Source organism: Amblyomma maculatum, chromosome 9, assembly GCF_055883805.1.
Source record: "Amblyomma maculatum isolate TAMU_Amacu chromosome 9, ASM5588380v1, whole genome shotgun sequence".
Lineage (NCBI taxonomy): Eukaryota > Metazoa > Arthropoda > Arachnida > Ixodida > Ixodidae > Amblyomma > Amblyomma maculatum.
Window position 1 is genome coordinate 104,146,785 of NC_139352.1, and position 72,089 is coordinate 104,218,873.

Consider the following 72,089-nt stretch of genomic DNA (forward strand, 5'->3'; position numbering starts at 1 on the left):
GGTATGTTGAGGGGCTAACACATACCTCTTGTGTGCTTCTCAACTTAGCATCATTATAGTAATATTGTTCAGGACAGACCTGCAGATTGTAACACATTGTTTATATAGTGTTGGACAATGTGTATGTCAGTCTGTATTCACCGTTTTGGGGTTATAACAAAATTCTCTTAGTGTGCGTAGATGTTTGTATGAGGGGAGTATTGCAGGCAATTAACCCAAAAGCTTAGCGCATTACTCAACACGATCTTAGTGGGATCTTACTCTAGAATGTATGCTGTGGTAGAAGCTCGTAACTTAAGCTGGGAGCCTGGACACCTGGATTCACTCGCTATCCCTCCTCTATCCCACAGCAACGACCCTAGTGGTTCGCGCGTGCGGCACAGATCAAATATTCGTTTGCATCAGTAAGCGCCTCCGTGGTCTTGATTGGGACTGACCCACTCGAATGGAAGTTGAAGACGGGAAGCCACAGCGCGCGAAGCAGTGACTGTTCAGCACTTGCATTTTCTGGCGGTGGTGATTACTTGGTTGTCTAATGCAGCGTGCTAGAAAGTTCACCTGCACGGTTAACAGTGAGATTGAATCATGTTTGTGGATGTATAGGGTGTATCAGACCGGACATGCTTTACCTGCCGTTGCCAAAGGCCTTGTGATGATTCCAAGCAGAACCCAGAGACAATATCCGGTCCAATGTCAAGTCATTTGCGCACCGAACGAGATATGACGTGGGTTAGGTGATCTGAGCTTTTGTACAGGGCTTCGAAAAAGCACCAAGTCCTGAACAAAACAGTCACTTCCACCGCGGCGCGGCATTGATTAGGACGCACACTACTGTTCCCAAACATGTGGTATCGAATTACGGCCGAGCCAGTAGCCTTTATTTATTTATTTTATTTATTTACAGACATACTACGGACCGTGGTTAGGTCCAAGCAAGTAGGGCACTATACATAGCAGAGAGCAAGCAGATAAAATAATACACAACAATGTAATATACAGCAAAAACGCACTTACAACATAGAGTTTGCAATGTAATAAAACCAAGACAGCTACAAAGAACGTTAAGGTGTAAGACAAAAAAAATAAAAAATAAATATATAGACATATATTTAGATTTATAAACATATATATATATTGTAACGTAACGTTACAGGGAAGGCGCTCTGGCACTCTGGCACCGAAAAACACCAACAGCCAGTCAAGGCAGCACAAAAGCACAGCACCGTATTGCTTCGTCGTCTTTTTCCGAATCGCCCGTTCAAATCTTCGTCGTCTATGAATGACATGTGTCATTGCCCCCCTTCTTGGCAGCATCGCCTCGATGCTGCAAATGCTGCTTGATGCGATGAGCTGACAGATAGTATGCTAGGTTGGTATGGGATACCACAGCACAAAACGGGGCGCCATCAGTCTCAAGATTAGTCAGCGGGGCGATCGTGGTAGGGTTTCATCCGGACGACGTGCACAACATCAGTGAACTTGCGTCGTCTGCGGCTTGAGGGATCTTTGGTCGCGGATTCAACTTCATAAGTAACGTCGCTGAGGCGGCGGAGGACACGGTATGGGCCGAAGTACCGACGCAGCAATTTTTCAGAGAGTCCACGATGACGAACGGGCGTCCAAATCCAGACATAGTCTCCAGGCTCGTAGGCAGCGAAGCGCCGTCCCTTGTTGTAACGGTCAGCGTCTAGTTGCTGTTGTAGGTATATGCGCTGTCTTGCCAGCTGCCGCGCTTCTTCTGCGCGCTGAGTAAAACTAGCAATGTCCAGGTCAAGCTCATGTTCGTCGTCGGTGTATACGGGCAGCATTGTATCCAGTGGAGTGGTCACTCGACGGCCGAAGACAAGCTCGAAGGGTGTGAGCCGCGTCGTCTCCTGAAGTGCCGTATTATATGCGAACGTGGCATATGGGAGGATTTGATCCCAGGTTTTATGCTCTATATCCACGTACATAGACAGCATGTCGGCCAGAGTTCTGTTCAGCCGTTCCACCAAGCCATTAGTTTGCGGGTGGTATGCCGTGGCCCGTCTATGGCTAGTATGTGTGAGGTTCAGTAGAGCCTTAGTCAGGCGGGCCGTAAAAGCTGCCCCGCGGTCGGTAATGATAACAGCCGGAGCGCCATGACGCAACACAATGTCGTGGACAAAAAACTCTGCTACTTCGGTGGCAGTTCCATTTGTGAGCGACGCGGTTTCAGCATATCGGGTCAAGTAGTCTGTCGCGACAACAATCCAACGCTTTCCATTAGTTGACTTCGGGAAAGGACCAAGAAGATCCATTCCCACTTGTTGGAATGGAGTTTGCGGTGGAGCGATCGGCTGAAGAAATCCAGCTGGTTTCACGGGTGGAGTCTTTCGGCGTTGACAGTCACGGCAGGTTTTAACGTAGGATCGTACTGAAGGTAATAATTTCGGCCAATAGTATTTCTCCCGAATTCTTGCAAACGTACGACTAACTCCCAAGTGGCCGGCGGACGGTTCGTCGTGACAAGCGCTCAAGATGTCAGGCCGTAGGTGCGTAGGTACTACGAGTAGAAATGTCTCTCTTGATCTTTCAAAATTGCGCTTGTAGAGAACTCCACTTCGTAAAGCATATGACTGCAAGCCACGACGAAAAACAAGCGGTACTCTACCACCGCGTCCTTCCAGATAATCGATGAGCGGCGCCAGCTCCGGGTCCTTGCGTTGAAGGTCAGCCATATGGGATTGAGTAATGGCCCCAATAAAGGGAAACTCGTCTGCGTTTTCTACTGCGGTGGAGTCCAATGGCGCGCGTGACAAGCAATCTGCATCTTGGTGTTTATGTCCCGACTTATAGACAACAGTAACGTCATACTCTTGAAGACGGAGGCTCCAACGAGCTAAACGTCCGGACGGGTCTTTAAGGCTTGCCAGCCAGCACAAGGAATGATGGTCGCTGACAATACGGAAGGGTCGTCCGTACAAATATGGTCGAAACTTGCTGATGGCCCAGATTACCGCAAGGCACTCCTTCTCCGTTGTCGAATAGTTCGCCTCTGATCGTGAGAGTGTTCGGCTCGCGTAGGCGATAACCCGTTCTACTCCGCCTTGCCACTGAATGAGTACCGCGCCGAGGCCAACGTTGCTGGCATCAGTATGTACGTCTGTTGCGGCGTCTTCATCGAAATGGGCGAGTATTGGGGGTTTGTGTAGGCGGCTTCTAAGCTCCTGAAAGGCTTGCTCTTGATCGTCTCCCCACAGGAAAGGTATGTCATCTCTGGTTAGTGCTGTCAGTGGTTCAGCTATCTTAGAAAAATCTTGGACGAAGCGTCGATAGCACGAACAAAGACCTAGAAATCGTCGAAGTGCCTTTTTGTCGGTAGGACGTGGAAAATTTGACACTGCGGTAGTCTTCTCGGGATCAGGGAGAACGCCCTGTGCACTGACAACATGGCCGAGGAAGCGTAGTACTTTGAAAGCTAAGTGGCATTTCTCAGGTTTGATCGTTAGTTGCGCGCCTTTAAGTGCTTGAAGCACGATGCGCAACCTGTCCAAGTGTTGCTCGAAAGTAGGCGAGAAAATAACAACATCATCTAAGTACACCAAGCACGACTGCCACTTGAGACCTGATAAAACCGTGTCCATCATACGTTGGAACGTGGCCGGGGCAGAGCAAAGACCAAACGGAAGCACCTTAAACTCGTATAGGCCGTCGGGCGTCACAAATGCAGTCTTCTCTCTGTCTCTCTGATCCACTTCGATTTGCCAGTATCCGCTTTTGAGGTCTAATGAGGAGAAGTACCTGGCATTGCGTAGTCGGTCGAGGGCATCATCAATCCTGGGCAGCGGATAGACGTCCTTTTTGGTCACGCTATTTAACTTTCGGTAATCGACACAGAATCTCAAGGTGCCATCTTTCTTTTTGACAAGTACCACTGGCGACGCCCATGGGCTCGTCGAAGGCTGGATCACGTCGTCCGCAAGCATTTCATCCACTTGCGTTTTATTGGCGTCACGTTCCTTAGGAGAAACCCGGTACGGGCGCTGGCATACCGGTAACGTGGTCTCATCGGTGATGATGCGGTGCTTGGCGACAGGAGTACGACCGACCTTCGAGCCTGTGGCGAAACAGTCTGCAAAATCGCTCAGAAGAGCCGAGAGAAGATTCCTTTGATCGGGCCTCAAGTCGGGGCTAATTTTAACGGTTTGCAGAGCATGACAAGGTGCAGCCTCCTCTTTAGAGTTCGTTCCGGCGGTGCATAAATGAGGTAAGGCAGTAACATCGTGAAGGACGGCAACAGCCGTGTCCTTGGCGAGATGCCGCATCTCCTTAGCAAAATTTGTCAGGAGGACAGTAGCACAACTGTTCTGGAGTTGTACGAGTCCTCGAGCAACGGCTAATTCCTTCTCGAGTAGTAGCGGAAGGTGCCCATCTGCGATGCCCTCGTAATCGTGGAACAAATCATGCTTTACAAGAACCAGCACACTAGAACGTGCCAGAACCCTCACGTCATCGTCAACTATACGCAAAACGTTCAGACCCGGATCTTCGTTTTCAATGCGCGCCACAGCTCGTTTCGTCGAAAAGGAAACACGCGCTTCTTTCAGGTCAATGACAGCGCCGTTGGTCTGCAGGAAGTCTAGACCAAGGATCAAGTCTTTCGAACACTCAGGAAGCACGATAAATTCTCCGACATACACAAAACCACGGATGCCGACCCGCGCCGTGCACTTGCCTGCAGGTTCAATCAAGTGACTTCCCGCCGTACGAATTTTCGGGCCGGACCAATTTGTCAAAACTTTCTTCAATTCTCGGGCGAGACCACGGCTCATTACAGAATAATCGGCACCAGTGTCGAGTAACGCGGTGACATCCACTCCATCAATCGTTACACACAAATCGGAGGTAGTATGCCGGATGCTGTCGCTACCTGACACAAGTGAAATCTCGTCGGGTCGGCCTGACGATGACGGAGGATCTTCACATTTCCCGACATCAGTGACCCTGCCTCCGAAGGCCGCTGGTATTAGTTTTCCCGACCAGGGCTGGGAGAGCGGCGTCGGGAAGAGTGGGGACTTGTCGAACGGTTGCTCGTCGGGGACGTAGACCGACGCTCTTGGTAACCGGATGTGACGGGGTACTGTCGCGCTGCAAGCTCGCTTGCAATCTCAGTAGGCCGTTCTGCATTCCGAGGGTAGAGGCCCTCCGAGGCGAAACCCCGCATGTTGACGCGGCGGTACGGGCACGCCCGGTAAAGGTGACTGGCTTCACCGCAATGATAGCACAGGGGCCGACGATCCCGGGGCTGCCATACTTGACTTTTACGGGGTGGCTGGTAGATTGACGGAGGGGAGTAGCGAGGCTGCATGCGGCTCCATGCGAGGTGCTCCATGCGGGGACCCTGCGGCTCCATTGCTGGAGCTGCGGCGTTGATACTATGGTCTGGCGGGGGAGCCTTACTCAGGACGGACGCGTAGGTGGGCCTGGCGTCAAACGTCTGGTGAGGAACGCGCTGCTGGGGAACAACGTCAGCAACTTGCTGAGCTGCCATACGCACCTCGTCCCGGACGACTTCAGCCAATGAAGGAAAAGATGCTGTGTTGCAAGGCATCCGGAGCGCTTGCAGTTCCTCCCGCACGACAGAACGGATGAGATTGCGTAGTGAGTCCATGTCACTGCCGACATGTACAGGGGGTGCGTCGGACCTAATGATGTTCACGTCACGGTTGTACTGACGGGCTCGGTGTTGCAGCGTTGTCTCCATGGTCGCTGCCTCGCTAAGAAACTCCGCCACAGTGCGTGGTGGACTGCGCACCAGTCCCGCGAAAAGTTCTTGTTTAACGCCCCGCATCAGGTGACGCAGCTTCTTATCTTCTGGCATTTGTGGGTCTGCACGGTTGAAAAGGCGTGTCATGTCCTCGAAGAACATACGCACGCTCTCGTTCTGGCGCTGAATGCGCGAGTGTAGCGCAGCTTCTGCTCGCTCCCGGCAGTCGGCGCTCGGAAACGTGGCTTTGAAATCACGACAGAAGGCTGCCCAGGATGGGAAGGAAGCCTCATGGTTTTCAAACCATGTCCGTGCAGACTCTTCAAGTGCGAAGTACACGTTGTGGAGCTTACGCTCATCAGTCCACCCGTTGTAACGAGCAACTCGCTCGTAGTTCTCAAGCCAGTCCTCTGCGTCCTCGAACACATCGCTATGAAAAGAGGGGGGTGTTCGCGGCTGATGACACAGAATGTGGGTGGGAAGCCTGCTCTCAGATGTCATTGCAGCAGGTTCTACGGCCGTCTGAGAGTGCGTCGTCCTGGTAGCGGCCGGAAGGGGTCCAAATTCAGGGGGCTCTCCACGTAGGCGGCGGCCGAGGCGTTGATGTACGGGGGTAAGCTCCGTATTGACAGGTTGATTATGCAGGACTGGATCGATACCCAGCACCTCCACCAGATTTGTAACGTAACGTTACAGGGAAGGCGCTCTGGCACTCTGGCACCGAAAAACACCAACAGCCAGTCAAGGCAGCACAAAAGCACAGCACCGTATTGCTTCGTCGTCTTTTTCCGAATCGCCCGTTCAAATCTTCGTCGTCTATGAATGACATGTGTCAATATATATATATATATATATATATATATATATATATATATATATATATATATATATATATACACATTTTATAGATATGCATATACATATACACATACACACATATATATACATACATGTATACAAAATGTGAGGAACCTGCAGTCAATAAACCTTGTTTTTCAGAAAGAGCCAAAAGGCACGCCACAAAATTCAAGAACGCGAGTAGCTAGTTCATGGAAGTGACCTGGGCAAACAGTTATACATGGTGCGAGGAAAAAAATAAAACTTATACACGGTAGTTCGATCAAAATAAGGAGAAAATAAATCTTTATGGTAGTATTGAGTGTTTCTGGCTGGTTGAGGAATGAAATATTTGGACGGGTCAAGTCCTAGTTTATTGGTTAGTAACAAGGAAAAAAATTCTAAACGAAAGTTTTGTCTCCGATCTTCAAGGAGTAGTATATCGTGAATTTGAATTAATTTGGAAGGGGAATCTGATTTCAAAAATTTAGAGAACACGAATCTCACAGTTTTTCTTTGCACTTTTTCAAGCTTTTTTATATTTGATGTAGGGTACGGATCCCGCACTATGCACGCATATTCAAGCGTAGACCTGATTAAAGAAAAATAGCCAAGATGTTTTACATCAGATGGGGAATTTCGGAGTTTATGCTTGAGGAAACACAGTTTTCTAAATGCTGCTATACAAATATTGTCAATATGTGTATTCCAGGATAGGTCACTTGTAATTGTCACGCCTAAGTATTTCACAGCAGTTACTTCCATCAGCTCAGCAGGCCCAAGTTTATAAGAATATTTTATGGGATGCCCTTTACGTGCTATGCGGATAGAAACAGTTTTCTCCTGATTTAGCGCCATGCAACAACGGTTGCACCAGTTTACAATATTGCCAAAAGTCGTATTCAGGTCGTTTTGGTGTTGAGTATTAGAGATTTCCCGAAATAATATGCAATCACCGGCATACAGCCGGATATGAACACCAGTGGACCCTTCATCTACAATGTCATTAATATATAAGGAAAAGAGTAATGGCCCCAGGATGCTTTCCTGGAGCACACCGGACGTGACGGGAAGAGAGCCCGACTGATGCCCGTGAAGAGCAACGTATTGCTGTCGGTTAGTGAGACAGTCACATATCCATGAAATAAAGATCTGTGGGAGACCAACCCATTGTAATTTGGTTATTAGCTTATTATTTGGAACTACATCAAAAGCTTTGCTAAAGTCTAGAAATATTGCGTCAATTTGGCCGTTAGGGTAAAGGCCTGAAGCAAGACTGGACAACAAATACAAGTTGCGTCACAGTAGAATATCCTTTCCGAAAGCCGTGTTGGCAGTTAGCTAGTATAGAAGTATGTCCTAAAAAGTCATGAATTTGAGTGGCAATAACATGTTCCATAAGTTTGCTACGTGATGAAAGTAATGAAATGGGACGGTAGTTTTTTGATACCAGGCGGTCGCCTTGCTTAAAAATGGGTATTACTGGTGCTGTCTTCCAGTCACCCGGTACTTTCCCTGTCAATAGAGACGTGCAAAAAATTATGAAGAGAAACTTGGCAAGTGGTTCAGCATATCTTCGAAGGAACATTTTTGGTATATCATCAGGTCCAGGGGATGTTTTATTTTTTAGGTTCAAAAGCATAGAATATACAGCGTTATAAGTTATGAAGTTCACCTCAGACGGATGCGAGCAAGCGGGGCTAAGCCTGGGTGGCTCCGAGACAGAAAAAACACCGCGGAAATATTTGTTGAAAAAGTAATGATAGCCCTTTGATCACTGATGATTTTATCATCAAATACTACTTCAGATACGGGTTGTTTTATATCGCTGATGTATCCCTAAAATTTGATCGGGTCAGTTTTTAAGAAGTTTGGCAGAATTGTTTTAAAGTAGAAATCTTTAGATCTGTGTACCGCATTTGCGAAGGCATTTTTAAGTTCAAGCATCAAGTGAGATTGCAAACGTTTCTTCTTTAGTCGCTTTATTTTCCGTTCTAGATGGATAATAGTCGATTCATACTGGGAGTGACTTTATTATTCTTTTTTCTTTTCGTGGGCACAAATGTGTCCAGACAATAATGCCATATTCCTTTAAACTCATTCCAAAGGGTAAAGTCATCATTTCCATCAAAGTGATGTATTATGCGGGCGTCATCGGCGCGTGTGTAGTCTTTGTATGTCCGCTTTTGCTGCGGCTTTGGCGCGCTGTGTTTATGAATGGGTATTGAAATGCTCCCGAGATTGTGATCGGAAAGCCCATGCTGAACCGATACATTGCAATCAGAACATGCGCGAGCTATAAATGCCAAGTCTAAAATGGAACTAGCGGTGCGCGATACGTCGGTAGGCTGCCGAACGACCTGAGCTAAGTCGTCTATGAACATGATGTTGTAAACTGCATTCAAATGCTTATTGGCCCCTGTGCATTGTTCAAGGCTCTCCCAGTCAATACTAGGAAGACTCAGATCGCCCCTCAATAGTATTTTACATTTCTTGTATTTTGGCATGTGCGTCTGTAACATATCCAGGTAGTCATTGGTGACATCAGGGGGCATGTAGAGAGCGTACAGAATAAATCCATGAACCCAACATGACACTCTCAAACACAGGAACTCAAGGTCAGGAACATCTTGAACTAAGGTGGCTCTTATTCGTTTTTTGACTTTGACGGCCACGCCACCACCTCTCAAGGGCCTGTCTTTTCGGAACACTTTGTAGGAGGGTGGAAAAATCGCATCATTGCTAATATCCATATGCAACCAGGTCTCAGTTATAATAGATATGTGAGGATCGTATTTAAGCAATATGATATTAAGTTCATTGGTTTTATTGACAACACTTTGAGCGTTAAGGATAATTCTTGTCAGCTCTTTTTCTTGCACTAATGCATGGTTTACTGCCTCGAGTAGACTTAATCATGGAACTTTGACGCTTGCAAGACGGCGCTGATAAGAATTTTGAGACTAATAGAGACTTGCTTTTGCCTGCGTTTGTTGGCGCGTCCTGGGACGAGACTGCTTTTCCTCGTTTTTTAGAAGTGGTAAGTAGCGTTCAGTTCATCGTTCCAGATGTACACTTTGCTGTTAATTTACAACTTAGTAGCGACCATCGAAACTTTGTTACCTTGATCACGGTTTGGTTTCGGACTTTCCCGTAGTTTTTTTTCTTATAGGTCTGGTTTTTCGGCAGAAGTCTTCACCAACAGAGAACAAGCTGCTTTTAAGTTTGAATCCTTTCTTTATTATTTCAGTCTTCTGCTGTGAATCCATTAACATAAAACTAACTGGCCTAACTTTGTCTGTTCCTGGTTTTCCCTAACGATGAATGCGTTCTATGGCAACTTTGGTGTGCCCAAGATTTCTTTTAATTATGTTTTCACAGACAGCGCTTTCCAGTTTTTTTCTCGTTTTGTCCTAGTCCTCCGGTAGGCCAAAAGCAATCAAGTTCGATTGCCTGCCACGATCTTCTAGGTCGATCAATCCTTTTATCTAGGACTTGAACGAGATTTTTCAAAGAATTAAGCTGATCATTGTAGGAATCCACCTTGGCTTCTAAGGCCGATATGGCATCTATTTTCTCCTCTATATCAGTCAGTCGCTTTTCTTTTATTTCTTTGATGTCGGTTGCAATATCTTCGAACTGTTTTTCAATCTGTGTTAATTCGGTACCAGGGTTTTGCTCAACCCATCTCCAGAAAGTAACAGTAATTTTCTTAGGAACACAGCAACTTCAAACTACTGAAAACAGAGGTGCGAGCACGGCAGCACAGTTAAGAAGGGATCACTAGAGCGAATGCATTTTCCGTAACATTTTCTGACCTGCGGGATACACAGACACGGGTTCTAGCGGTAGATCTCGGTGGTACCGCCGTGCCCTATGGCCGCGCCGCATCGCGGAAGGCAATATATAGGGGAGCAGTTTCAGGGCGTTGCCCACGGACCATGCGCACTTCCCCCGGAGCGCGTAGCCGCCCAGCTGGAAACGGTGGTTATCTCAGGTTGAACACCTGGATGATCATCCACGATATGCAGCGTGATGGGGCTGGCAGGTCCGGCGATTTTGCTCAGCAGCACTCCGAGCCAAATCTGCGGGATACACAGAAACGGGTTGTAGCGGTATATCTCGGTGGTGCCGCCGTGCCCTATTCGATGGACGCGAAAATCATGGCGGCCGTGTACTATGCGATCTCAGCACTCATTAATGAAACCTAGGGGGTCAAAATTTCCTGCCTGCACTATGTCGTAATCTTTGTGTCTCTGCACTTGGAGCTATTGAGGCGGCCCGTTCGATGTGCCGAGTGCTCAGTGACTTAAGATATTTGCGGGTGGGCCTCAAGCCCACCCGCAAATATCTTACCTACCTATTTTTACCTACCATGAACTTTCTTCATATCACTAACCTCTTTTATTTCCTCTACTGTTTACTTGTTATATATTTATTACCGTGGTCCCAGTTCAGGTGCTTCAGATATAAGATAGCAGAAACCGCGGCTGCCAAACATCGCCAAACATCGTTACCTTCCTTTTGTATACCCACTACTTGTACTACTACTACTACTACTACAACTAAAACTATTATGGCCTCTTTTATAACCGGGGCTTTTTTTCGGGACGTTGTACATTATAAAACAAAGCTCACTGAGTGCTGGTTTCGACGCGGCATGCCGAAAGGCGCGAAAATATTTCATTTGCCAGTAGGAACTTCAACGTAGTGAGAGAGGAGACACGTGCCATAACAAAAAAATTGTAAAGGTTCATTGAATCACTATGTTGTTGTTGTGGCTATAGGAAAAAGAAAAAAAAATGCACGGGCCTGCTACCGGCTCTGTAGCTGAGCAACCTATGCTGCCTCGTGCGGACAGAAGAGAGAAGGTAGAGAAGAAAGAAAAGGAAGAGAATGATCCACGCCGCGACAGCCGTCATCCACCACCTAAGCGATGGCGGGTGCATTGACGGCCTACAACAGATAAACACTCTGTGGCAGGCCAGTCCCAGCCGCAAGTGGCGTCGAACTACCTATCCCAGCCCCATTAGGGCCAGGCCCAACCACCAAAACGAAAGTGCGATGAGGCGAAAGCCTTGTTAGTGGTTGTTGTTGTGGCTGTTGGAAAAAGGAATGAAATGGCATGGGCCTACTACTGGCTCTGTCGCTGAGCCGCCTCCGCTTCCTCGTGCGGACAGAACCGAAAATAGAGAAGAAAGGAAAATATTGGCAGAGGCTTAGCTTGGTTAAGCCCGGTAGATTGCGAAAGCAATACCCATGGCTACGCCCAGGTTCAGCTAATGTTCGGCTTGTGGTGGTGCTTATGGATATGCTTGTTATGGCTAGACTGTGGTGGTTATACAATGATTCACTCTGGATACGACATGGATACGCTGTTTCCCCGTCTCTGTAGCTCGCTGCTGTCTCTTACGCTCATTGCGACGAGCTTCCCTAGTGGTAGGTGGCATCGTCGAAGCAGACGTTAAAGCGTTTCGAAAAGAGCAAGCTGACCTTGATCACCCAGATATCACTGATTACGCTTCCTGGGCATCGGACCTTAGGCACCTGTCCTCTAAATACCCCCGAACCCTGAAAACATCTTTAGACTGCCCTGCTATTGACTCCCATCTCCTGCACCTGTGGGACGCCCGCAGAGGCCTGGTGAAACGTTGGCGCCACCAGCGCCACAACAGAACGCTCAAACGCCGCATCGCAACCCTAACGCAAGCTGCAGAGGACTATGCATGGAACCTTGCTCAATCAAATTAGCTGACAAGATGTGATTGCCTGAGTGGTAACCTTAGCTCGAAACAAACTTGGAGCTTACTTAGATGCCTCATTGACCCCAAACACTCCAAAAGCGACCAACGCAAGAACCTTGCTAGGGCTCTACATGGTTACGGTGGCTCCAATACAGATATCTTACAAACGATCAACCAAAAGCACTTCTGCCCCACAGTCGACACGGACCCCCTCCCTCCCTATAATGGGCAGCCAAACGAGGAACTAGATGCGGAATTCACCGTCAAAGAAATACAGGCCGCCATCCTAGCCATGCGCAGAGGCACAGCTCCTGGGAAAGACAAGATTACGGTGGGACTCCTTGCCAATCTCCACGATGTAGCCCTCACGCAGCTCACGAATTACATTAACAACTGTTGGCGCATGGGCCGGCTGCCAAACGAGTGGAAGACTGCGGAGGTGCACTTCATCCCCGAACCGGGCAAACCCATAAATATTAACAATCTACGGCCCATCTCTCTCACCTCCTGCGTAGGGAAAGTTATGGAGAAGGCGGTACACATCAGGCTCACCCGATATCTTGAAGAAAACGACTTGTACCCACACACCATGTTCGGATTCCGGCCTGGCCTATCCACCCAAGATATACTGCTCCAGCTTAAGGAAGAAGTCATAAACCCCCCTAACAAGCCTTTCTTGAGGACAATTCTCGCTCTTGACCTCAGGGGGGCCTTTGATAACGTAAAGCACCACTCTATTTTGGAAAATATGAGCCACATCAATTGCGGTGCAAGGACCTATGCATACGTCAAAGATTTCCTTCACGGTCGTACCGTCTACGCCGCCCTCGGTCTGGCAGAACCCAGCCAAATACAGCAAGGAACACGCGGCACGTCACAGGGTGCTGTTCTATCACCCTTACTTTTCAATATTACTTTAATCAAACTCCCAGCCCAGCTAAATCAGGTATCGCATCTATGGTACGCCTTCTACGCGGATGACATCACTATTTGGACCACGGCCTATTCTACCGCGGAAATCGAAGACCGCCTTCAAGAGGCCGTAACCATCGTGCAAGCCTACGCCGCTAACTGCGGCCTTACTTGCTCCGCCGAAAAGTCGGAGTTGCTGGTACTAGACAGCTCCCGCCAACGCAGACCCACTGTTGAAGTCAACCTCAATGGAAACCCAATACCACAGAAGGACACCATCAGGGTTCTAGGGCTTTACATCAATGACAAGGGCAGAAATGTGTACGCCCTCACTCGGCTCAAAAACACCAGTCTGCAGGTTGCGCGTATGATAGCCAGGGTCACTACCAACGACAGGGGTATGCTCGAACAAGACACCCTGCGCCTGGTTCAAGCATTCATCATTAATAGAATTGTGTATTCGACACCGTATCTGCACCTCAAAACGGGAGACTATAAGCAAATCGACTTCGTTATACGAAACGCAGTTAAAAAGGCTATGGGCCTGTCCCAAAGCACTTCCACAGAACGTCTTTTGCAATTAGGGGTGCACAATACAGCCGAAGAACTTGCCGCCCAACGCGCCACCCAGATAAATCGACTAGCAGCAACCCGCACGGGCCAGACCGTTCTTATGGACCTTAACCTGACTAGCCCGCAAGGTTTCGTACAAAAACAGGCTATACCGCCCGAGTGGTCAGACTCGTTCATAGCCAATCCCCTACCCCGCAATATGCATCCTCTGTTCCACCAAGGGCGCCGGAAGGCGCGGGCCAAATACATCCAGGAAAAGTACGGGACGGACACTGAATCCTACTACGTAGACGCAGCAAAGTCAGAAGCGGGGTACACGGTAGCGGTTGTGATTTACCAACAACAACTGGTTGATGCCCTAACCATCTGCGATGACAATATAGAAATGGCGGAGGAGGTGGCCATTGCTTTAGCCGCCACGCATACCACCTGCGCCTATATAATAACAGACTCTATGGCTGCCTACCGCAACTACATTAAAGGGCGAATATGTCCCCAGGCTGCCAGAATATTGAAAAATTATGGACACCCCGAACAAGACAAATGCCTCGTCTGGACACCGGGACATCAAGGCGTGGAAGGGAACGAGTGCGCCCATGACGCTGCCCGAGCTCTCCTCCTCCGGGACTCGACCCCTCCATCCTCCACACCGCCCTATCCCGGCCCTCTGGCGACGTAAGCGGAGAGGTTACAACACTGCAGACTCTCTCGCAGAAAATATCCACCCCCAGCCAAGGGGCTCTCCAAAGCGGAGAAAGTTAGATAGCGACGCCTACAGACAGGTACATATAACACACCAGCCCGTTTAAACACAATACACCCCGGGTTCTGCGACCCCAAATGCAAATATTGCGGGGAAAAGGCAGGCCTACACCACATGGTGTGGACCTGCCCACACAATCCTCCAGATGATCCGAATGCAGTGCCAACAATTGAGGGGTGGGAGGCTGCCCTATCCAGCTCTGGACTAGAGGCCCAACGGGCCCTCGTGACACGTGCGCGGGTAGCAGCGGCAGCCGCTGGAGTCCCGGACTAGGGACCCACCTACACATCCCCCTCCCTTAAATATACTTAATAAAGTTTTTTACTCACTCACCGCCGGCGGAGCCACCGCCACTACTCGAAAACGGCGCGAGATGGTCGCCCAGCTCTTCGGCGTGACGTCACAACACCTCTTGCGCTCCTGGCGGACAGCGCGGCAGTTCGGCCGCCGGTGGTGGCACCGCCACTACTCGCAGACGGCGCGAGATTGTCGCCGAGATGATGATGATGATGATAACAACTTTATTTTCCACCAGATTAGGAGACTCCCAATTCCCGCCCCCGGCACGCAGGCCTAAGGGACGGGAGCAGAGACCTCCGCGATCAGAAGCAGGCAAAGAGGTCTTGGCTCTTCGCGGCTTCTTCCGCCAGGCGGATGGCTTGTAGCTGTGGAGCAGGGACCTCGCTCCGCAGCAGGGCTTCCCAGGCTTCTCTACAATTTGTATTCGTTTTAGCCCCAATTTATTATTATTATTATTATTATTATTTTAGCCCCTGGGGAGCTAGCACATTCCCAGATTATATGGTCGAGGGTCCCTCTCTCCCCACAGTGCTTGCATTTATCGCTTCTCCTATCTTATAATATATAAGATAGGAGAAACAATAAATGCATATAAGATATAAGATAGGAAAGATATAATATGCCCAGACCGGGTTTACAAAGTTCCCAGCTTGCAGGCGCCACCATGCGACTGCCTCCCTATTGTCTAGACTTTTATCCGGTGGTGGCACCAGTCTCCTGCTTAACCTGTAATTTTGAAGAATCTCCGAATAATTTTGCAGACGCTCGTCCATGTTCCGGCAATCGGGCGACTCCACAGTTACCCGGAAGTACAGCTCGGGCTAACTCGTGGGCCGCTTCGTTGCCAGGAATGGACGTGTGTGCAGGGGTCCAAAGTAGGCGAATTTTCCTTTTATTCGACTACTGGCCAGAATCCTTGCCGCTTCCGGCGAGATCCTACCCTTTCCAAAATTCCAAATAGCCGTTTTGCTATCGCTGATCGGCTATTTGGAACTTTGGGAAGGGTAGGGTCTCGCCGGAAGCGGCAAGGAGCCGTTTTGCTATCGCTGATTAAGCGCACGTTAAAGATCCCCAGGTGGTTGAAATTACTCCGTAGCCCTCCACTACGGCTCCCCTTTCTCTCTTTCCACTTTCACTCCCACCTTCATCCCGTCCCTTACGGCGCGGTTCAGGTGTCCACATAGCAAGTGTGACAGATACAGCGCCTTTTCCTTCCTGTGAACCAATTATTTTATTATTTATCTATCGCTGATTATGAAATTGGCTTGCGTTCCGACGCAAGCGAGCGCTATTGCAACTTCTTCAGCCGTTTCGGCGTTGCGGCTTCTAATGGTGGCGGCTGATACCGGGGCACCTCGGCCGTCGACCACGGAGGCGACCGCCGCCCCCGTTTTGCCACTTGCCGCATACACGTACGCAACCGACTTGCTGTCCATCGAATCGAAGCGTCTGATTAGTGCTTCTGCTCTCTTCTTCCTCCTCTCTGTGTTGAATATGGGATGAATGTTACGAGGGAGGGGCGGAATGATTAGATTTTCTCGGCAGTCCTGTGGGATACTTGATTTTTCTCGCAGTCCCCTATCTGTCTGTAGGCCTACCATTTCGAGTATAGTTCTGCCCGTGGTCGTTCGACTTAATCTTTCCAGATGCGAAACTCTGACAGCCTCCGCTATTTCGTCCCAGCTATTGTGCACTCCCATAGAAAGGAGCTTCTCTGTGGATGTGGTAATTGGTAAGCCCAGGTCCCTCTTTATGCACCCTCGAATGAGAGAGTCTAACCTCTTCTTCTCCTCCGACCTGATATTTAAGAACGGCGTGGCATAGCTCACGCGACTTATTACATAGGCTTGGATGAGTTTAAGCAAGCTTCTTTCCTTCAGGACTTGTCCTTTCAACGCGATTCTTCCAATTTTCCAATGGCTTGTGTGGCGAATCCCTCTAGCTTTCTCATTGTTCCATCATTATATCCATTTTCCTGAATGAATAGTCCTAAGATTCTGATTTGATCTACCCTTGGAACTGGTTTTCCTTCTACTTTAATGTCAAATTCCCAGCTGCGCTTGCATGGGGGGGGGGGGCGCTATAGCTATGGTCGCCGAGCTCTTCGGCGTGACGTCACAACACCTGTAGCGCTCCTGGGGGACAGCGCGGGAGTAAGGCCGCCGGTGGTGGTACCGCCCCTACTCGCACACGGCGCGAGCTGGTCGCCCAGCTCTTCGGCGTGACGTCACACAGAGGACACGCGAAAGGTCAATGGTTGCTCCGCCAGATACGGCATAGGCTTGAAAGTGCAAGTATTGATTGATTTATAGGAAGGGAAAGGCGCGGTAACTGTCACTTGTTTTCTGTGGACACTGATTTAAAACTGATTTATTTATAGGAAGGGAAAGGCGCGGTAACTGTCCCACTTGTTTTCTGCGGACCCCGCAACCGCGCCATAAGGGAAAGGAGGAAAGTGGGAGTGAAAGTGTGTAATTTCGACCACCTGGGGATCTTTAACATGCGCTGACATCGCACAGCACACGGACGCCTCTTCGTTTCGCCTCCATCGAAACGAAGCCGCCGAGGTCAGTACCCGGGTTCGAACCCGAACGTGCAAGTAACTGATTTTTTTAACTGATTTATTTACAGGAAGGGAAAGGCGCAGTAACTGTCTCACTTGTTTTCTGTGGACACCGCAACCGCGCCGTAAGGGAAGGGAGGAAGGAGGGAGAGAAAGTGGAAGGAGAGAAAGAGGAGCCGTAGTGGAGGGCTACGGAGTAATTTCGGCCACCTGGGGATCTTTAACGTGCGCTGACATCGCACAGCACACGGACGCCTCTTCGTTTCGCCTCCATCGAAACGCAGCCACCGAGGTCAGTACCCGGGTTCGAACCCGAAAGTGCAAGTAACTGATTGTTTAACTGATTTATTTACAAGAAGGGAAAGGCGCAGTAACTGTCTCACTTGTTTTCTGTGGACACCGCAACCGCGCCGTAAGGGAAGGGAGGAAGGCGGGAAAGTGGAAGGAGAGAAAGAGGAGCCGTAGTGGAGGGCTACGGAGTAATTTCGACCACCTGGGGATCTTTAACGTGCGCTGACGTCGCACAGCACACGGACGCCTCTTCGTTTCGCCTCCATAGAAACGCAGCCGCCGAGGTCAATACCCGGGTTCGAACCCGAAAGTGCAAGTAACTGATTTTTTAACTGATTTATTTACAGGAAGGGAAAGGCGCAGTAACTGTCTCACTTGTTTTCTGTGGACACCGCAACCGCGCCGTAAGGGAAGGGAGGAAGGCGGGAGAGAAAGTGGAAGTAGAGAAAGAAGAGCCGTAGTGGAGGGCTACGGAGTAATTTCGACCACCTGGGGATCTTTAACGTGCGCTCACATCGCACAGCACACGGTCGCCTCTTCATTTCGCCTCCATCGAAACGCAGCCGCCGAGGTCAGTACCCGGGTTCGAACCCGAAAGTGCAAGTAACTGATTTTTTAACTGATTTATTTACAGGAAGGGAAAGGCGCAGTAACTGTCTCACTTGTTTTCTGTGGACACCGCTACCGCGCCGTGAGGGAAGAGAGGAAGGCGGGAGAGAAAGTGGAAGGAGAGAAAGAGGAGCCGTAGTGGAGGGCTACGGAGTAATTTCGACCACCTGGTGATCTTTAACGTGCGCTGACATCGCACAGCACACGGACGCCTCTTCGCTTCGCCTCCATCGAAACGCAGCCGCCGTGGTCTGGTTCGAATCCGGGTACTCCGGCACAGTAGTCGGGCGTCTTACGAAAGTGCAAGTAGTATTGCTTTCAACTAGTATTGCATTCGCCATAAAATAGTATTGCTTTCAACTAGTATTGCATTCGCCATAAAATAAGAGCCCCGCCGGGGTGGTGCAGTGGTAAGACGCCCGACTACTGTGCCGGAGTTCCCGGGTTCGAACCCGACCTCGGCGGCTGCGTTTCGATGGAGGCGAAACGAAGAGGCGTCGTGTGCTGTGCGATGTCAGCGCACGTTAAAGATCCCCAGGTGGTCGAAATTACTCCGTAGCCCTCCACTACGGCTCCTCTTTCTCTCTTTCCACTTTCATTCCCACCTTCCTCCCTTCCCTTACGGCGCGGTTCGGGTGTCCACAGAGCAAGTGTGACAGTTACTGCGCCTTTCCCTTCCTGTGAACCAATTTATTATTATTATTATAAAATAAGAGGGAGAGAAAGGCGCGCGCCGTCACAACTGCCATTATCCTTCACCGAAGAAGTGGCAGCGGGTGCAATGACAACCTACAATAGATAGAATTCGGTGACTGGCTAGACCCCGCCGCAAGCTGCGTTGACCTACCGTCCCAGCCCCGTAGGGCCAGGTACAGCCACTATTCACCCCCTCTCCTGTCTACACGAAACAGCGGAGGTGGCTCTGCTACAGAGCCAGTAGCAGGTCCGTCCATTTTCTTTTCCTTCTTCCTACAGTCGCAACAACTGACAGCACACGACTACCTTTCCGCTTCGCCGCCGTCGAAACGCGTCCAGCCGGGTTTCAACCTGGGTACTCCAGCAAATAGCCCAACGTGTTAACCACTGCGCTACCGTGGACGGGGTAATTTTTCATTTTGGAGAGGTACTGGAGCGGAGGGCAGTGGAATAAATCGAACACCAGGGGATTTTTTACGTCCTGCCGTGGTGACGCAGTGTATAAGATGCTCGCCTACTGGTTCAGAGTACTCGGACTTCTACCCTACCGCCAGCTGCTACATTTTCGTGCCACACGACTACCCATGCAACGTGATTTCTTGCGCTGAGAATTATTTCCAGATTTCTGTCTTGTGGATTCCGTTTTAAATGCATGCGATTGGAAATTAAATCTTTGTATATTCGGAGCAAAAAATATAGGAGGAGCAATATTGACGGCAGTGGTTGCACTGAAATTCATTTCCCAATAAAATTTACGAATCTAGCTTAGTTCACCTTCGTGCTTTTTGTCACATAGCAATAAAACAATCATCCGCATTTTCTCGATTCGATGTGCGGTTTCAGTGTAGTCAGCTTTAGGGCTTTAAAATTCCAGCGAATTTCGGGATCGTAAGTTTAATAGGATTTGACGTCGAAAGGTATGCGCCGGTGAAAGGTTCTAACCTATGCTCAGAACGTGCATACTTAGATTTGCTCTCTGTCCCTGGTCTATCCACCAGCAATGAAATAATGTTGCCAGCACTCGTTAGAGCGTGCGACACAGTTTCAAATTTTCGTTTGTATGAGCAAGCGCCCGCGTGGTCTTGCTTTGGACTGATCCGCCAGAATAGAAGTTGTACACGGCAAGGTACAGCGCGAGTATTCATCGTTTAACACGCCTTGTCAGGCTGGGGCGATGTGTTGGTGGTCCAATACAGCGTGCGGGAGAGGTCATCTGCGCGGTTCACGCTGTTCAAATCATGTTCCTACTGCAGGTTAGAGGGGACACGGGTTAGAGGGGACATGGACACGGGCCGAACAAAAATTCGCGACAAACTCACTTTTCAGAAAATCTGATTTTCGAAATCAGTAGCTCTCTATCTACCAATCTGCTAAGTTTGTCATCTCTAGGATCAGTATTTTAGTCACAGTGCCAATTTATATAATCGATCTTGCCCGAATTTGGGCCGAAAACGGCCGCCGAAACGACCATTTTGCGCGAGGCGTAGCTCTCACATCCTGCGCGGCATGGGAGCCATCTCTGCTGTTTCTATTCGCCCATTGGTCGCATCAAAATAGCAAAAAGGAAAACGTGGCATTCGCTATCCCATTGGCTCTCGAGGTGCACGTGACCGCAGGGCGTTACCGCATTGGTGGAGCTGGCTGGCGGCGTCTGCTCGGCGCGCCCGAGCCGTGGGGAGCCCATAGACTGTGGAGACGTGATACGGTCACTCTTGGTTCCGAACCGCAAGGTGCATTCACAGCAAGATATGGGGAAAAAGCGATAAAAAAAATTGTTGACTAATCATCTGAAGTGATGCCCTGCCCCGGTTGTGTGCGCTCAGGCCGACGAAAGTCGTGCACCGTACAATCGAGCGTGCGAGCCTGAAGTAGGCCTAGCGTGTTCCCCAGCAAGGGAAACTGCTACTGCCAGCGGTCGCACCCGCCGCGACACAGTGATATCGCAGGCCACAGATAGGCAGAAAGATAAGTTCGAAACCGGAAAAGCTTGGACTCGCGCCAACTCCAGCAACGAAGTGGTAGTCGCATTATTTTCGTGACGATGACGGCAGCGCAGCGGACAGTCCGTTGGGCGCTAGGCGTTACCCGAAGAGGCTGGGAGCAGCGTCGCGACTTGAGACGAGCAAGATGATGGAAACCGTGGAGGGAAGAGACACTTCCGCCAGCGATATTTTGAACGGACAATGGTTCGTCAGAAAGAGAAACCGAAACGTGGCAGTCAACAACGCCCAAGCCGATAACGTTGGAACGCTGAGCCTACCCAAGCCCAAACCCCCTCAAGGGAGGAAGCTGGCCGAAAACTCGATTGAGCGACAGCAGGAGCGAATTCCCAGCACCGCTAACAAGATCATCATTCGCCCCAGAGGCGGAATTACAGTATTATCAACATTGTAGGAAGATTGAACTTGTCGCGAGTTATCATCCAAGCCGCCGGCCTGGATCTGACGACCACGAAGGGTGACATCATCTCCCCAAACTGTACTCAGCAATCAATTCTGGTCGCTACCACGGATACCGAGAGAACATACAAGTACGCAGCAATTCAAGCTTTGAAGATTGGACCCAACATAATTGAAGCCAAGTCATACATCGCCATGCCGGAAGACGGAGACAAAGGCGTCGTTCACGACGTACCACTCGAATATTCAACGGAGGAAATTAAAGAAATGATAGAATGGAGTGGGACTAATCCGCAAATCTCCGGTATTAGAAGATTGGGAGCGGGATCCAAAACCATTTTGATACTTTTCGAAGACTGGTTTGTGCCGAAATGGCTCAATTTCCAGGGAATCAATATGAGGTGCTACTTGTATAAGAAGAAGTACGAAGTCTGCACAGCATGCGGCAGGCTGGGACACAGAGCCGATGTGTGCCCAGACCCAACCAACGTGAAGTGTCGCGGCTGTGGCTTGAAACATCCAGGCACTGAACACACATGTGAACCTAAGTGTCAACTCTGCGGCAAAGACCATGTCCTAGGAGACAACAAATGCCGCGAAATATACAGGATGCCCTACCTCTCAAAGAAGAAAATGTGGGAGAAAAGGCTAGAAAAACAACAACTGCAATCAACTTCAGGAAGCCAGGGATCCATCCTCTACTCTTCGGAACAAGAGCACCGGGGACGAGAACCCCGAGGAAGGAACCGGGCAAACACGGACTCACGGTCGGGGACCCGATCGAGATCAAGATCAAGCTCGAGAACCAGAGAGACCTCGAAATCCCGGGACACGAGCCAGGGACGAGGACCTGGCCTGCCTCCCAGAGATCCTAAGAATCCATGGGGCCAACTCAAGTCAGCAGACAACAAGACGGTAAGCTTCGTTAGCAAAACCTCCCAGGCTGAAAATAGAGAGATGGAAAAACTCAGAGGGGAAAACGCAGAACTTAGAGAGATGATCAAACAAATGAGTCGCGAAATTCAAGAACTTAAATCTAAATTCACCGAAAAGCCCACGGCTAACAGCCCGCCTGCAAATCAATCACATGAGGTACCAAAAACCACAAATTCAATTACTACTAATTCTACTTCAGAGGAATCAAACTGTATGAACTTGGAATTCACCCGGCCGCCACCCCAGAAGCGTAAAGGGGGAGGGACCGATCCATTTATAACCCTTAATAGAAAATTTGAACAACGTAATGACAAATTTCATAAGCAACTCGAGAATATTAACACGCTAATCCAGCAACTTCTAGGGGCTCAGGGACAGATGCAAGTGCAGATTCAAAATCTCACTAAACAAATGCAGGAAGCATCACTAGCCTTCTCTGAATCCAGTAACAGAATCGCAAAACTAGAAGAAACAATGGGTAACAATCATGGGCAAAAGCCATAATCAGAAAGGCAACTCCACGATCTGGCAGTGGAACTGCCGAGGGTACCAGAGAAAGCGAGCGCTATTGCAACAATACATAGAACAAACTGCCGACAAACCCATAGCTATCATGATACAGGAGACTGGGAAAAAGCCAACCAAATTGTTTGGATATCAAAGCCACAGCAGCGATAGGGGCGAAAAATCCAAAGTCACGACTTTTATCCAGAGAAACATAGCCGCTACTAATCACGAGATCACATCTCGGGATATAGAAGCAGTTTTAACTGAAATCATCACCGGAAAAAAAGACCGAAAGAGTATCTTTCTCTTGAACATATACAGCACTCCGAAGCAAAAGAAAGTTAGGTTTCAAGCCCTATTCCGAAAAGCCCTAAAGATCGCAGGAAATAACCCGCTTATCATAGCCGGTGACTTTAATGCAGCCCATCAGGAATGGGGGTACAATCGGCAGGATCCTAAGGGCAGACAATTATGGGAAGACATGCAAACACTAGGACTCACCCTGCACACTGATCCAAATGCACCCACACGCACGGGTAATAGCGTCAGCAGGGACACCACCCCCGACGTCACCTTAAGCAAGAATGTAAGTACAGCGGACTGGAAAAACACCGAGGAAAACCTAGGTAGTGACCACTTCATTATTGCACTCACATTAGGAAAAGGGATCAAAATTAGAAAACCCAAACAACCCAAATTCACGGAATGGGAAAGATTTAGGCAAATACGAGAGACCGAGGGAATTGAGAAAATCGACGATATCGATAAGTGGTCACAAACGCTAAAGAAACATGTGGAGGAAGCAACAGTCACTCTAGAAGACGAAGATGCACCGCCGAATATCGATAGCAAACTCCTAAACATGTGGAACAAGAAACAGGACCTAGAGAAAAGCCTAAAAACACAAAGATGGAACCGTAACATTAGGAGAGCACTAGCTCGACATAATAAAGAGATGGAGACATACGCCATCAAACTAAATGAACAAAACTGGTGTAGCAGATGTGATGAAATGGAACAAGGCATGAGCCTCTCCAAAACATGGAACATTCCACGACACATGCTCGATCCGGAAAAATCTAAAGCACAAGCCAACGTAAATCAAACTAAAGTTAAGCATGCCTTCGAAGGCTCGGACGAACAATTGATGAGTAAATTAATCGAAATCTACATTGGACAAACGGAAACCGAAACGTTACCAGCATATGAGGGGAAACCTAACCTAGACTTAGACGCCCCCATTACCAGGGCTGAAGTCCGAGCTGAGATTATTGGATTAAAGACAAGATCAGCCCCAGGACCTGACGGTATCACGAACACTATTATCAGAAATCTAGACGATGACTCAATCATAGCCCTGACAGGATACATGAATAAGGTATGGGAGACTGGACAACTACCGCAGGCATGGAAAAATGCCAGTATAGTCCTCATACCCAAACCGGGGAAGCCGCCAAAGCTAGAAAACCTAAGACCCATATCACTGACCTCGTGCGTGGGAAAGCTAATGGAACGCGTTATTAAGACGAGACTTACCAAATACATGGAGCAAGAGAACCTCTGGCCACACGAAATGGTGGGCTTCAGGCCGGGGCTAAGCACACAGGATGTCATGCTCAGACTTAGATACGATATCATAACACATGAATCTTCAGATACAAAGACTATTCTCGGGCTTGACCTAACCAAAGCCTTCGACAATGTCAAGCATAAGGCAGTGCTCGAAGGTCTCCAAGAAGTTGGGGTTGGAATCAGAACCTATAACTATATTAAAGATTTTCTCACTAACAGAGAGGTCACCATGAGCTTTCAAAGCGCCAAATCACACACAATCACCTTGGGTAGCAAGGAAACGCCACAAGGCTCTGTCTTGTCTCCCTTTCTATTTAACATTGCTATGAGGGGGCTACCAGCACAACTAAAGCAAATACCGGACTTAAAATAATTTAGCATGTACGCAGATGACATAAATCTCTGGATAAATAAAGGTAGCGACGCAGAAATAGAGAGCAAACTCCAGGCTGCCGCAAATAAGGTGGTTGAGTACGCTGCGAAACGCGGTCTATCCTGCTCGCCGCAAAAGTCAGAACTATTCATCTACAACCCCAAATATAAGAAGAATAAAGCAGACATAAAGATAAATGTTGAAAACTACCCGGTTCCACAAGTAGAGGAAATTAGAATCCTAGGAATGATCCTCCAAGCAAGAGGGCAGAACACAAACACCATCAAAAAATTGGAGAACTACGCAGCCCAAGTTACGAGCATATTCAGAAGAGTAGCGCTTAGAGGACACGGTCTCAAGGAACGTAGTCTACTCAAAATGACACAGGCCTACATCATCAGTCGCATATGTTATGCCACACCTTTTCTCAATCTCAAAAAGACAGAACGTGAAAAAAATCGACGTCATAATTCGAAAATGCGTCAAACGCGCACTAGGCCTCCCTGTCGCCACATCAACAGAGAAGCTGGAGAAAATGGGGATTCATAATACATGGCAAGAGCTCACTGAAGCTGTCAGAATCTCTCAACTGGAAAGACTAAGTCAGACGGAGACAGGCAGAGCCATCCTAGACTGGGTCGGACTCCAATCAGACAGAGGCCCACAGACGAAAACATCTATCCCACCCAACATAAGGGAACACATACTGGTACCACCCTTACCTCGAAACATGCACCCAGACTACAACAAAGAACGCAGAGAACACAGAGCCAAAGCCATCGCTAAAAGGATGAAACGCAAAGCAGTCGATGAAGTTGCTTATGTAGACGCATCATGCGGACGACATGGAGCAGCTGTCTCGGCAGTAGTAAATGGAGAAGGTGCACCTAAAATTGCGGCCTCAATACGCACCCGTGACATTAGTACAGCTGAAGAGGTCGCAATAGCGCTCGCATGCACTGGTACACAGGCCAAAACTATAATCAGCGACAGCAAAACGGCTGTCTGGAATTTTGCAAAAGGACGGATCTCAGAGGAGGCCAGAAAGATTCTTCTCACAAATCCCATTACTAGAACCATATCCATCATATGGACACCAGCACACGAATCTGTCCCTGGCAACGAAGCTGCGCACCTGCTGGCCCGAGATCTCTACCACCGGGCAGCGGTAGAACAGCCCGAATGCAAGGGAGTTAAAGATTGCGTTATCACATACAATGAGATCACAGAATCTTACAAATTAGATCGAAAAGTATACCCTCCCCCAGATCGGTCTCTCACTAACAATGAAGCACGCATCTGGAGGCGATTACAAGCCCATAACTACATCTGCCCTGTCTGGGTTTTCTTAACACAGACCGGGAAGGAAGATTCTAAATGTAAAAATTGCGGACAAAAAGGCACGCTAGATCATATAATATGGCAATGCGCCGATTCCCCAGGCGCCGGCATTAACATTGATAGTAGAGAAGCCTGGGAGGTTTGGCTGCGGAGCGGAGATCCCACCGTTCAGCGGCACGCGACCCGCCTGGCGGCTGAGGCCGTGAAGAGTGCTTGTAACCTCACCTGACCTCAGCCTGCGGGGCCCTCCTGACCCGCTACCGGCCTGCGTGTTTAGGGCGGGAGATGAAGGGCTCCTTTTCGGTGGAAATAAAGTTTTCATTCATTCATTCCGCTTGGCGAGGCGGAGTTCAGGATCGTCAGATGTAATCAGTTTTCTGAGACTGCCGAAGTGTAAAACATACGGCGGCGGTACTCGCGTTGAAAAAGGTGATCGTGAATCAGACATCGCCGTCAAAGTTATCCTCCAAGCTGCCTGTGTGTGACTGGCGCAGCCGAAAAAGTGACAACTGGACGTGCTGCAACTGAAAATCAAAATGAAAGAGGTGACACTTGGACGTCGGAAAGCAAAGAGACTACATCCTTGAAGGTTTATAGCCATTTTAATATATAAATGTGGGCACTGCACCAGGAAATGTCTGTTAAATATACCTCCGTTTCTTTTTTTGCTCTTTTCTCAAAACATGCATTGTCTACCACTTCAGTTTTGCGGCCTCAATATATCGGCGCCCAAAGCACGCAGAGCTGAAATTCATTTTGAAATGGGAAGCTTGATGTATGCTGTGTGTTGAAAGCAGATGTTTTGTTTTTGAAAGCTAAAATTAATTCTTTTGGTGAGTTTATTCCCACTTGGTACACGCGCTTGTTACACTGAAATTAATAAGGCTACAAAATGAGTGCTAATTAACATATTGGGAAACTGTTCCCAACATTTCATTCTTTACTCTTTTGGCTACCTAAATATGCTCTAACTTTAAGTTTTTAGCAACCCATTATTTCATAATTTAGGCCTTAAGCAATGAAAGTTGATCAGTAACTATCTTGCAAACTAATTGGGTTACAGGAAAAAGAACTGCATATTTGAAATCAGCATAAAACATTGAGTAATGCTATATACTTGTAATAAATTTGTCAGATAACAACAAAAATAGCTGTAGACTAATACGTTCCCCCTTAATGCGCAAGCATTACGTAAGTATATCGTCACATTTCTGTAGGCAGAATTATTATCACGATTCCGTTCGAACAAAACGTGTTATGATAAGAATAAGAGCGCATTCGACAGAGCACCGAATGTCGCTGGGAAAATAATTTAGTGCATCGTAATCATCATCATCATTATCATCCGCAGGACTATACCCACTGCAGGGCGTAGCCCTGTCCCACTCCCTTCCAATAACCCGGACTTTTGCTAGCTGCATCCACTTTACCTTCCGAACTTGTTAACCTCGTCAGTTCACCTAACTTTCTGCGCCGGCTGCTATGCTTTCCTTCCCTTGGAACTTAATTTGTTACCCTAAGCGACCATTGCTTGTCCTCTCTGCGCACCAGAAACCCTACCATGCCTATTTCTTCTTGGTTGCCACTGCAAAGTCATTCTCTACTTTTAGTTTACCGGGGCCGTCTACCGCTGCCGCGAGTCGTCAGCATAGCGCGTGCTGGTCGGACCTTGCTTACGGAACCCCAGCGAGGTGGCGCAGGGGTTACGGCACCAGTACTGCTCCCAAGGACGCGGGATCGAATCCCGGCCTCGGCGGCCGCTTTTCGATGGAGGCGAAAAGCAAGGCGCCCGTGTGCTGTGCGATGTACAGCGCACGTTAAATAACTCCAGGTGGTCTAAATTTCCCGAGTCTTTCACTACGGCGTCTCTCACAGCCTGAATTGCTTTGGGACATTAACCCCACAAGCCAAACCTGCTTTCGGGGTCCACCGGAATGGATGGATGGATGGACGGAATATAGGAGCATCCCCTTTGAAACGGGGTGGTAGCAGTAGCTATCATGCTCACAGGAACATAGCGCCATATGTCGCCCGCGGGTGATCTGCGCATGCGACTGCGTCCTGGCACTGGGAGCCTACGTGCCCGCTACACATCTACTCACCACACTCAGACTGGACAGCCTCCCATACCGACGCCAAGCCCAAGCTTAGTGCCCAGCTAGACTTCATGTCGGAGTCTGGCGCCCTCAACCTCACCTAACCCACTCCCTTCCCCTCTAGGCCTTAGGTCATCCTCGTGAATAAAGATATATGAATGAATTAACTCACACGGTAGCGGAAGGCGGTAGCGCTAAACTACCGGTGTTAATTACAGTTATATATCTGACCCACTCGGCATGCTTCCTATCTCTTAGCGTTACTCCTACTATTTTGTTCCACAGCTATCTGCATTGTCCTTAGGTTGAGGGTTAATGTGGTTATTAACCATGTGTAATATTTAGGTAATAATGACAATCATTTTAGACGTCGAAATAGCCGGGAGGGGTAATGGCGATGTCGAAATGTGGTCATGTTGTACTCGACTACCGGGTGCGTAGGCCTAACTTCCGATGGCGGGAATTTTGATATGCTTGAACATGAACGAGCGGGGAAGGCCGTGATTTGTGCGCAGAAATAGTGGCGATGGTTAGAACGTGCGTAAAAAGCGACATAAAGCAAATGCGATCTCAAAACGTTTGAGAGCTTCGTTTTGTTTGTGGGCTTTAACGTCCCAAAGCGACTCTGGCTATGAGAAATGCCGTAGTGGAGGAAACGCCGTAGTGGACTCCGGAAATTTCGACCACCTGGGGTTCTTGAATGTGCAATATTCTGAGAGCACTGTGGAACCTACACTGCAGAAATGCTAAATCTTAAGCGTTGCGTTCGCATATGGGGCATTCAATTTGGTCTCATTATCAAATAAATTTACCGTGAATATTACTTCTATAGTCATCATCACCACTATTTGTAGCGTCATCGTCATCGTTATCATCATCCTCACGGTAGACAATGGCACTGTATCCCTTCTATAGGGCACTGTAACAATGGTGTGGTGGCTAATATTGGTGCGTTTCACGATCCCGGATGTTACGCAGTTGGTTAAGCGCTCTGAAGGGGATCCGGCTGTTGGATGTTTAATTACGAGTGCAGATAGTGGTTTCAAATTATTAATTTTTAGATAGCGATGAATTATCGCTTCTACACTGCTGAGTTACGCGAATTACGTGATCAGTTTCATTGAACAGACTCCGGCTAACAAAAATTCCTAAATTGCCGCTTGACCGTATATCAAGTCACATTACCTATAGTATTCCACAGTCGTTGCCGACATAATGAGCCGTTAGGGCTAAAGTATACAATTACGAGACCGCGGCAGAAAACGCAGTAGAGAAATGCAAACGCTTCAGCGTTGGTTCTGCATACAGTACATTGCGCGCCCCTTAACGCGAACACAACCAGCGTTGCGTCGAACGCATCAAAGTTCACCGGCGATCGATAATTATTTACAGGGAAAGAAAGTCGCAGTATTTGTCACGCGGGCCATTTTATCGCGATAGCGTTAAGGGCCCCGTGTCGCAAAAACGTCGGTGTCGTTGGCGGCGGCCGCCGTCCTGCGTCGTCCGGCGTTGGCCGTGAGCGAAAAATCCCAGGAGCGGTAATAAATAAAAACGAGTAGGAAAAACGTCGACTATTTGTGTCAGTCATTGTAAGTAGCGCTGAAAAATTTCGACCATCTACATTTCTTAAATGTGCACTGACACTGTAGAGCACATGGGCGCCTAGCGTTTCGCACCATCGAAATGTGACCGCCCACTCGGACCGAGCCCGCTTCACACAGCTCGCTAGTCAAATGCCCTATACACTGAGCTGGCACGGTAGGGTGTAGGTGCCTTGAGGCAGGGCTACATTTGCAGTTATGTTTTCTACTAGCCAAACTTATATAAGCTAGGTACAGCAAAGCTGCGGCTGGCTCATGAGCAGCATGAGGCTCCTTGCAATGTCCAGGTGCAGCTCACTACTGCTTGGCACATGTCCACCGCTCACTATTCACAGTATTTCTGTGTCTACAGCCAGCTTCTCTGTTTTCCCTTTTAAGTTCCAAACCACCTAGTGTTTGGAATTCTTTTGAACAATGAAACAATATGCTACCCTTACAGACACACATCTAACAGAGCTGCTCGCGACTGTAACCATGCTCACTTGAGAACTTGAACCTGCTTTCTTTACAAATCGAACAGTAGAAGCATATTAACAGTGGTGGCATGAGTTCTCCACTGTGATCACCAGCTTTGTTAAATAAAAACAAATGTCATTCCCTCTTTGTAAAATATTGCCTTTTTAGTCAAAAGTTCTTATTAAAGGCATGGCAGTAGTTGCGGTAGGCCCATTGCCAAAGAGCTGTCTGACATATGCCCGCATTGAACTAACTTGCTCCTACATGGAGCTGAGCCTTAGCAACCTTCGTGGTTATGCAAAGAGAGGTTTGCCCATGCCAAAATCTGGGCATTTATATCAGCAGATCAGTGTCTCCGCTCCTACTTGAGCTGATTTATTTATTTGTAGGAAGGGAAAGGCGCAGTAACTGTCTCACTTGTTTTTTGTGGACACAGCAACTGCGCTGTAAGGAAAAGGAGGAAGGTGGGAGTGAAAGTGGAAAGAGAGAAAGAGGAGCCGTAGTGGAGGGCTACGGGGTAATTTCGACCGCCTGGGGATCTTTAACGTGCGCTGACATCGCACAGCACACGACGCCTCTTCGTTTCGCCTCCATTAAAACGCAGCCGCCGAGGTCGGGTTCGAACCCGGGAACTCCGGCACAGTAGTCGGGCGTCTTACCACTGCACCACCCCGGCGGGGCTCCTACTTGTGCTGTGAGTTGTTGTGGCTGTAGGAAGAAGGAAAAGAAAAAAAATTTGGAGGACGCCTAAGCTTCGCCTTCAAGAGTGGAACGCGATAGCGTTATTGCACCGCGTCGAGAAAACTTACTAAACGCAAGGGTATTGGGTCATCCTCGCACCGGTACCCCCGCGGCCCGAATGGGAGAAGCGGGTGAGCGAAGATAGTGATCTAAAGAAAGGAAAGACGCTTGATTCTACAACCTGTGAGGGTGCACGGCGAAACGTCGGGGGCGAGTGGCGCGCCACGTGTCGGGGCAGCGCCGCACATTGCGAGGAGGGGTTCTTCTGTGTTTTCCGCAAGATGGCTCTGCATGTGCGCAGAGCGCAGAAGAAATGTATCGGAAACGTACTTCGCTACTCGTGTAACTGCGACTTCTGTAAGTAACATGCTCATAATTACCGATATACACTGCAGTATAACGTTCTACGGTATGTTTCTAAGGCAACGCCGCATTCACTAGAAGCGCTTTTGTACCGCTTTCAAGCATCGAACTCGTGGCTGAGATAATACAGAACAAAAAAACTCGTGGCTGAGTGGTAGCATCTCCGTCTCCCACTCCGGAGACCCTGGTTCGATTCCCACCCAGCCCATCTTGGAACTTGCTTTTTATTTATGAAGTGCATGTTTATTTATGAAGTGCATGCCGGGATTTATCGCTCACTGGACGGCGACGACACCGGCTTTTCTGCGACACGAGCTCCTTAACGCTACCGCGTTAAAATCGCCGACCTGAGGAATCGAACGTGGGCCTCCGGCGTGCGAGACGAGCACGCTAACCACTCCACCACGCCAGCTAGACGGCTTGAAATGGAGAAAGGCGCGTCTATTGACTGAGGTGTTGTCTCAGAAATGTCCCTTCAGAAGTTAGTTTGGTTTTAGGGGTTTAACGTTCCAAAACAACTCAGGCTGTGAGAGACGATGTAGTGGAGGACTCCGGAAAATTCGACCCCATGGGGTTATTTAACGGGCGCTGGCGTCGCACAGCACACGGGCGCCTTGATTTTCGCCTCCATCGAAAAGCTTATTTATAGGGAAAGGAAGTCGCAGTATTTGTTACGCGGGCTATTTATTTTAACGCGACAGCGTTAAGGGCCCCGTGTCGCAGAAAGGTCGGTGTCGTCGTCGGCGTTCGCCGTGTTGCGTTGTCCGGCGTTGGCCGTGAGCGAAATATCCCAGGAGCATTAATAAATAAAAACAAGTAAGAAAAATCGCCGAGCTGAGGAATCGAGGGTGGGCCTCCGGGGTGCGAGACGAGCCCACTAACCACTCCACCACGCCAGCTAGACGGCTTGTAATGGAAAAAGGCATGTCTATTGATTGCAGTGTTGTCTCAAAAAGGTTGGTTTGGTTTGAGGGGTTTAACGTCCCAAAGCAACTCAGGCTATGAGAGACGCCGTAGGGGAGGACGCCGGAAATTTCGACCCCCTGGGGTTCCTTATCGTGAACTGAAATCGCACAGCGCACGGGCGCCCTGATTTTTGCCTCCATCGAAAAGCCTTAGAGAAGTGTATTGTGGCGTATAATAATAATTATGAGCATGTAAATTACAGAACACGCAGTTAAGCGAGTAGCAAATTGCTTTTCCGCTATACTTCCTCTTCGCTTGGCGTGCACGTAGCGCCATCATGCGTTTGGCGCACGGAATAAGATAGACAGGGCATGGCCTCCGAGATTTTCATTGCGCCGGCTGGGATCGGCAACGATGTTGCCGACGAACTACGACTGCAACTTGAGGCCCGCATGTTTCGGCAAGGTGGCTGGCAGCGCTTCTACGTCCTGCAAGGCTTAATAAATAAAAAGGTGTATAGCAAGTTGCTCGATAATGCTATCGCGTTCCATTCCTAAAGGCGAAGCTTAAGCGTCCTCCAATTTCTACTGACACGTCTCGCAGACCATGCAGCAATGCTGAGACACGCATTATTCAGAGCACATTATGCGGGGCTCTCGTAAATGTTTTAGGCATCCTTGAGGCGATGTCGAAATAGGACCGGGAGACAATATCAGGGTCCGGTTTAAAAATCATCTGCGCAAGGAATAACATTTAGGAGAAGACCGAGTTGGCTTTCAGGCCTTCTACAGGGCATAAAACGCTAACTCTGGTGCCAAAGAGTTACTTGAGTTGCGGTAGTGCACTGGTTATGGTGCTGGAATAGTGTGGGCAAGCTGCATAATCTCGTGGTAGTCGGGCCGGTCCGATTTTCGATGGTGGCGAAAAGTAAGGCGCCCATGTGTTTTCCGATGTCAGCGCACGTTAGTGTACCCTAGGTATAGTCAAAATTTCCGGAGCCCGCTGGTGCGCGCATGGCGGCTTGTGCTTCTAGAAGCTTCGGAACCTGAGGGGTGCTCTGAAACCAAATCATCCAAACCTCTAGGGTTCTGATCTCGACACGCCCAACGCTGAATGACGCAAAACTATCTCATTTATCACAGGGAACCTCAAACGGGGGGGGGGGGGGGGGTAGCGGCAGATAGGTCGATGAAGAGCTAGTGATATCGAAAATCAGATTTTCTGAAACGTGTTTTTTTCGCGAATTTTTTGTCGCAAAAACCCGTGTCCCCCCTAACCTGCATTAAGGAACATGATTTGAACACAGCGTGAACTGCGTAGATGAACTTTACAACACGCTGCATTGGACCACGAACACATCGCCCCAGACTGACAAGGCGTGTTAAACGATTACTCGCGCTGTGCCTCGCCGTGTACAACTTTCATTCGGGCGGATCAGTCCAAAGCAAGACCACGCGGGCGCTTGCTCGTACAAACGAAACTTTGAAACTGTGTCGCACCCGCAAACGATTGCTGCCCACAATATGTCATTGCTGTGGGATAGACTAGGAACAGAGGGCAAATCCAAGTATCCACGTTCTGAGCCTAGGTTAGAACCTTTCACCAGCGCATACCTTTCGACGTCACATCTCAGTAAGCTTACGTTCCCAAATCAAACATTAAAGCTGACGATACTGGAACCGCATTTCGAGTCGAGTATTTGCAGATTGTTTTATTGCTATGTGACAAAAAGCAAGAAGCTGAATTAGTCTACATTCTATTTTTTTTATAGGCAAATGAATTTCATTGCGAGCACTTCCGCCAATATTGGTCCTCCTATATTTATTGCTACGAATACACAAAGCTTTAATTTCCGATGTCATGCATGTAAAACGGAGTCCACAAGAAAGGAATCGGGAAATAACGCTAAGTGCAAGAGGTAACGTTGCACGGGTAGTCGTGTGGAACGAAAATGTAGCAGCTGCGCGGTAGGGTAGAAGTGCGAGTACTCTGAACCAGTATTCGTGCATCTTATACACTGTGCCACCACGGCAGGACGTGAAAAATCCCCAGGTGTTCGATTTATTTCACAGCCCTCCACTCCAGTACCTCTCCAAAATGAAAAATTACCCCGTCCACGGTAGCGCAGTGGTTAAGACGTTGGGCTATTTGCTGGAGTACCCAGGTTGAAACCCGGCTGGCTGTGGACACGTTTTGACGGCGGCGAAGCGGAAAGGTAGTCGCGTGCTGTCAGTTGTTGCGACTGTAGGAAGAAGAAAAAGAAAATGGACGGACCTGCTACTGGCTCTGTAGCAGAGCCACCTCCGCTGTTTCGTGCAGACAGGAGATGGGGTGATGGGTGGCTGTACGTGGCCCTACGGGGCTGGGGCGATAGGTAAACGCCGCTTGCGGCGGGGGCTAGCCAGCCACCATATATTTATCTGTTGTAGGACATATTTATCTGTTCATATTTATCTGTTGTAGGATATATATTTATCTGTTGTAGTCGGCGGCAACCCCTGTGTCGCGAACTGACTGCTATTCTTGTGTACGACAGGCGACAGACTCGGACGGCCAGCTGATACCATTATCCTGCGCATATCGTGGTGGAACTGGATAGCTCGGCGCCGCGAATCGTTCCACTTCGGGACAGCGTGACTGGAAGGACGATCACTGCCAGGCTTCTTGGAGACGGCGCTGCTACCGCTGGACCGCTATAAAACAGTGGTTCACCTGGCTCGCCTTCGCAGTCGGCGGCAACCCCTGTGTCGCGAACTGACTGCTATTCTTGTGTACGACAGGCAACAGACTCGGACGGCCAGCTGATACCATTATCCTGCGCATATCGTGGTGGAACTGGACAGCTCGGCGCCGCGAATCGTTCCACTTCGGGACAGCGTGACTGGAAGGACGATCACTGCCAGGCTTCTTGGAGACGGCGCTGCTACCGCTGGACCGCTATAAAACAGTGGTTCACCTGGCTCGCCTTCGCAGTCGGCGGCAACCCCTGTGTCGCGAACTGACTGCTATTCTTGTGTACGACAGGCAACAGACTCGGACGGCCAGCTGATACCATTATCCTGCGCATATCGTGGTGGAACTGGACAGCTCAGCGCCGCGAATCGTTCCACTTCGGGACAGCGTGACTGGAAGGACGATCACTGCCAGGCTTCTTGGAGACGGCGCTGCTACCGCTGGACCGCTATAAAACAGTGGTTCACCTGGCTCGCCTTCGCAGTCGGCGGCAACCCCTGTGTCGCGAACTGACTGCTATTCTTGTGTACGACAGGCAACAGACTCGGACGGCCAGCTGATACCATTATCCTGCGCATATCGTGGTGGAACTGGACAGCTCGGCGCAGCGAATCGTTCCACTACGGGACAGCGTGACTGGAAGGACGATCACTGCCAGGCTTCTTGGAGACGGCGCTGCTACCGCTGGACCGCTATAAAACAGTGGTTCACCTGGCTCGCCTTCGCAGTCGGCGGCAACCCCTGCGTCGCGAACTGACTGTTATTCTTGTGTACGACAGGCAACAGACTCGGACGGCCAGCTGATACCATTATCCTGCGCATATCGTGGTGGAACTGGACAGCTCGGCGCCGCGAATCGTTCCACTTCGGGACAGCGTGACTGGAAGGGCGATCACTGCCAGGCTTCTTGGAGACGTTGCTGCTACCGCTGGACCGCTATAAAACAGTGGTTCACCTGGCTCGCCTTCGCAGTCGGCGGCAACCCCTGCGTCGCGAACTGACTGTTATTCTTGTGTACGACAGGCAACAGACTCGGACGGCCAGCTGATACCATTATCCTGCGCATATCGTGGTGGAACTGGACAGCTCGGCGCCGCGAATCGTTCCACTTCGGGACAGCGTGACTGGAAGGGCGATCACTGCCAGGCTTCTTGGAGACGTTGCAGCCGCTGGACCGCTATAAAACAGTGGTTCACCTGGCTCGCCTTCGCAGTCGGCGGCAACCCCTGCGTCGCGAACTGACTGTTATTCTTGTGTACGACAGGCAACAGACTCGGACAGCCAGCTGATACCATTATCCTGCGCATATCGTGGTGGAACTGGACAGCTCGGCGCCGCGAATCGTTCCACTTCGGGACAGCGTGACTGGAAGGGCGATCACTGCCAGGCTTCTTGGAGACGGCGCTGCTACCACTGAACCGCTATAAAACAGTGGTTCACCTGGCTCGCCTTCGCAGTCGGCGGCAACCCCTGCGTCGCGAACTGACTGTTATTCTTGTGTACGACAGGCAACAGACTCGGACGGCCAGCTGATACCATTATCCTGCGCATATCGTGGTGGAACTGGACAGCTCGGCGCCGCGAATCGTTCCACTTCGGGACAGCGTGACTGGAAGGGCGATCACTGCCAGGCTTCTTGGAGACGTTGCTGCCGCTGGACCGCTATAAAACAGTGGTTCACCTGGCTCGCCTTCGCAGTCAGTGGCAACCCCTGCGTCGCGAACTGACTGTTATTCTTGTGTACGACAGGCAACAGACTCGGACAGCCAGCTGATACCATTATCCTGCGCATATCGTGGTGGAACTGGACGGCTCGGCGCCGCGAATCGTTCCACTTCGGGACAGCGTGACTGGAAGGGCGATCACTGCCAGGCTTCTTGGAGACGTTGCTGCTACCGCTGGACCGCTATAAAACAGTGGTTCACCTGGCTCGCCTTCGCAGTCGGCGGCAACCCCTGCGTCGCGAACTGACTGTTATTCTTGTGTACGACAGGCAACAGACTCGGACAGCCAGCTGATACCATTATCCTGCGCATATCGTGGTGGAACTGGACAGCTCGGCGCCGCGAATCGTTCCACTTCGGGACAGCGTGACTGGAAGGGCGATCACTGCCAGGCTTCTTGGAGACGGCGCTGCTACCACTGGACCGCTATAAAACAGTGGCTCACCTGGCTCGCCTTCGCAGTCGGCGGCAACCCCTGCGTCGCGAACTGACTGTTATTCTTGTGTACGACAGGCAACAGACTCGGACGGCCAGCTGATACCATTATCCTGCGCATATCGTGGTGGAACTGGACAGCTCGGCGCCGCGAATCGTTCCACTTCGGGACAGCGTGACTGGAAGGGCGATCACTGCCAGGCTTCTTGGAGACGTTGCTGCCGCTGGACCGCTATAAAACAGTGGTTCACCTGGCTCGCCTTCGCAGTCGGCGGCAACCCCTGCGTCGCGAACTGACTGTTATTCTTGTGTACGACAGGCAACAGACTCGGACGGCCAGCTGATACCATTATCCTGCGCATATCGTGGTGGAACTGGACAGCTCGGCGCCGCGAATCGTTCCACTTCGGGACAGCGTGACTGGAAGGGCGATCACTGCCAGGCTTCTTGGAGACGTTGCTGCCGCTGGACCGCTATAAAACAGTGGTTCACCTGGCTCGCCTTCGCAGTCGGCGGCAACCCCTGCGTCGCGAACTGACTGTTATTCTTGTGTACGACAGGCAACAGACTCGGACGGCCAGCTGATACCATTATCCTGCGCATATCGTGGTGGAACTGGACAGCTCGGCGCCGCGAATCGTTCCACTTCGGGACAGCGTGACTGGAAGGGCGATCACTGCCAGGCTTCTTGGAGACGGCGCTGCTACCACTGGACCGCTATAAAACAGTGGCTCACCTGGCTCGCCTTCGCAGTCGGCGGCAACCCCTGCGTCGCGAACTGACTGTTATTCTTGTGTACGACAGGCAACAGACTCGGACGGCCAGCTGATACCATTATCCTGCGCATATCGTGGTGGAACTGGACAGCTCGGCGCCGCGAATCGTTCCACTTCGGGACAGCGTGACTGGAAGGGCGATCACTGCCAGGCTTCTTGGAGACGTTGCTGCCGCTGGACCGCTATAAAACAGTGGTTCACCTGGCTCGCCTTCGCAGTCGGCGGCAACCCCTGCGTCGCGAACTGACTGTTATTCTTGTGTACGACAGGCAACAGACTCGGACGGCCAGCTGATACCATTATCCTGCGCATATCGTGGTGGAACTGGACAGCTCGGCGCCGCGAATCGTTCCACTTCGGGACAGCGTGACTGGAAGGGCGATCACTGCCAGGCTTCTTGGAGACGTTGCTGCCGCTGGACCGCTATAAAACAGTGGTTCACCTGGCTCGCCTTCGCAGTCGGCGGCAACCCCTGCGTCGCGAACTGACTGTTATTCTTGTGTACGACAGGCAACAGACTCGGACAGCCAGCTGATACCATTATCCTGCGCATATCGTGGTGGAACTGGACAGCTCGGCGCCGCGAATCGTTCCACTTCGGGACAGCGTGACTGGAAGGGCGATCACTGCCAGGCTTCTTGGAGACGTTGCTGCCGCTGGACCGCTATAAAACAGTGGTTCACCTGGCTCGCCTTCGCAGTCGGCGGCAACCCCTGCGTCGCGAACTGACTGTTATTCTTGTGTACGACAGGCAACAGACTCGGACGGCTAGCTGATACCATTATCCTGCGCATATCGTGGTGGAACTGGACAGCTCGGCGCCGCGAATCGTTCCACTTCGGGACAGCGTGACTGGAAGGGCGATCACTGCCAGGCTTCTTGGAGACGTTGCTGCCGCTGGACCGCTATAAAACAGTGGTTCACCTGGCTCGCCTTCGCAGTCGGCGGCAACCCCTGCGTCGCGAACTGACTGTTATTCTTGTGTACGACAGGCAACAGACTCGGACGGCCAGCTGATACCATTATCCTGCGCATATCGTGGTGGAACTGGACAGCTCGGCGCCGCGAATCGTTCCACTTCGGGACAGCGTGACTGGAATGGCGATCACTGCCAGGCTTCTTGGAGACGTTGCTGCCGCTGGACCGCTATAAAACAGTGGTTCACCTGGCTCGCCATCGCAGTCGGCGGCAACCCCTGCGTCGCGAACTGACTGTTATTCTTGTGTACGACAGGCAACAGACTCGGACAGCCAGCTGATACCATTATCCTGCGCATATCGTGGTGGAACTGGACAGCTCGGCGCCGCGAATCGTTCCACTTCGGGACAGCGTGACTGGAAGGGCGATCACTGCCAGGCTTCTTGGAGACGTTGCTGCTACCGCTGGACCGCTATAAAACAGTGGTTCACCTGGCTCGCCTTCGCAGTCGGCGGCAACCCCTGCGTCGCGAACTGACTGTTATTCTTGTGTACGACAGGCAACAGACTCGGACAGCCAGCTGATACCATTATCCTGCGCATATCGTGGTGGAACTGGACAGCTCGGCGCCGCGAATCGTTCCACTTCGGGACAGCGTGACTGGAAGGGCGATCACTGCCAGGCTTCTTGGAGACGGCGCTGCTACCACTGGACCGCTATAAAACAGTGGTTCACCTGGCTCGCCTTCGCAGTCGGCGGCAACCCCTGCGTCGCGAACTGACTGTTATTCTTGTGTACGACAGGCAACAGACTCGGACGGCCAGCTGATACCATTATCCTGCGCATATCGTGGTGGAACTGGACAGCTCGGCGCCGCGAATCGTTCCACTTCGGGACAGCGTGACTGGAAGGGCGATCACTGCCAGGCTTCTTGGAGACGTTGCTGCCGCTGGACCGCTATAAAACAGTGGTTCACCTGGCTCGCCTTCGCAGTCGGCGGCAACCCCTGCGTCGCGAACTGACTGTTATTCTTGTGTACGACAGGCAACAGACTCGGACAGCCAGCTGATACCATTATCCTGCGCATATCGTGGTGGAACTGGACAGCTCGGCGCCGCGAATCGTTCCACTTCGGGACAGCGTGACTGGAAGGGCGATCACTGCCAGGCTTCTTGGAGACGTTGCTGCCGCTGGACCGCTATAAAACAGTGGTTCACCTGGCTCGCCTTCGCAGTCGGCGGCAACCCCTGCGTCGCGAACTGACTGTTATTCTTGTGTACGACAGGCAACAGACTCGGACAGCCAGCTGATACCATTATCCTGCGCATATCGTGGTGGAACTGGACAGCTCGGCGCCGCGAATCGTTCCACTTCGGGACAGCGTGACTGGAAGGATGATCACTGCCAGGCTTCTTGGAGACGTTGCTGCTACCGCTGGACCGCTATAAAACAGTGGTTCACCTGGCTCGCCTTCGCAGTCGGCGGCAACCCCTGCGTCGCGAACTGACTGTTATTCTTGTGTACGACAGGCAACAGACTCGGACGGCCAGCTGATACCATTATCCTGCGCATATCGTGGTGGAACTGGACAGCTCGGCGCCGCGAATCGTTCCACTTCGGTACAGCGTGACTGGAAGGACGATCAGTGCCAGGCTTCTTGGAGACGGCGCTGCTACTGCTGGACCGCTATAAAACAGTGGTTCACCTGGCTCGCCTTCGCAGTCGGCGGCAACCCCTGCGTCGCGAACTGACTGTTATTCTTGTGTACGACAGGCAACAGACTCGGACGGCCAGCTGATACCATTATCCTGCGCATATCGTGGTGGAACTGGAGAGCTCGGCACCGCGAATCGTTCCACTTCGGGACAGCGTGACTGGAAGGACGATCACTGCCAGGCTTCTTGGAGAAGGCGCTGCTACCGCTGGACCGCTATAAAACAGTGGTTCACCTGGCTCGCTTTCGCAGTCGGCGGAAACCCCTGCGTCGCGAACTGACTGTTATTCTTGTGTACGACAGGCAACAGACTCGGACGGCCAGCTGATACCATTATCCTGCGCATATCGTGGTGGAACTGGACAGCTCGGCGCCACGAATCGTTCCACTTCGGGGCAGCGTGACTGGAAGGACGATCACTGCCAGGCTTCTTGGAGACGGCGCTGCTACCGCTGGACCGCTATAAAACAGTGGTTCACCTGGTTAGCCTTCGCAGTCGGCGGCAACCCCTGCCTCGCGAACTGACTGTTATTCTTGTGTACGACAGGCAACAGACTCGGACGGCCAGCTGATACCATTATCCTGCGCATATCGTGGTGGAACTGGACAGCTCGGCGCCGCGAATCGTTCCACTTCGGGACAGCGTGACTGGAAGGACGATCACTGCCAGGCTTCTTGGAGACGGCGCTGCTACCGCTGGACCGCTATAAAACAGTTGTTCACTTGGCTCGCCTTCGCAGTCGGCGGCAACCCCTGTGTCTAGAACTGACTGCTATTCTTGTGTACGACAGGCAACAGACTCGGACAGCCAGCTGATACCATTATCCTGCGCATATCGTGGTGGAACTGGAGAGCTCGGCGCCGCGAATCGTTCCACTTCGGGACAGCGTGACTGGAAGGACGATCACTGCCAGGCTTCTTGGAGACGGCGCTGCTACCGCTGGACCGCTATAAAACAGTGGTTCACCTGGCTCGCCTTCGCAGTCGGCGGCAACCCCTGCGTCGCGAACTGACTGTTATTCTTGTGTACGACAGGCAACAGACTCGGACGGCCAGCTGATACCATTATCCTGCGCATATCGTGGTGGAACTGGACAGCTCGGCGCCGCGAATCGTTCCACTTCGGGACAGCGTGACTGGAAGGACGATCAGTGCCAGGCTTCTTGGAGACGGCGCTGCTACTGCTGGACCGCTATAAAACAGTGGTTCACCTGGCTCGCCTTCGCAGTCGGCGGCAACCCCTGCGTCGCGAACTGACTGTTATTCTTGTGTACGACAGGCAACAGACTCGGACGGCCAGCTGATACCATTATCCTGCGCATATCGTGGTGGAACTGGAGAGCTCGGCACCGCGAATCGTTCCACTTCGGGACAGCGTGACTGGAAGGACGATCACTGCCAGGCTTCTTGGAGAAGGCGCTGCTACCGCTGGACCGCTATAAAACAGTGGTTCACCTGGCTCGCTTTCGCAGTCGGCGGAAACCCCTGCGTCGCGAACTGACTGTTATTCTTGTGTACGACAGGCAACAGACTCGGACGGCCAGCTGATACCATTATCCTGCGCATATCGTGGTGGAACTGGACAGCTCGGCGCCACGAATCGTTCCACTTCGGGGCAGCGTGACTGGAAGGACGATCACTGCCAGGCTTCTTGGAGACGGCGCTGCTACCGCTGGACCGCTATAAAACAGTGGTTCACCTGGTTAGCCTTCGCAGTCGGCGGCAACCCCTGCCTCGCGAACTGACTGTTATTCTTGTGTACGACAGGCAACAGACTCGGACGGCCAGCTGATACCATTATCCTGCGCATATCGTGGTGGAACTGGACAGCTCGGCGCCGCGAATCGTTCCACTTCGGGACAGCGTGACTGGAAGGACGATCACTGCCAGGCTTCTTGGAGACGGCGCTGCTACCGCTGGACCGCTATAAAACAGTTGTTCACTTGGCTCGCCTTCGCAGTCGGCGGCAACCCCTGTGTCTAGAACTGACTGCTATTCTTGTGTACGACAGGCAACAGACTCGGACAGCCAGCTGATACCATTATCCTGCGCATATCGTGGTGGAACTGGAGAGCTCGGCGCCGCGAATCGTTCCACTTCGGGACAGCGTGACTGGAAGGACGATCACTGCCAGGCTTCTTGGAGACGGCGCTGCTACCGCTGGACCGCTATAAAACAGTGGTTCACCTGGCTCGCCTTCGCAGTCGGCGGCAACCCCTGCGTCGCGAACTGACTGTTATTCTTGTGTACGACAGGCAACAGACTCGGACGGCCAGCTGATACCATTATCCTGCGCATATCGTGGTGGAACTGGACAGCTCGGCGCCGCGAATCGTTCCACTTCGGGACAGCGTGACTGGAAGGACGATCACTGCCAGGCTTCTTGGAGACGGCGCTGCTACCGCTGGACCGCTATAAAACAGTGGTTCACCTGGCTCGCCTTCGCAGTCGGCGGCAACCCCTGCGTCGCGAACTGACTGTTATTCTTGTGTACGACAGGCAACAGACTCGGACGGCCAGCTGATACCATTATCCTGCGCATATCGTGGTGGAACTGGACAGCTCGGCGCCGCGAATCGTTCCACTTCGGGACAGCGTGACTGGAAGGACGATCACTGCCAGGCTTCTTGGAGACGGCGCTGCTACCGCTGGACCGCTATAAAACAGTGGTTCACCTGGCTCGCCTTCGCAGTCGGCGGCAACCCCTGTGTCGCGAACTGCCTGCTATTCTTGTGTACGACAGGCAACAGACTCGGACGGCCAGCTGATACGATTATCCTGCGCATATCGTGGTGGAACTGGACAGCTCGGCGCCGCGAATCGTTCCACTTCGGGACAGCGTGACTGGAAGGACGATCACTGCCAGGCTTCTTGGAGACGGCGCTGCTACCGCTGGACCGCTATAAAACAGTGGATCACCTGGCTCGCCTTCGCAGTCGGCGGCAACCCCTGCGTCGCGAACTGACTGTTATTCTTGTGTACGACAGGCAACAGACTCGGACGGCCAGCTGATACCATTATCCTGCGGATATCGTGGTGGAACTGGACAGCTCGGCGCCGCGAATCGTTCCACTTCGAGACAGCGTGACTGGAAGGATGATCACTGCCAGGATTCTTGGAGACGGCGCTGCTACCGCTGGACTGCTATAAAACAGTGGTTCACCTGGCTCGCCTTCGCAGTCGGCGGCAACCCCTGTGTCGCGAACTGACTGCTATTCTTGTGTACGACAGGCAACAGACTCGGACGGCCAGCTGATACCATTATCCTGCGCATATCGTGGTGGGACTGGACAGCTCGGCGCCGCGAATCGTTCCACTTCGGGACAGCGTGACTGGAAGGACGATCACTGCCAGGCTTCTTGGAGACGGCGCTGCTACCGCTGGACCGCTATAAAACAGTGGTTCACCTGGCTCGCCTTCGCAGTCGGCGGCAACCCCTGCGTCGCAAACTGAAGTAGTAACAGAACTCAAAATATTGGGGGTAATATTTGACAGGAAAATGTCATTTTTACCACACTTAAAATATATACAAGATAAAGTTCAAACCTTAACAAAAAATTTAAGTAGGTTCACAGGAGTGAGAAAAGGAATCAAAAAAGAGATATTACGGAAAATTTATTTACAAGCAATTGAGCGACAAATAGTATATGCATCCCCAGTTTGGTATGATGGGAGAGTTTATAACAAAAGGAAACTAGGCGTCATTCAAAGAATTCCATTAATTCTAATAACAAAGGCCTATCGAACAACTCCAAATGTAGCTCTTAATATACTAGCAGGAATTCCTCCCGTTACCTTAAAAATAGAACAAGAAAACGAACTATATTTAATCATGCAGAAGGAGAAACTGTTCAAATGGGAAACTATGGAAATAGCAAGTGAAGAAATAGTAGATAAGCATGATATATGGGAATACCACCCATCAGAAAGACCGAAATTTGAATTCCAAGAAGAAATTACTGAAACAGATATCAACATTTTTACAGATGGATCTCAAACTCAAAACAAAGATGCAGAAGGAAACGTAATGCAAGTAAAAAATGGTGCAGCATTCGTTGTATTTGATAAATCAGGGATAATGTTAGAGTACAAACAATTTAAACTCCCCAGTTATAGTAACAACTTTGTAGCAGAGACAGTTGCAATCAAAGAGGCAGTACAGTATATCAACAATAAAAAGGACGGAAAAACTTACCAAATAATAACAGATAGCCTCAGTACTCTAAAATCACTCAATAATCCAAATAGTAACAATCCTTTTGTTCAAGAAATAAAGCATCAATTACTAAAAAACAAAACATCAAAGATATTTTTGACATACATAAGAGGACATAGTGGAAATGAAGGTAACGACAAAGCAGACGAACTAGCAAAAGGAGCTTGGGATAAGGGGGATGAAATAGCTGTCCCCATCACAAAGCAATTCATCAAAAAACAACTTAAAAAAGAAATACTAGAAAAATGGAATATCATATGGAACAAAGATGGTAAAGATACATATACTTATGATTGGATCAAAAATGTTAAACATATTCCGGGACATTTTCCAACCGATCACTACCAATCTCAAGCATTAACAGGACATGGTAGATTTCCATTTTATTTAGCCAGATTTAATATAAGCGATAACACCAGATGTTCATGTGGCAAAATACCTACAAATTTTGATCATTATTTAGAAGACTGTTTACTGACAGAGGAACAAAGGAAAAAATTAGAGAAACTCGTAGGGAAAAATCCAGTGAAACGAAAACCAGAAATATTAAAAACAGAAAACAACATGAATGTTATCAACGAAATGGTAGAGATAATATTGGAAAAATCATATGATTAGGCACAGTTTTGGCACCAGAAGTTACCCCTGCGGCCTTTGGCGAGGGGCGAGCATGCTTCGGAGGTGGCAAAACCTATACAAACAACACAAACAACAGAACAACTATAGAACAATAAGCAGATAACAAAAGAAGTTATCGAAAGAAGTCAAAGATGACAAAGTCCGAAAACACAACTTAGAAGAGGAATGTTGTAATGAGAACAACTGAACAGAAGCAAAGAGGAAAAGCACAAGATCAAGAAGAAAGAAAACAAGACAGGAAGACGTGAAGATTAGGAAAAGGCCGTCTTCGAAAGGGAAATACAAGATCAGAAGAAACAAGACAATGAAGATTTTTTTTTTTTTTTTTTTCTATTATTTGAATAAATGCCCGCTGATCCCTGTTCGTTCCCTTGGCCGTGGACGTTAGATGGTGTCACCTCACATTTCCTCCTCACAATCCCAATCTTTCCTACATTTATTTTAATTTATTTCCTTTTGACAATCTGTCATTTATTTATTTTTGTATCCTATTTTTCTCATCTTTCTCTCTACCCGCGATACATTAGTGGTGCGGGGAGTCTACTCCAATTAGACTCAACTACACTCTGTCATTCTTGTGTACGACAGGCAACAGACTCGGACGGCCAGCTGATACCATTATCCTGCGCATATCGTGGTGGAACTGGACAGCTCGGCGCCGCGAATCGTTCCACGTCGGGACAGTGTGACTGGAAGGACCATCACTGCCAGGCTTCTTGGAGACGGCGCTGCTACCGCTGGACCGCTATAAAACAGTGGTTCACCTGGCTCGCCTTCGCAGTCGGCGGCAACCCCTGCGTCGCGAACTGACTGTTATTCTTGTGTACGACAGGCAACAGACTCGGACGGCCAGCTGATACCATTATCCTGCGCATATCGTGGTGGAACTGGACAGCTCGGCGCCGCGAATCGTTCCACTTCGGGACAGCGTGACTGGAAGGACGATCACTGCCAGGCTTCTTGGAGACGGCGCTGCTGCCGCTGGACCGCTATAAAACAGTGGTTCACCTAGCTCGCCTTCGCAGTCGGCGGCAACCCCTGTGTCGCGAACTGACTGCTATTCTTGTGTACGACAGGCAACAGACTCGGATGGCCAGCTGATACCATTATCCTGCGCATATCGTGGTGGAACTGGACAGCTCGGCGCCGCGAATCGTTCCACTTCGGGACAGCGTGACTGGAAGGACGATCACTGCCAGGCTTCTTGGAGACGGCGCTGCTACCGCTGGACCGCTATAACACAGTGGTTCACCTGGCTCGCCATCGCAGTCGGCGGCAACCCCTGTGTCGCGAACTGACTGCTATTCTTGTGTACGACAGGCAACAGACTCGGACGGCCAGCTGATACCATTATCCTGCGCATATCGTGGTGGAACTGGACAGCTCGGCGCCGCGAATCGTTCCACTTCGGGACAGCGTGACTGGAAGGACGATCACTGCCAGGCTTCTTGGAGACGGCGCTGCTACCGCTGGACCGCTATAAAACAGTGGTTCACCTGGCTCGCCTTCGCAGTCGGCGGCAACCCCTGTGTCGCGAACTGACTGCTATTCTTGTGTACGACAGGCAACAGACTCGGACGGCCAGCTGATACCATTATCCTGCGCATATCGTGGTGGAACTGGACAGCTCGGCGCCGCGAATCGTTCCACTTCGGGACAGCGTGACTGGAAGGACGATCACTGCCAGGCTTCTTGGAGACGGCGCTGCTACCGCTGGACCGCTATAAAACAGTGGTTCACCTGGCTCGCCTTCGCAGTCGGCGGCAACCCCTGTGTCGCGAACTGACTGCTATTCTTGTGTACGACAGGCAACAGACTCGGATGGCCAGCTGATACCATTATCCTGCGCATATCGTGGTGGAACTGGACAGCTCGGCGCCGCGAATCGTTCCACGTCGGGACAGTGTGACTGGAAGGACCATCACTGCCAGGCTTCTTGGAGACGGCGCTGCTACCGCTGGACCGCTATAAAACAGTGGTTCACCTGGCTCACCTTCGCAGTCGGCGGCAACCCCTGCGTCGCGAACTGACTGTTATTCTTGTGTACGACAGGCAACAGACTCGGACGGCCAGCTGATACCATTATCCTGCGCATATCGTGGTGGAACTGGACAGCTCGGCGCCGCGAATCGTTCCACTTCGGGACAGCGTGACTGGAAGGACGATCACTGCCAGGCTTCTTGGAGACGGCGCTGCTACCGCTGGACCGCTATAAAACAGTGGTTCACCTGGCTCGCCTTCGCAGTCGGCGGCAACCCCTGTGTCGCGAACTGACTGCTATTCTTGTGTACGACAGGCAACAGACTCGGACGGCCAGCTGATACCATTATCCTGCGCATATCGTGGTGGAACTTGTCGCGTTCGGTCCCTAGCCGGACGCCGAGCGCGGCCGTGTAGCGGGCAGGAAGGAATTGAGACTTGCCCCGATCCCGGCACGATAACAACCCTTTATTTCACGCGAACAGCATCTTATATAGCAAGCACACATGTGACCAGTGACGTCACGGACAGACAATGTTTCAGACGCGGCACAGGCGCTATCAGCACATCTCCCCTTTTCTCTGAAAAGATACATTGGCATTTGCAACAAACTTAGCACTGCCACCAACAAAGGATGAACACTTTTTAATGGATGCAACCAATGCTCAAACAAAATAACAGTCAGTCATTGAACCCATATCGGTCTGGCGGTCGGACATGACGGCCAAATCGTGTTCTATATCCAGGAGGGCTAGTTTGTGGCAAGGGGGTATCGGATGGATCGGCAGGTGCCTTCGGTTTAGATGGATTAGTTTCCTGTTCCATTTCTACCCGACTATCATATGCCTGCGGAAACTCATAGCTACCTCCTCCTTCCTCGCAGTCATTCTGCTGGGAAACAAAGCGCACCAGGAATTTCCTGTTTCTTTCTAGAACTACACCCGTAGAAGTTCTAACTACATACGACCTCGGACGTTGTGCAGGACGTAGGACTCGCGCTTTCACTTTGCAGTCTGTCACCCATACTTCCGCTCCTGGTTTGAGGGCTGGCAGCGGAAGAGCCCTATGACGACTATTGAAGTACCTACGCTGCCGCTGTCGGATGGTTACATCGCGATCTCTGAACTTTTTCAGGCTCACCTTCTGGGGCAGAAGGCTCTTGGGAGGGACAGGGACTGTTGTGCGTAGCCGCCTGCCCATCAGAAGCTCTGCAGGGTTTTTTCCCAGTGGCTCTGGGGTGTCCCTGTACGCTAGCAGCGAACGATAGGGGTCCTTAGCTTTTATAATCAGCCGTTTAATTGTTTGGACCATCCTTTCTACTTCCCCATTTGCCTGAGGGTATCTGGGGCTCGTCGTCACAGTGCGGAAGCCATAGTCGCGAGCAAAAGACTGGAATTCCTGAGATACAAATTGTGTTCCATTATCCGAGATGACAACCTCTGGTATGCCATGTCTTGCAAAGAAACTTTTGAGGTGCATAATGACAGTGACACTTTTTGTCGAAGATAGCAAGGCTACCCCTGGGTATCTAGAAAAATAATCTACTACCACCAAATACCATTTTCCCTCAATATGGCAGAGATCAACACCTAGCTTTTGCCAAGGACGCTGTGGAGTGGTGGTCGGAATCATTGGTTCCGACTTTTGTTGCCTGTGTTCCGCGCACACTGGGCAATCAGTTACCAACGCTCTCAGCTGGCAACTCAATCCAGGCCACCATACGGACTCTTTGGCTCGAGCTCCGCATTTCTCGATTCCTTGGTGACTCTCGTGCAAGCGCCTCAAGACCTCTGCGCGTAATTTTTGTGGAATCACTAGCCGCACACCTTTGAGTAGCACGCCTTCAGCGACTGTCAGCGTTGCTCTTTCCTGCCAGTATGGACGCAACACCATCGACAGCGATGAGAACTTGGGCCAGCCTTCCAGGCTGAATTTTGTGAGAGCTTGACAAACTTCATTGGCTGCTTGTTCAGCTTTGACTCGTTCAAAAAGGCTAGCCTCGACGGCATTTGTCAAACAGCCTGAAACGAATTTCGCGACTTCGCCAACACTCAGCGCATGAGCATCAATTTGGTTTCCCTGAATCGGGGCTCTAGACAATACATCTGCAGTAACGAGGCTCTTACCCGGGACATGCACAACCGTAAAGCTGAACCGCATAAGTCTCATGCGAAAGCGCTGAATACGAGGAGGCAAAACATCTAAAGGTGATTTTCCTAACAACGTTACAAGTGGTTTGTGGTCGGTTTCAAACACAATTTCAAGACCTTTGATGTACCCTTCGAATCGTTCTGCCGCCCAAGTCATTGCCAACGCTTCCTTCTCAATCTGAGAGTATCTGGTTTCGGCAGGCGTCAACGAGCGTGACGCAAATGCAACAGGTCTTTTTTCATTGTTTGGTTGAACTTGTATCAATACGGCCTCCAAACCGAATGATGACGCGTCAGCGGAAAGAATCGTAGGGTACTTTACATCATAGTTAGCCATGACGCGCTTCGAAGAGATAACGTCTTTGACGTACGACAGCGCTTGCTCTTGGGCTGGTCCCCACGTCCATTCGGAACCCTTCAAAAGCAAGTGACGTAAAGGCGCCGTTTTCGAAGCCAAATCTGGTATGAATCTTGCCAGATGATTAGCCATACCGAGCAGCCGTCGAACGTCAGACACGTTAGCTGGCGTCCCCAGTTCTTTGATAGCACGAACTTTTTCAGGATCCGGCTTGATGCCATCTTTACTAAGCACACAGCCAAGAAATTTTATCTCAGTTACCCCAAAGGCACACTTTTCTTTGTTTAGCGTAACACCGGCACTGGCGAGACGATCTAAAGTTAGACGCAGGCGTTCGTCATGTTGAGCATTGTCGTTACCAAAAATGAGCACATCATCCATCAGGTTTATCACGCCTCGGATTCCTTCAAGTATCTGCGACATTTTCCTCTGAAAGATCTCGGGTGCCGACGTTATTCCAAACGGCAGTCTTTGAAAACAGTATCGCCCAACTGGCGTTATGAACGTAGTTAACAACTGGCATTCGGGCGACAACTTAATCTGAAAGAAGCCAGAGTTGGCGTCCAACTTCGAAAACACAGACGCACCACCTAAAAGACCGAGGCTATCATCCACAGTCGGCATGACATAGCGTTCGCGAAGTACACTTTTGTTTAATTGAGTCAAGTCAACGCAAATACGAACCGCTCCAGATGGTTTGAGTACTGGCACAATTCCTGCACACCATTCGGTTGGTTCTTCTACTTTGCGGATTACGCCATCTCGCTCCATACGCTCGAGCACTTGCTTAACTCGGTCACGCAAGGGTAAGGCTATGCGACGCGCAACATGAATTGCAAAAGGTGTCGAGTTCGGCTTTAGCCTAATGTTGTATTCTCCTTTTATCGCTCCTAGACCACTGAAAAGCTGCGGGTAGGAAGCTTCGACGGCTGTTGCGCTACTGACCGAGTCCGCAAATTTAATAACTTCCAGAGCCTCAAGCGCTGGGAGACCCAAAAGTACGGAGCGTAATGGTGAGACCACGTACACAATTTGCTGTACAGTGTTTTGTTTCCACTGGATAGTGGCATGAAACTTTCCCAAAACATTCAGTGGCTCATTCGACGGGCCTGTTAGGATTAGGTCGCACTTTTCTAGCCTGGTAGGTAAACCGGGAAACGTAGAGGGCACAACAGAAACTTCGGCACCGGAATCAACTTTAGCGAACGCCGGAGTGCCGTTAATGACGACCTGTACATACCGAGAATTAGAGTACTCCCCGTTCACTACGCCAACGAAGAACGCCGCCTTGTCCACATGGAGAGAAGAAAGCTGTACCTTCTTTCCATCACGTGCAGCCTTTTTTCGACATACAGCTGCGAAGTGTCCGGAACAACCGCAGTAGTTGCATTTGGCTGCTTTTGCCGGGCACGAGGCTCTGGGGTGCGTTCCTTGACCGCAGTTGGGGCATGACCCGGGGGTGCCTGGTCGGTAGGACTGGACTCTGGGACGCGGACCTTGTATTCCAGATGAATAGTTCTTTGACGAGCTGTCCGAGTGCTGTCCTGAAGAATACTTTCTGGGCTGTCCTTGGTTGCTGACCGCGTCAAGATTGCCGGTCGCCGTTACCAAGGGTTCGTCGCCGGTTTCTCGCAGTTGCAGCTGCTGTCGTTGGACGGTCTCCTTTAAACGCGCTTTTGCTAAAGCGCTGGTGAGAGTCAAATTCGCATCCATTTGAAGCGACTCAGAGAGCTTAGCGTCCCTGAGGCCGACCACGAACCTGTCGCGAATCATGCATTCCTTTTCCTTGTAGTCGCACCGGTCCGCCATCGTGTGCAACGCGGTAACGAATTGGTCGACGGACTCTCCAGGTTCTTGAGTGCGACGGTGAAAGCACGCGCTCGCATAAACAAGGTTCCGTGCGGCGACGAAGTGCTCGTCGAACTTCTTTTTGACGACTTCGTATTGCTTCTGTTCTTCTTCAGGTAATGAAAAAGTAGAGAAGAATTCTCTTGCTTGCCTGCCCATCGTATAAAGTAGCGTCCGGACCTGCGCTTCTTCATTCCGCTCATTTAGGCCCGAGGCGAAGCGGTAGTCATCAAAGAGTTGGATCCAAGAAGGCCATTCGGACGTCCGGTCGAAGTCAAACCTTGGCGGAGCTGGAACCGCGAACATTCCGTGGGAGAGCTTGGCTGCGTTGTCCTCTGACATGGCGCCCGTTGACGAAGTTAAGGCAACGCTCTCAAACGCCAGAGGATCCCACTTCTGACACCATGTCGCGTTCGGTCCCTAGCCGGACGCCGAGCGCGGCCGTGTAGCGGGCAGGAAGGAACTGAGACTTGCCCCGATCCCGGCACGATAACAACCCTTTATTTCACGCGAACAGCATCTTATATAGCAAGCACACATGTGACCAGTGACGTCACGGACAGACAATGTTTCAGACGCGGCACAGGCGCTATCAGCACAGAACTGGACAGCTCGGCGCCGCGATTCGTTCCACTTCGGGACAGCGTGACTGGAAGGACGATCACTGCAAGGCTTCTTGGAGACGGCGCTGCTACCGCTGGACCGCTATAAAACAGTGGTTCACCTGGCTCGCCTTCGCAGTCGGCGGCAACCCCTGTGTCGCGAACTTACTGCTATTCTTGTGTACGACATGCAACAGACTCGGACGGCCAGCTGATACCATTATCCTGCGCATATCGTGGTGGAACTGGACAGCTCGGCGCCGCGAATCGTTCCACTTCGGGACAGCGTGACTGGAAGGACGATCACTGCCAGGCTTCTTGGAGACGGCGCTGCTACCGCTGGACCGCTATAACACAGTGGTTCACCTGGCTCGCCTTCGCAGTCGGCGGCAACCCCTGTGTCGCGAACTGACTGCTATTCTTGTGTACGACAGGCAACAGACTCGGACGGCCAGCTGATACCATTATCCTGCGCATATCGTGGTGGAACTGGACAGCTCGGCGCCGCAAATCGTTCCACTTCGGGACAGCATGACTGGAAGGACGATCACTGCCAGGCTTCTTGGAGACGGCGCTGCTACCGCTGGACCGCTATAACACAGTGGTTCACCTGGCTCGCCTTCGCAGTCGGCGGCAACCCCTGTGTCGCGAACTGACTGCTATTCTTGTGTACGACAGGCAACAGACTCGGACGGCCAGCTGATACCATTATCCTGCGCATATCGTGGTGGAACTGGACAGCTCGGCGCCGCAAATCGTTCCACTTCGGGACAGCATGACTGGAAGGACGATCACTGCCAGGCTTCTTGGAGACGGCGCTGCTACAGCTGGACCGCTATAATACAGTGGTTCACCTGGCTCGCCTTCGCAGTCGGCGGCAACCCCTGCGTCGCGAACTGACTGTTATTCTTGTGTACGACAGGCAAAAGACTCGGACGGCCAGCTGATACCATTATCCTGCGCATATCGTGGTGGAACTGGACAGCTCGGCGCCGCGAATCGTTCCACTTCGGGACAGAGTGACTGGAAGGACAATCACTGCCAGGCTTCTTGGAGACGGCGCTGCTACCGCTGGACCGCTATAAAACAGTGGTTCACCTGGCTCGCCTTCGCAGTCGGCGGCAACCCCTGTGTCGCGAACTGACTGCTATTCTTGTGTACGACAGGCAACAGACTCGGACGGCCAGCTGATACCATTATCCTGCGCATATCGTGGTGGAACTGGACAGCTCGGCGCCGCGAATCGTTCCACTTCGGGACAGCGTGACTGGAAGGACGATCACTGCCAGGCTTCTTGGAGACGGCGCTGCTACCGCTGGACCGCTATAAAACAGTGGTTCACCTGGCTCGCCTTCGCAGTCGGCGGCAACCCCTGTGTCGCGAACTGACTGCTATTCTTGTGTACGACAGGCAACAGACTCGGACGGCCAGCTGATACCATTATCCTGCGCATATCGTGGTGGAACTGGACAGCTCGGCGCCGCGAATCGTTCCACTTCGGGACAGCGTGACTGGAAGGACGATCACTGCCAGGCTTCTTGGAGACGGCGCTGCTACCGCTGGACCGCTATAAAACAGTGGTTCACCTGGCTCGCCTTCGCAGTCGGCGGCAACCCCTGTGTCGCGAACTGACTGTTATTCTTGTGTACGACAGGCAACAGACTCGGACGGCCAGCTGATACCATTATCCTGCGCATATCGTGGTGGAACTGGACAGCTCGGCGCCGCGAATCGTTCCACTTCGGGACAGAGTGACTGGAAGGACAATCACTGCCAGGCTTCTTGGAGACGGCGCTGCTACCGCTGGACCGCTATAAAACAGTGGTTCACCTGGCTCGCCTTCGCAGTCGGCGGCAACCCCTGTGTCGCGAACTGACTGCTATTCTTGTGTACGACAGGCAACAGACTCGGACGGCCAGCTGATACCATTATCCTGCGCATATCGTGGTGGAACTGGACAGCTCGGCGCCGCGAATCGTTCCACTTCGGGACAGCGTGACTGGAAGGACGATCACTGCCAGGCTTCTTGGAGACGGCGCTGCTACCGCTGGACCGCTATAAAACAGTGGTTCACCTGGCTCGCCTTCGCAGTCGGCGGCAACCCCTGTGTCGCGAACTGACTGCTATTCTTGTGTACGACAGGCAACAGACTCGGACGGCCAGCTGATACCATTATCCTGCGCATATCGTGGTGGAACTGGACAGCTCGGCGCCGCGAATCGTTCCACTTCGGGACAGAGTGACTGGAAGGACAATCACTGCCAGGCTTCTTGGAGACGGCGCTGCTACCGCTGGACCGCTATAAAACAGTGGTTCACCTGACTCGCCTTCGCAGTCGGCGGCAACCCCTGTGTCGCGAACTGACTGCTATTCTTGTGTACGACAGGCAACAGACTCGGACGGCCAGCTGATACCATTATCCTGCGCATATCGTGGTGGAACTGGACAGCTCGGCGCCGCGAATCGTTCCACTTCGGGACAGCGTGACTGGAAGGACGATCACTGCCAGGCTTCTTGGAGACGGCGCTGCTACCGCTGGACCGCTATAAAACAGTGGTTCACCTGGCTCGCCTTCGCAGTCGGCGGCAACCCCTGCGTCGCGAACTGACTGTTATTCTTGTGTACGACAGGCAAAAGACTCGGACGGCCAGCTGATACCATTATCCTGCGCATATCGTGGTGGAACTGGACAGCTCGGCGCCGCGAATCGTTCCACTTCGGGACAGAGTGACTGGAAGGACAATCACTGCCAGGCTTCTTGGAGACGGCGCTGCTACCGCTGGACCGCTATAAAACAGTGGTTCACCTGGCTCGCCTTCGCAGTCGGCGGCAACCCCTGTGTCGCGAACTGACTGCTATTCTTGTGTACGACAGGCAACAGACTCGGACGGCCAGCTGATACTATTATCCTGCGCATATCGTGGTGGAACTGGACAGCTCGGCGCCGCGAATCGTTCCACTTCGGGACAGCGTGACTGGAAGGACGATCACTGCCAGGCTTCTTGGAGACGGCGCTGCTACCGCTGGACCGCTATAAAACAATGGTTCACCTGGCTCGCTTTCGCAGTCGGCGGCAACCCCTGCGTCGCGAACTGACTGTTATTCTTGTGTACGACAGGCAACAGACTCGGACGGCCAGCTGATACCATTATCCTGCGCATATCGTGGTGGAACTGGACAGCTCGGCGCCGCGAATCGTTCCACTTCGGGACAGCGTGACTGGAAGGATGATCACTGCCAGGCTTCTTGGAGACGGCGCTGCTACCGCTGGACCGCTATAAAACAATGGTTCACCTGGCTCGCTTTCGCAGTCGGCGGCAACCCCTGCGTCGCGAACTGACTGTTATTCTTGTGTACGACAGGCAACAGACTCGGACGGCCAGCTGATACCATTATCCTGCGCATATCGTGGTGGAACTGGACAGCTCGGCGCCGCGAATCGTTCCACTTCGGGACAGCGTGACTGGAAGGACGATCACTGCCAGGCTTCTTGGAGACGGCGCTGCTACCGCTGGACCGCTATAAAACAATGGTTCACCTGGCTCGCTTTCGCAGTCGGCGGCAACCCCTGCGTCGCGAACTGACTGTTATTCTTGTGTACGACAGGCAACAGACTCGGACGGCCAGCTGATACCATTATCCTGCGCATATCGTGGTGGAACTGGACAGCTCGGCGCCGCGAATCGTTCCACTTCGGGACAGCGTGACTGGAAGGACGATCACTGCCAGGCTTCTTGGAGACGGCGCTGCTACCGCTGGACCGCTATAAAACAATGGTTCACCTGGCTCGCTTTCGCAGTCGGCGGCAACCCCTGCGTCGCGAACTGACTGTTATTCTTGTGTACGACAGGCAAAAGACTCGGACGGCCAGCTGATACCATTATCCTGCGCATATCGTGGTGGAACTGGACAGCTCGGCGCCGCGAATCGTTCCACTTCGGGACAGAGTGACTGGAAGGACAATCACTGCCAGGCTTCTTGGAGACGGCGCTGCTACCGCTGGACCGCTATAAAACAGTGGTTCACCTGGCTCGCCTTCGCAGTCGGCGGCAACCCCTGTGTCGCGAACTGACTGCTATTCTTGTGTACGACAGGTGAGCATTGATAACTCATCACTAGCCATTTGTTTCATTAAGCCGCCGACTGCAATTTGGGCAATGTGTGCAAGTTGTATTGGTCATAACTTGTGCTTTGCTAGACCTGCTAGTATTGTTCTCGACTGTTCGCAATGGCACGTTGTGGGATTTGTAATGAGGTTCTACCTACAGATGGAAAACGAACTTTTTGCTGCGAGTGTAGCATTGGGTACCATCTCGGTGAATGTTCAGGTCTTTCTGAGAGTACATTTTCATCCATGGGACCTGGAAAACGTGAAAAATGGCGATGTCGCGCCTGTCGCGGGGAGTTAATCTCGGTGGCCTCCAATGGGAAGCCAACGGAAGAAGAACCATCAGATGTTTCTAAAAAGGTAGCTGCTTTGGAAAAAAAAACTGATGGTTGTTTCAGAGCTGAAAATAAGCATAGATAGCCTCCTGGCTCTACCGGTCCAGCTCGAGAAGCTTGTCGCAACAATTGAAGGCCTCCAAACGACAGTAACTGAGGTTCAAACCTCAGTGGAATTCCTGGCATCCAAATATGACACGCTCCTTGCGACATGCAACGATGCCGTGCAAGCAACAAAAACACTTGAGCAAAAGTAGCATTTCTAGAAGGAACTATTGGCGAACAAGCTTCGATGATTCACCGAATTCAGTCAGAGCTCAATGACAGTGAACAGTACAGCCGTCTGTCTAATCTAGAGATAAGCGGACTGCCAGTTCAGCCACAGGAATACCTGCGGGCTGAAATTGCGCAGATGGCTGAAGCGCTTGAAGTGCGTGACTTCAATCCTTCGGAGATAACCGCCGTGCACCGCCTGCCATCGCGTCAAGAGAAGATTCCGGTCGTATTGGTCAGGTTTTCGTCCCCGACCATACGGGAGAAATGGCTGCAGGTTAAAGGCAAACTTAGGACGCTAAACAACTCCGACACGCTCTCTTCAGTCTTCTGCAATGAAAACTTGACTCGAATGAACAGTGAGCTGTTCTAGAAAACTCGAATCCGAGGAAAGGAAAAATCTTTCAAATTTGTCTGGGTCAAGAAGGGCAAAATTTTTGCCAGGAAAGCAGTGGGGGCTTCCGCCATCAAAATCGCATCTCTTTCAGACATTGACAAAATGATGTAGGAAGATTGTTATTGCTATGTCTTCTTTTTCAAGCTTTGATGCATGTTTTCAATCGTTCCATCCAATTTCACTGAGTTCACTTACAATTCTTCATATTAACATTCGAAGTATTCGAAAATATTGGAATCAATTTCTGGTAGTCGCACAAGACCTTTACCAAGTCGTAGACATATTTGCATTCACAGAGACAAATATTGCTGATCATAATACTTGCATGTTCAGGCTTCCAGGTTATACGGAACATTTCCTTACCCGTCAAGTAGGTAAAGGTGGAGGAATTGCTGTCTTCTTCAAGGATTCATTATCGGTTTCCCATATTAGCATCTCCTTCAACGCTGCAGAAGCGATGGGATTTGAAATTTCATACTGCAACATCTCGAGTCACCTTCTTATCATATACCGCCCGCCGTCTGGAAACGTGTCTAATTTTATCTGCATGCATGACACGTTTCCAGACGCATGACATTTGTAAACAAAGGTTCAGCCAAGGTAACCTATGCATAATGGGTGACTTGAATATAGATCTAATAAAGCCTGAGAGAGCGTCTGCGGAAAACTACCTAAATGCCCTTGCTGACTATGGTATAGAAGCACTACTTTCAGATCCTACTAGAGAAGAGTTCGTAAATAACAGTATGTCTAAAACTTGCATAGATCACGTTAATGTTCGCGCCTCGGACCTGTCTCACGCTATGGCAGCTGTCATTCAACAGAAATTAGCAGATCATTACTTTACGTTATGCCACGTTGCTAAGGTTGATTCTGCACAGAAACCCGATGATAGCAAATGTGTCATTACTCTCCTTGACCGAAAAATGTTTGACAGAAAGGTGTCATCCTTCGACTGGAACTCATTTCTATCGGGAAATAACAAAGATACGGCGTATGATAACTTCATTTTGGTTTTTAAAAATTTAAAGGAATCCTACAAAAGAAGTATAATTACCAAAAAACGAAATAATAAATTTTACTGGCTTACACCTGACATTCTCGCAGCCATCAAAGAGAAAGAAGCCCTTTGGTCGAAATGCCGCGCTTCACCGAAAAATACAACCTTAAGAATTGAATTTCGGGTTTCTAGGAACACGCTCTTCTTCGGTCCGCTAAAAGACGCTACTACGCTAGCCAGTTTCACAGTTGCCACCATGACGTGGCCAAAACGTGGACTATCGTGAACGAACTACGTGGGCGTCAGCGTAGGCCTGTCAAGGACGCAATAGAGCATAGTTTTGGTCACTTGACGTCATCTTTGGCAAATGATTTTACTAACTTTTTTTCTAAGGAACAGCGCATTACCCTTGCCGCATCACGTCCGCCGTTACTTCCTTCTTCTGTGGCTGACTCGGCATTTCTTCCACCCATAACAGAGCCAGATCTTTTCGGTATAATTTCCAGCCTACAGCACAACAAGTCGGCTGGAATTGATGGGATATTTATCAGCGACCTTTCCAGAAACTTTCAAAGCTTAGTGTGTCCTCCTCTTTATGCTAAATAGTATCATTGAAAGTGGCTGCCTACCACACTCTCTCAAACAAGCACGTGTTATTCCACTTTACAAGGGTGGCAAAAGGAATAATATTTCGAACTATCGCCCAATTTCTATCGTGTCATGTATATCACAAATCTCAGAAAAACATCTCATCTACTATATCAGCATTTTTGCTGAGGCATAATTTGCTCAGCCCGCATCAATACGGATTTGTTGCTGGTTCTGGTACCCAAACATTATTAGAAAACATGTCGGATTCTATTCATTCTAATTTTGATAGAAATGAAGTGGCATTTGGTATTTTTCTTGATGTTAAGAAGGCGTTTAATTCTGTACACCACGACATTCTATGTGAAAAGTTGCATTGCTATGGGTTTCGGGGTCCTTTTCAAATGTTACTAAGGAATTATTTGTCTCAGCGATCCCAAATGGTGGAACTTGGACCTGTGCAAAGTAGTATTATAGACTTACATAGTGGTGTTCCTCAGGGATCCATCTTATCACCTCTCTTATTTAGTCTTTATGTTAATGACCTTCTCAGTGTTATAACTTCACAGATTTATCAATATGCTGATGACACCCTCCTCATCTCAGCTAATGCAGATTTTTCGTGCGCACTCCGACAACTTCAAGAGGATGCCACCAAGCTATATGATTGGTTTCAATGTAACTTCATTGAAATAAATCCCAAAAAAACTCAACTAGTGTGCTTTCGCAATGCACACAAACCAATCCCTAAAATCGCAGCAGTTGTTTTGCACAGCTGCAGGTGCACTGCATGTTCTTGCTGCCCCATTACATGTGTTCCGACCGTGAAATATCTTGGCATTTACATGGACAGCGATTTATCCTGGAACACACATATGGCGCACCTCAGTAGGAAGCTTAGAGGCGTCGCATGCTTGCTCTATGCTCTAAGGGCCTACCTGCCGTTTGCCATAAGACGTTTAATTGCACAGTCCTTGGGATATTCTTTGCTGAGATATGGCATGTGCTGTTTCTTTAACTGTTCTGAAACATGGAAAAATAGGATAACCGTATTCTCAAGAATATGGCTACGAGTGTAATCTATTCAACACCCCATAAACTGTAAAGTGTATTCCTTTCTTCAGGTCTGCCATCCTTTGACACTGTTTTCAAACAAATCACTGTACTTAGATATTTCTGGAACACCGAATTTAGGTTGCCTAATGTTAAACCTATTCCACTACGGAACATTCCTAGATATTTCGTGCCTACAGTGCGAACTCATTTTTGTATGTCTGTGAGGTCATTTTATATCCCATGTATATTCAATGAGCTGCCTGATGACGTTTTCAACTTGAACACTCGCAGGCAGTTACGGGGTGCTATTGCCGAGCTTGAGCAGCTCTAGTTCATGCTGTTTTCGTCCACACAAAAAAAATAATAATTCTGTGATTTGGTAACAGAGGTTGTTGCTGCTGCCGGACGGCGCCCTACAAGCCCAATTGCGGCTTTGGCGCGTCCGCGTCCTGTATTGTTTCTTTGAAGTGAATAAAGTATTATTATTATTATTAAACCGCTATCATATAGGTGGTGGATGACGTCTGTTGTGACACGCGTCTTTCCCTCCCTCTTCTTTTCTTTTTTCTCGTTTTTCTCTTCATTCAGCACGAGGCAGCGGAGGTGGCTCAGTTATGGTCTGGCTGTAGGAAGAAAAAGAAATCCCTTGCCTGCTACTGGCTCTGCAGCTGAGCCACCTCCGCTGCTTCGTGCGGATAGAAGAGAAAATAGAGAAGAAACAAAAAGATGGAGAGACAGACGCGCGCCGCAACAGCCGTCTTCTACTACCTAAGCGGTGACGGGTGCAATAAAACTCCACTGAAGCTTGAGCTTCCGAGATTTGCTTCAACAGGTTTGTAACACAAAATCAGGAGAAAAAGGAGGAGAGGGAATATTAGAGTAGGTGCGTAAAGAAAATGCGTTTTCTAAGTACCTGCACCTGGGTCTCGCCGAGTTCGCACTTGTCTACATTTCAGGCTTTCGTATTTCTTGGAAGGACAACTGTTCTAATTATAAAAGTCGGAGCAGGAACAAGCTGAAATGCTACGTTTACGCCAAATGTGTTTAGGAGGTTCTGCCCCTACCGCATTGATTCTGCTCTTGGGTCGTAGAGACACATAGCTATAGCTGCGATACTTTTTACCTAGTCTGTCTGCTTTTCTATTGACGTAAAATTAGCAGCTAGCACCTTCCACGTTATTTCTACCCTCGTAAATATCAAAAGCGAAATAAAGCTCTTTGCATCACCCTGAGCTCTATAGCAACCAGGGCGGAATAGTATGGGCTATAGCGTAACATCGCAGCGCCGATTAGAGGAGGGAAACATGGATTAAAGCTGTCCATTTTTCCCCTCCTGGCGTCTCGAGCTCCATACTGATTTCCGCTCTTTCCTATGCTTTGCTTTCCTCCTCACCTTTCTATTTGCTATCTTTTTTTTTGTTACCCTTTTCGAAGATACGAATGTAACGCTGCTAGTCAAGAATGACGGCATGCGCCAGCAGTTCATGTAATCGCGCCGTGATATTTCTATTGGATGATCCATCTCACTTAAAGAATAACGTGCTTGATCATGGTAGCAATCCTGGCTGCCCTTTCTCTTTTTGATTTGTGAGTATGAAATTTATTTCGGCTAAACAAACGTCCCATTCATTGTTAATGGGGGTTTTATTGAGGAGCAGGTGCCGTATATATTAATTCCTACGGATTGTTTCCTTTAGCGAGATCTGAAAGGCTAAGGCACATTTTAAAACAGCAGCTGATGTCGAGTAGAGGCTTTTTTCGGACGAATGACATCGACATTTCTTCCCTAGCTTGTCGCAGCCGTGAACTAGCGCGCGGACTAGTGCAGACAGTACCATCTCCATGAAGATCTAACGGACAAGCCGGAGTATTTTGGTGTGCGTATAGGTGAGCAGGAGCAGGTAAGCGATAGTGCAGAGTGGCTGCCTGTAATGCATGAGGTTTCAAGCTGCTGTTCGCATCCGTCGGGGACGAGGAGCGTAATGAGCCTCACTCGTTATAGGAATGGGCTGACTGTCAACAGCGGAAATTCGAAATTGCAACGCGAGCGGCAAGTTCACAGCGGTGTCAATTTAGTATAAAGGACACCTGGTCGAGAGTTAGATGCTGATCTATTCAGGCAGCGGCAAAGCAAGCATGTTCAATGGCGGTTCCCATTTGGCAATATAAAAGAAATGCGCGTTCGCTGCCGACCACATCTAATTTTGTACCTCTGTACTACTACATAAAAATGCATTTCTTAAGAAATGGTATTAACCAATTTATTTTTAATTTCCAATATGTGCCGCCTAAATATATTTACTCATTTGTTATCAGAAACGCAGCAATTTTGAATATATGTTTTTCAATTCATGATCGAATATACAGCTTCGCCGAACTGCGCTTGGACGATGGACATGTGTTTCCTTTAACACTCTAAAACAAAATAAAGTACATCAATCATAGCAAAGAGCCCTTCGGAAAACGCAGCATGACGAGAATTTGAGCAAATGGATAAGCATATGATGGGAATATTCAGCAGGCTGAAAATTGCAGATTTTCAGCGTTGCTAAATCTTGTATGACTAAGCGAAAGCGCTTGTTTGAAGTCATTTATCTCATTCGATTGCAGAAGTGGAGATGACGATGTCGCTCTCTTTTCGTCCGCTTTTGCTCACACTACTTGGTGCAAATATTCTCGGCCTCTGACAGCTGCCACATGGGAAAAGGCTCGCTAGCACTCAAAGAAGGCTGAATTGACCCGCTTACTATCCTTTACGCGCAACGTATTTACTAACATGCTTACTAGTAGAATAAGGGCGTCCTTAAACTTCAATCCTCAAAGTGATCAGGCAGATGTTACAAAAAGATACTCTAACCTCGATGATATCGATGAATACGCGGATGACTGAAAATTGCTCGGAATGTAATTAGCCATTATTTGTATAATTATTTGCTTGCGAGAAAAAAATTTGTCTCGGTCGGAACTATAGCAGTTAGGCAGGAATCACGAACTAAGCTGTAAATATGTCATATGCGAAAGTACTGGAAGGTATTGACATGGTGCATTGTTTGTCTTCGATCTCCGCTGATCGCGAGCGCGTACGTGCCTGTCGAGTCTAGAAAACGTTGTTGAGATAACATTGTAGAGCGGGATAAGATACAATCGATCCAGTTTATTCTACTAACCTACAACCTACGTGATCGTTTTTTTTGCAGCATTTGAAGGAAGCCCGCGAAATATGAAAACATACCATGTGAATGCGGCCTTGCGTTACCGTATCGCAGCGCTGTCAAAACGCGTTTTGAATCAAAGAAGCGTGCATGCTCCCCGTCTCGAAATAAGCGGCTGACGAACGCAACTATCAGCATAGTCTCAAATATGGGTCAGCACATTCTGAGTAAACAGAGAAAGACCGAGCCACGATCAGCGATGAGCGATGGCCAGTCCACCGGCAGCAATCTTCGACTGAGATTTTACCGAGCTATCACACTGACGAAACGAAGCGAAAATGAAGGAGAAGCGCTCAAGTCTGCCGATTCAAGGCAAGCTTTTTTTTTATTTGTTCATGGTGCAGCCTGTGAAATGATGAACGATAGCTCACTTGGGCATGTTCACGGTTTGGTTGGTCGAAACGTTCTTGGGAGGGCTGTAATATTTTAACGCACGACCGCAGTCACGTGACATTTTTTTTTTTATTTCTCGGCTTTCATTAAATGCCGGAAAAACCGCCACGTCATATGTGGTTTCCGAACCCCCTCCACAACAGCACGACACCCACTTGAGCCCAGAGTGAATAAGATTTTGATAAATTTATCTTAGTTAATGAACTAATTGACCGGAATGTAAAAATACTCTGCGGATGCCTACATGGCGAAAATTATATGCAGTTGGTTGCACCAAGTTTCGAGGCACCGTTATTTTTTTATTACTTTGTTCAAGTTGCGTGAAACAACCTGTATAGGTGCTGCGCAATAAGTGTAGCTCTCTGTAAAGTAGTGAAAGTCCCATAAAGAAAGAGGCTTGAAGGGGACATGATCTCCTCACTATAGTTCGCTGCTTGCTCAGAGGAAGAATTCAGAGATCTGGAACGGCAAAATGATAGTTAAGGGTGATTGAGAATGGCACAGCAATCTAAGTTTTGCTGATGAAATTCCCCTACTAAGTAACACAACGGATTAATTGCAGTGCAGGAAGGTACGCCTCAAGTTTATAGATTCAAAATCCAGCAGGAAACGACTTTAATCCTAAAATAAATATAGAGAATAGTTTAAGGTATATGAATCAAATAAAATGAATTATTCAGAGTAAAATAAGTCAAGTAATGCAGGTAATATGTCTGCACAATTCGGCGCTCCTTCTGTCCCAGGGATTAACAAAGTAACGCAACGCAGGCTATGATGGATGCCATGGGGGACATCTCGGGAAATTTGGACCGTGAGAAGTTCTTTACCTGACTTCAAGCCGCATATGGAATACACAATTTTTCCCTCCGTCGAAAAGTGGCTGCCGCGGCAAGGATAGAACCTGCGTAACTGGGTGCTGCATCCATTCTTTCTTTGCCTAGAGCAGAGACTGCTGTTCCTGTAGGGCTGCTTTTGCTGAAAAAAAAAATTGAAACAACGAACAAAAACAAAGGCCAACATGCAGCCCACAGCATATCATAAATGTGTGCAAAGTGCCTTGGTTTGCGCGAGTTAGGGAAACGACAATACCTTTTGGGAGTAGCCGTCGCGATTTTTTACAAAGCGCAGCGTTTTTTAGAAGTCAACACTTACCTCGGCACTAAGCCATCTGTAGGGTGTTGAGGCGGCACAAACGTTGGGTATCTTCACTCGCTTCTAACTGACATCAATTATCCGCGGAATTCAGGACGGTCCAAACTAGGTGTCGCGGTCGGCATAGCCCATTTTAACGGTGCTTTAAAATCGGGGATCTTTTGTCTGGTTTAGGTGCGACGTGAAGGAATAGCGCTGCGGAGCGCCACAAAACAAGGTCCTATGGCTGATAAGGCGCTATGATTCGTGGTCAAACGGAAACGTGCCAGTGACCTCTCGCGAATAAGCGCTTCGCGCCGCTTTTGTTGTACCGCATGCAGACGGGTAGCTATGTGCTCCTGCTGATGCTTACTGCATGTGAACGTTCGTGTTACGAGTTTCGTTCGCTATCTTGCAATTTTCAACGAGGCTGCGCTCGCCGTCACGGAACAAAGCGCATGGTCATGTCTTCCTGATATTGGCAGGTATACTGCATGTTTAGCTTACTTAAAGAGAATGAGCTTTCTGTGTCTACATTGTGCATGACACAATAGCAAACGTCGTTCAGAGCTTCTTTGATGCGACACTCACGTACGATCAATCAGGCGGCTGGCGCGTATGGTTGGCAAAACGTGTTGGCAAACTTTGATTGGCACAGCGATGTGTGCCTGAACTGTAGAATAAAGAACTGGCATCTTTTCGCCGGCGTTTTCGCGGCAATTAAGTTTTTTTGGTTTGGTTTATGAGGTTCAGCAATAAAGCAACTTGGCTTATTAATTGGAGGGCTCCACTTCCACATACGCATGCAGGGGCTTGCATTTAGCCTTCATCGATGTGGATTAAGACCGCCGATGCTGCGAATGTGATATCGAGGATATCGTACACAAGTAAAGGCGAAACGCAAAGAACCCCGAAGTGCTGTGCCGTTGCCTCCCCGGTTAACTCCGGCAGTGCGCACGTAGCTGACCGCGGATGCCACGGTTCTCCATTGTCCGCGCGTATATATACCGACTCCAGGCGGTGATATGATAGGCGCCCATGGAATGCTGCGGTTCTTCATCATTTTAATTCGTAAGCATAACAGACCATGCATGCAGAATAAGATCGCGGAAGTTGTCTTCAGGGAGGTCTACCTACGCCCTCAAAATTCTGCCGCCTGGACAACGTAAATTTCACCTCATCCGAATTTAACCAGAATGGATGTCCAGCCTAATTTGAATACAAGTAATTCATTCCCGATCTCCACGTTTTGGTGACCCATCCGCTACATTTGACTTCTAGCACATTTAACAAATGCAAGGTCAGAACAAGTTCATTTTGACTTAAAGTACAGCTAGAAAGGGGTTAATAAAGCAAGAAATCACAGCACAGAGAAGGGAAACAAGCAAAAAAGGAGCGGGGAAAATATAGGTAAAGGGTATTTTTCAAGCTTATGTCTAGAATAGTGCGGTCTTGAAAACAGCAATACCGTACAAGTAGGTGCAGCTAGCACAGAATCGGGTTAATTGGAGAAATATGAGAGATGCCTTCGTCCTGCAGTAGGCATAATCAGGCTGATTATGATGATACAAGTAGAAATGATAGATCTAATCTCATTAGAAACACATAGTTCTTTTATATGTAAAGTGCTCATGAAATAGTGCACTCGTTAAGAGGTACCGTAAAGTCTTGGAGTTCATGTTAGTTCGTGTGTATGGTGAATACCACTGTTCTGCTTTCTTTGCGTTATCAGCGATGGGACGTAGTTTCATCTTAAATTCCTTTAGTTAAGAGATATTTTTTAGTGAAGAATCATAGATGATGCAAGAACTGAATTATATTGATTACCAATGGGACCGAGTTTAGTTTCACAAATACTGCCCTTTTGCGTGCGTCAAAATCACCACGAAAAGCTATGCGCCCAGCTGTTTTGTGTATAAGGTAATAGTGGTCATGTTGGCAGCACTAGTAGCCCAAAGTAAGGAGCAATAGTTTACTGGGGAAAAGGATTGGTAAAGAATATTTTTGTTTTACAGCAATAAAATCTCAGAGGGGACAACCTTCAAACGACGACCTCTTTTCTAGCTAGTCATCTGATCTTCACACTTCTAACGCAGTCTTACTAGTGCATGCGATTATGTAAATAAATATTTTGCTCCTCAATTTTGTTGGATTATTTACATTTATTTTGCTTTCCATGTCGAATCATTTCAGCCTTTTTGGTTTTCTGGCAACCATATCAGAAGACGACAAACGTATTTAACTTCAGCTTCCAAGCGGCTAAAATCAAAGGCCTAGGTTCGGCTTACCAACAGCTGTGAAAAATTTAAAAGAAAATATACGTAATAAAAATCTGCAGCCCCATGAGTACGAGAAACACACGACATCAGTGCGCGAAAAGAAAAGCTTGTGCCAATAATCAAGATAAAGAGAAAGAAACCGTAATCGAGCGTAGTAATTTTTCAACTCCTTTGCTATAGCCATCATCAGTGCGAAATATTACGGAAATTCAAGAAATAAAACAAGTAATCTTTGCTTTAAATGCCAAGCCAGTAAAAAAGTTTCAAACTACCAATCAAATGTATGCAGTGCGCTCTCTATTGGTAGCCATATCTTGCCTGCGTAACTACCCAGTCGAAAAAAGAGAGCTGATTTCAAATTAAAAACTTCCTATTGTGTTTGCTCCTTTAGTTAGACCAGTGGGCACTAATTGGCATTTGGTCCAGATCCAAATGGTACCAAATGCTCTGAGGTGAAAACATAACTCGGAATCTTTCAATGGAATGCTGTTTCGTTTTGGACGGTGCCGGGTTATATCTGGAACGCCACAATGTTTCATTCAAACACATTGTGAGTAAGCGGAATGCGCCCAAGTTGGAAAAACGGCTGTTTCATTTAAATTTAGTATGTTCCTGTTAATACGAGCTCGTTCCAGATAAAAGCCGGGGCAGAGACGCGACATAAGAGTACCGTTTCGTATAGAGCAACCTAATAGCATCAAGTTATAAATACATTGTCTTGAACAAGTCATTTATCTAGAGCTTATGTGGTACTGGTGGCGTTTATGCGGAACCAAAAATAAGAGTGTACTGATATAAGTGCTCCAACCATGCGCTCGACGCCCAGAGCAAAGTGTTTATACTGTTTCCTCCGCTCATCAGGCAATCGTCGTCTCTTGGAAGAAGGCAGCAGAGCAGGCAACAGCACAAAACTTCAGAAGCACACACAAATACAAGGACAACGCTGCACAGACAACTATATTGACCAGAACCCGCAAATCTTCTCCTTTCACTTCTCGTCTGCAGCCAACTTCTTCCTTGTCTTTAACATCCTGCCGGTATGCGCAGAAATTCTAATTCCTTTTTCAACAATACCACTGAAGCCATACTGACACATATTGGTCTCCCGAGTCCCTGATTGCATATGCGCCAAAAATTTCCCTTGCTAACTTATCCTTAATAATTTTCAAAGCCTTAAGATTGTGAAGGTCAGCTGAACATTTTTGGTCTCTACACACAACGCAGTCTTTGCAGTCCACCGCGAGATTAGTGCCAGACTTCTCCGATTTTGCCATAGCGTCCTCTCTATTCCTGTCATTGATACATCTTCCTGTCTGTCCAATATATTTCTTTCGACAATGCAAGGAAATCTGATAAATATTCCCCTGAATACAATTACAGAACCTAGTCCGGTGCGAAGTTCGGCATCTCGACTTGAAGGCCTGGTTGTTAACCCGCACACACATCCCCTTTGCTCTGTTTGGTGCCGTTGGAATAACCCGGATGCCGTGTCTGTGACCAAGCTTCATCCAAATATAGGTCAAGCCATGAATCTATGGTACCACTGACCACTTACGTCTTTGAGTAAAGTCTTCTTTGTGAATACTCCGCTTGATCGGCAGGACAACACTTTCTATTATGGTACACAGCAAATACTCAGGATACCTTGTCTCCAGAAGTCTCTCAGTCTGGCTGAAAAACCTTTCTCTTACACGGTGGTGGCAGGATTTGTTGAGAGCCGACGTCAATGCACCCTTCGCAACACTTCGTTTTACTCTATTTGAATTCTGGGATGTATACGGAAGAACTGCTTGTCCGCTCTGGGCTGGTACGTCCAACATACGTGTTCTGGTCAGAATTCTATACACAAATCCAGGAAGCGCGAAACGCCTTGCTTTGAAAGTTTCCAGGTCAATGTTAGATCAGGGAACCTTTCTTCAAACACACCCAGTGCTATGTCTATAAGTTTATCATTCTCTTTTCCTTTGTCTAAATCACATAATACCAAAAAGTCGTCAACGTAATAAACAATCTTCGCACTGCCTCTATCTTTTATAGCCTTCAGCCCATAAGCACTGACACATAAGAAAACGAATTACAGTTACATTACTCTATCACAGCCACTACACTTTTCTCTACATTTTTTCTCAGGTGCTTCCCAGCAAGCGGTACGCTTAGGTCTCCTTCGCAATTGAGGCAGTCTTTCTCGCCACCCCTGCGCTTATTTTTATTCTTGTTCGCATCCGTAGTGGTCGAAGCTTCTCACGAGACCACTGAAGCTACAAAATGAGTAAATCGCACTCAATCGGATAATAAAAAGCAAATGCAGAAGAAACACAGCGGCCGCAACATACATAGCGTCTTGATTCTGGGCCGCCTCATAATTAGCTCCCGTCGGCCGCTAGCTGGCGCGACATATATCGCAGAAAACTTCACTGCAGGGTGTCTAATGTAGTCAACCTGGGCCATATTTAAGGTACACTGACATATCTACCAGTATAGAGACGCCTTCCCGTTTCACCTACATCGAAACGCATCCGCCGCCGGTGAGGTTTTAACCCAGGTACCCCAAAAAGTAGTCCAGAGTCTTAACCAATCTGCCACCGTGCGAGGTACTTTATAATTTTAGAGGTGCTGGAGTGGAGTTCTGTGCATTAAATCGACCACTTGGGTATTTTTCACGGCTTCGCCAGAGTGGCATTGGTGGTTAATATGCTCAGCTACTGTGCCGGCGTACCATGTTTCGAACACCACCACTGGTGGCTGCGTTTGTATGGAGGCGAAAGGGAGAGGCATCTTTTTTATTTCGCTAACTTGCCATAGGGCATACTATAGAAAGTCATGCAAATCGTTTTCTGCCAGAAACTGGAAAAGGCTTTTGCTTTTAGTATCGTCCATTATCAACTTGGGGAAATCCTCCACCCTCGCCACCGACAGTTCTACTCCCTGGAAAATCCGTGTCCTTAACGCCCTAGTCCCTGCACAAGTCTACAGCAGGTGGCAAACATCCACCTCTGCAGCCGGTGTAGAACATTTTGGGCATGTGGTATGTTCTATGTAGTCCCACTGACACTTAACCGACGGGGGAGGGACCGCCCCTGTCCTTATCCTTCTAAGGGATACCTCCTCCAGTCTAGTTAAGTTTAATGGAGGGAGCAAATGCACGACGGGATGAGGGCACACATACATTTCCGCACACAGGATGCTAGGATGGGGACAATGAAGCGGGCATCAAAAGGCAGCTTTGTGGGTTGTGCTTTAGTGTTTGGAATTTGGTGTGTGAGGTTGTCAACCTGTCTCTGCTCAGCGTTCTCAGTATTATCTTGTGTCCAGTGCATCTGGAAGCGTATCTTTATTTGTTTATTAAGTGCATGGATCTCTTGTGTTACACGTAGTGTTTTCAGCTGTTTTACAATAGTTAAGCAGTCGGTATAAGTGTGGGCTTCGGTTATAGACCCTACTTTATGTATTGCCTTCATTGTATTGCGGATAGTCTAAAAACTCCATCACAAGCGTGTGCGGATATTCTGTTTGGTACTCATTATACACGTTTAGCTCTTCGTGAGTCGGGCTGGTACCTGCTGTTCAGCTGCCATTTTCTATAATCGATGCATCTGTATAAGCAATACAGGTTCCTGGGAGTACATCAATCAGAAGGCGAGATGCAGGCTTATCTTTATGACGCAGCTTAGCCGTGCTATTCGTCTTAGTAGTTGTAAGCTCCCATGGATGGGGGTCAGCCATTGTCAACGTTTGCCTTGTCAGCGTAATTGTTAAGGATACCATGGGTGTAACATATTTTTGTTTCGTATTCCTTGCTGCCTCTCGTTGTTTAATGAGCTCTCTCAGTGTGTTGAGCAGCGCATATTTCTGAAAAATAGGGATGGGGATAAGTTTTAGTAAGGCAATGATTGTACTCATTGCATTCCTATTTATTGTTTCCAATTCTGGCCACTGCCGCCCCGTGAGTGTTTGGAACTGAGCCTGGTACAGCATCCTGATCTTAACCACCGATAGTACAAGACATCTTGCCATCTCCGTTCGGGCTCCTCCTCCCCTTCACAAAATCCATTTTATCAAGTGCAGGGAAGTAGCCGGCACTTTTTTTCTCCTATGAAGCAGTTGTGTTCCTTTGCCAGATTTATAAATGTATAGGCAGTAACTCTCAAATCGTCCTGCTCTAGTAATGCCTAATTTCCAATCTTTAGCGTAACTCTTTTTGTTGCCAATTGCTTCTTCCATTTTTATTTGCAACATGAATATAGCTGGTATTTTGGGGTGACAGCTCCATACCTGCATCGCGTATCTACTCATCTAGTGTATATAGGACATTTTGCAAATAAATACTTTATGTCTCAGGGCGTTTATGAGTGGACCATATTGTGACATTGTCTGCGTAAATAATGAACTGCACCTCTGGTTTTTCAGCTAATTTCCACGGGAAAGGGATGAGTGCTGTATTCAATAACAAAGGTGCTACGACTGACCTTTGCGGAACGCCTCTGTATGATGAGTAATTGCCGAGTCCATTTACAGGCAACGTCCTATTATTAGCAGGTTATGCACCACTTTTATGACCGGTAGGCGAATGTTCATGCTTTCCATGTTGATACATATCTTGGCATGCAAAATATTATCGGATACCTTTGCCACGTCGGTAGCCACCACGATGCGTGCAAGGTGCCTATGACGCGACAAATGTACGACCTCTTCGGCTAGTATATCCAACCCAGATTCTACTCCAAGGCTCGAACAGAATCCAATTTGCTGAGGGTTGTATTTTTGTTGACTTCTCAACCACCATGACATACGGGTGGCTATCATTTTATTTTTCATAAATCTTGCAAATTGTAGGTGTTAGCGATATTGGCGACAAGGATTGTAGGCTTGAAGGAGGTTTTCAAGGCTTCGGAATGAGGACCACCCCCAGTGTTTTCA